General features: G+C 41.1%; 1 protein-coding gene across 2 annotated transcripts; it reads right to left on the bottom strand.

Moving 5' to 3' along the window:
- Positions 1-18165: 18165 nt before the first annotated feature.
- SLC35B3 (solute carrier family 35 member B3) lies at positions 18166-46619 on the bottom strand. 2 transcript variants are annotated; one of them, XM_028152459.2, is made up of 10 exons: positions 46526-46619; positions 43070-43362; positions 40436-40557; positions 34451-34605; positions 33108-33215; positions 26898-26995; positions 24007-24099; positions 23495-23606; positions 20234-20303; positions 18166-19336 (listed from the first exon to the last, which is right to left on the bottom strand). In XM_028152459.2, the coding sequence occupies exons 2-10, from the start codon at positions 43268-43270 to the stop codon at positions 19186-19188; spliced, it is 1110 nt and encodes a 369-aa protein (XP_028008260.2). In that variant the 5' UTR covers positions 43271-43362; positions 46526-46619; the 3' UTR covers positions 18166-19185. The 2 variants fall into 2 exon arrangements, with proteins under 2 accessions (XP_028008260.2, XP_054577467.1); XM_054721492.1 differs by lacking the exon at positions 46526-46619 and adding an exon at positions 46094-46149.
- Between the last annotated feature and the right edge of the window lie 25470 nt (positions 46620-72089).

The following is a 72089-nucleotide window of genomic DNA, read 5'->3' as shown; positions in this document are numbered from 1 at the left end:
TAAACATTATAGCTTTGCTTTGCCCCATTTTTCCTTTGGAAATTTGTATAAATACAATCATACAGTTTATATTCTTTTGCACTTATGTTTTTTATTTTTTGGAATGCAATGATTAAATGTCAATAGTTCCTTTACTTGAAATTTTATGTTGTACTGAGATGCTTTTTTAATACACTTCAAGATGAGACATTGTGGGCTCATTAATTTCATGCCCATATTTCTAATACATATTTGTCCAGAGTGTGTAAGTTAAAAGAATTCTGATATTTGCCAATGAATACGTATGTATATGTATAATTATAAAGGTAGTGTTTATTAAAATACATTTCATTTTCAAAATTGAGCTATCGGCTGTTAAAGTGTGTATACCATCCTATACTAGGTGTACCGGTTAATAATGATGGATTTTGTAATCAAAGAAAACACGATAATTTCAAGAGAAACATTAAAAGTGCTTTATTCAAAGTAATGTCCATCGCTAGCTACACATTACCCCCATCTTTCAGGTAATTTGTGGATACCGTCCCAATAGAAATTTTCTTGTTTTGAGGCAAACCATTCAGAGATTCAATTTTCCACTTCTTCGTACGTTTTGAAGTGCTGCTCAGAAAGTGCGTGTGCCATCGATCGGAACAAGTGGTAATCTGAAGGAGCAATGTCTGGTGAATATAGCAGGTGGTTAATACTTCCAAGGCAAGATCTTTTAACGTGTCTTTAACTGGTTTTGAAGTGTGTGATGGTGCGTTATTATGAAGCAAAATTACTTTGCTTTGTTTTCTGGCCCGTTCTAGTCATATCACGATCAAAGCCTGGTTCAAATTGATTATTTGTTGTCGGTAGCGATCAGTATTAACAGTTTCACATTGTTTTAGAAACTCATAATACATCACACCTTCCTGATCCTACCAAACACAGAGCATTGTCTTCTTTCTGAAGCGATTTGGCCTTGCAGTCGATGTTAATGGTTGACCTGGATCAACCCATGATTTTGTATGTTTGGGATTCTCAAAATAAATCCATTTTTCATTGCTAGTCACAATTTGATGCAAAAAAGGCTTTCTTTTGTGCCGTTGAAGCAACATTTTACTGATGACTTTTCGGTTTTCCATTTGTCTTTCGTTCAGTTAATGTGGCACCCATTTTCCTTCCTTTAAAATCTTTTCCTATTGCTTGTAAACGAAGAAAATTGTTTGCTAAGCAACGTTTAATCTTTCTGCAAGTTGTTTTTGAGTTTGACATGCATCTTCATCCAATAATGCTTGTAATTGTTGGTCTTCAAACTTTTTTGGTTGTCCTGGATGTTCTTTGTTTTTCACATCGAAATCATCACTTTTAAAGCATTTAAACCAGCATTCACAAGTATCTTGAAATGGAGTATGTTCACCATAAACTTCCCAAAGTATACGATTTTTCTTCAAAATAAAGTAATGAATTAAAACTTCCCACACATGCTCTTTTTTTTTTTGGCACAAAATTCAACATTTTTAAGTGTAAAAATATATATGATGTTAACACCTTCAGCAAATTTGACAAATGAAGTTTTGAAGCTTGCTGTCAATACAACAAAATAGCATACATATCAAATCGCATATATATCAACATATGTGTAACTCCATCTTTTGAAAAAATCTGCATTATTAACTACTACACCTAGTATAATAAAGAGCTAATATGCTAATGGTCGCCACACCGTCATGCCATAACGACCAATCAGCAGGAGGCTGCGTGCAGATCGAGGCGCTCGAAGATGGCTGTGCAAGGAGGTGGGAGGCAGAGCGCTGGGCCTCTAGTATATCTATATCTATACATACATACATATATATGCTGGTATACATATATCTGCATCTACAACTGTACTTGACAATAGAGTGAATCTTTCTGTAGTTCTATTTAATCCTAAAATTCCTCCAACTGCCTTTTCCTTTGGATACTTCTCTGTCCTCATCCCTTTAAGTAGATATCTATCTGTAGGTTCTGTGGACAGAGGAGCTTTGGGGAATATAGCTTATGAGACATGTCTTGTCATGATTGGTTCAGAACAAATGAGACTTTTGCTTTGGCAAATGTGAAAATGGAATTATACCATACAATTAAGTTGAAACTATTTTCAAGAGGGAAGTTTTGAGCTCAGGGATTTTGTTAAATGTTACAGTTTCAAAATGCCATGGGCTGCAGGTAATTCAATTTGAAGGGTGAGGACATGTTTATTTTCCATAAGGCTGCCCTTGTGGGGGTGTGACATGGCATTTCCTCAAATATTGGTAATGAATATGCATGCCCTGAGTGCACTGGGCTTCAGGTGTCCCATTTGAATGGATAATTATGATGGAAAGTCCACTAGACAAGCATGGAGGACACAGGAAATTCCATGAGACTATCATATATGAGGCTGGCTGAGAATGGCTCTGGAATCTTTCTTCCTTGACTCCAAGTTATCTTCTCCTGATGCCTAACTTTTTGTTTATTTTAAAGTAAGTCACTATAAAATGTAAATCACATTTGAGCAAATGCTTGGGATAAATCAGGTCAGCAGATAGTGGTGGTACAGTATTTTACTAGAGAAACTTCGCTCTGAGTTTTCCAATTTATGAGATTAACAACTTTTTTTTAAGACTTCCTACTCTTCTGTCTCCAGTGACAAGGAATTGAGGATTTTTATTTTATTTTTATTTTTGTAATACTTTATGAGAACAATACTCATTGGAAGATAGGTTTTGGTTCATTTAGAATCTCCTCACCTGGAAGTGACTTCAGTAAGAGATAAGGAATGACTTATTCTTAAGGCAGCACATATTGTCAATTATTATCCTACTAGAAGCCTGGTGCATGAAAATTTGTGCACTGTGGGGGGCGGGGGTCCCTCAGCCCGGCCTGCCCCCTCTCACAGTCCAGGAGCCCTCAGGAGATGTCCTCCTCTGTGGGAGGCAACCAGGCTGATCAGGGGAAGGTGCTGCCCCCATCATCCTGCTGCAGCTGCCACTGCCGGCTGCTGCTGCAGCTGCCGGCCCTCGGCCCTCACTTCTTAGTGCTGGCTCCGCCCCTCACCCACTGGTGGGTGATCTGGGGCCAGGCCGGCTGAGGGAGGGGCTGTGGGAGGTTGAGGCACAGCAGGTTGCACTCCCTCCAGCCTCTGTGGAGGTGTGGCGCCTGGACCAGACCACGCTGCTGCCTTTGTGGCTGCCTCTGTGGAAGGGGCAGCACTGGGACCAGCCCACGCCGTGGCCTGTCCCGTACCACTTCTGTGAAAGGGGTCGCAGTGCCACCTGCTTGTGTGGGCGCCATTCATTGCCTCTGCAAAAGGGGCCATGGAACTGGACCAGCCCACCTCTCCCGCGTGGTGCTGGCTCTAGGCCCTCGCAGCAGCTGTGGCTTTTTCTGGATGGACATCAGAAGAGGTATGCCCTAATTAGCATATTACCCTTTTATTAGTATAGACTAGAGGCCAGGTGCATGAAATTTGTGCACTGGGGGGTGGGGGGGGTAGGGGTGTGTGCCCCTCAGTCCAATCTGCACCCTCTTCAATCTGGGACCCCTCACGGGATGTCCAACTTCCAGCAGTCGGACATCCCTCTCACAATCCGGAACCGCTGGCTCCTAACCACTCACCTGCCTGCCTGCCTGATTGTCCCTAACCCCACTGCCTGCCTGCCTGCTCGCCCCTACCTTGATCTCCTGCCAGCCTGATTGCCCCTACCTTGCCCTCCCCTATCAGCCTGATCACCCCAAACTGCCTGTGCCTTGGCCCCCAGTCTGGCCTCCCTCTGGAGGCACCACCCCCATAACCCCAATGCTGCTGCCACTGCAGCTGGTTATGGCTGCCTGAGCCTTGGCCTTAGTAGCCACTGCGTCTTTGTCTGGAAAGATGTTAGGAAGACAACCACTCTAATTAGCATATTACCCTTTTATTAGTATAGATTTGGGGACCATTACAACCACGCAGAACTTGAAGAAAACACATGGCCCTGGTCAGTTTGGCTTAATGGAGAGAGCATCGGCCTGTGGACTGAAGAGTCCAGGTTTGATTCTGATCAGGGGCACACATGCCTGGGTTTCGGGCTCAATCCCCAGTAGGGGGCCTGTGGGAGGCAGCTGATCAGTGATTCTTTTTTTTTTAAAATATATTTTATTGATTTTTCACAGAGAGGAAGGGAGAGGGATAGAGAGCTAGAAACATTGATGAGAGAGAAACATCGACCAGCTGCTTCCTGCAAACCCCCCACCGGGGTATGTGCCCGCAACCAATGTACATGCCCTTAACCGGAATCGAACCTGGGACCTTCCAGTCCACAGACCGACGCTTTATCCACTGAGCCAAACCGGTTTCGGCTGATCAGTGATTCTTATCATTGATGTTTCTATCTCTCTCTCCCTCTCCCTTTCTGAAAATTTAAAAATATATATTTTTTATAAAAAACACATGATCTTCACTTTGGGCTTTGTCATCTTACAATATCCTTTGTGCAGTGTTTTAACTTCCCTCAACTTTCCTTTACCCACCTTTAAAGTGCAATCTATTTTGGGGAAGATGATCAGGAAAGTGATTCCAGTGGGTAGAAGTTTTTTTTGGAGGGGATGGGTCATGAAGATATTTAAAAATTGAGCATGGTGATGGTTGTACCACTCTGAATTTACTTTAAAAAACCAGTTCATTGTACACTTTAGGTGACATGTACAGTATATGGGTTATATCTCAACAAAGCTGTTCTTTTATTTCTTTTTAAATAAAGACCAGTCTTATAATCAGTTGCAGATGTTTTCAGAGGCCCCTCAAGATTTGCTTACCATGTCCCAAATCACGGCTGTGATTCCCAGTTGCCTCCAGTCCTGGTGGATCTGGATGGTGTGGTTTGCAAAGGAGAAGGTGGCAAGAGGCTTATGGAATTTCAGCAACCCCATTCCCCCGGTCTCCTCATAGGGCACCAGGGCCATTCCCACTGTGCCAGCTCTGCTCCCTTTAACCTGTTGGGCAAAAGAATCCTGCGTGCTCTGGCCAGAAAGTGCATTCTTTCTTAGGTGGCCCGGATGCTTTTTTTAAGGTCGTTTTATGGATTCAAAAGAATAAACAGAGATGTGGAAAGCTTTTGTCAAAATCCTTTTACATGGTTCTTCCAGTCTCATGGGAAATGAGATGTGGCTCTGAATTCATCCCAAAGTGTGTCTTTGGGCAAAAGCACCCAGAACGGCACAACTCCTGCAGAATGCCCCACACACTTTGCTGTCAGGACTCAGGGGGGCTTGAGGGTGAGCGAGGTGGAGGTGCCAGCACAGGACCTGGGAGAAGGTAGCGCTTTCTACACTGCCCAGGCCACGTGGACTACAGCAGTACCTGCCCAGGTGGGCAGGGTGTTTCTGCTGTTTTGTTTTGGTCTGGCCTCCACCCCGTCAGCCACGGACCTGTGCCTGCACTGAGACTGAATGGTTTGATGGCCCTACTTTTTGGTGGACAGTGGATGCACTCCCAGAGACTGGCAGTTAGACTCTGGCGGCTTCTGAGTCCCTTGCGGGGAGAGCCCGGCCCTAGGTCAAGAACAGACTCACGCGTCCTCGGCCAGGAGGCCTCCTTGGGCTAGGGGCCGCCACAGTTTGAAGGCTGGTCATGACCCCAATCCTGGCAGGGGTCTCCTCCGGGGTGCTGGCAGGCCTGGGCTAATGGCCGCCCTGGTTTGGAGACTGGTCACGCCCCGATCCTGGTGGGGATCTCCTCTGGGGCGCTGGCAGGCCTGGGTTAGGGTCACTGGAGGTTTGGAGGCTGGTCACGCCCCCGATCCTGGTGGGGGTCTCCCCTGGGGTGCTGGCAGGCCTGGGCTAATGGCCGCCCTGGTTTAGAGACTGGTCAAGCCCCCGATCCTGGCGGGGGTCTCCTCTGGGGCGCTGGCAGGCCTGGGCTCTGGCGCCGCAAAGGGAGAGGTTCCTGAACCTGCTTCCCACACACCTAGGCTAGGATACATCTTGTAGGAGGCGGCTTCAATGCTGGGGGTCGGTGACCAGGTCCTCCGGAGCCTCGCTTTCTGGGCTGCAGTCCCACGTCTCCCAGTGCCCCAGCGTCCCAGCAGTTGCCCCCACCACCAGCCACCTCAGCGCAGGCCACAGCAGCTGAAGCCAGCCTCTTGGAAGCCAGGCCACCACACCCACCACCCCTAGTAGCTCTCTGCTGCTCCCTCACTGTGCCCTGTCCGCTGGGGTGGGGGAGTGCTCCCAGCCCAGAGGCCCTCCCTCCCTCCGCAGCCTGGCTTGGGAAGCTGGCCTCGTGCTGGGGCTACGATGCCAGCATGCCCACTCGGCCACTATGGGTGCGATGCGGACCCCACGGAGGCCAACCTGGAGAACGCGGACCCAAGCTCTGCATCCGGCTGCTGCAGATGCCTTCTGTGGTCAACTACCACCCGCTCCTTCCACAGGCCCTATTGATCCCTCTCAGCACCAGCCATTTAGGCCAAGGTGGCGATCGCCTGGGGACCCCCGCCCCGGGAGCGCCTGGCTCGGCCCGGCCACGCCCCCCCAGGGTGGTGATCGCCCCCAGGAGCGCCTGGCTGGGCCCGGCCACGTCCCCCCGGGGTGGCGATCGCCCCCGGGAGCGCCTGGCTGGGCCCGGCCATGCCCCCCCGGGGTGGCGATCGCCCCAGGGACCCCCGGGGAGCGCCTGGCTGGGCCCAGCCACACCCACCCCCCGGGGTGGCGATCAGCCCCAGGACCCCCGGGGAGTGCCTGGCTCGGCCCGGCCACACCACCCCCCCGGGTGGCGATCGGCCCCGGGACCCCCGGGAGCAGCTGGCTTGGCCCGGCCACGCCTCTCCAGAGTTGCGATCGCCCCCAGGACCCCCGGAACTAAGAGGATTGGGCGCTGCCATCTTGGTCTTCTCAACGGCTGGATAGGCCACCCGGAGTCCCGCCCCCAGCCTCTCGAAAGCCCAATCATGGGCATAGCGGAGGTGCGGTCAATTTGCATGTTTCTCTATTATAAGGTAGGATAGCTCTAGTAAATTTTCTTTTTTAAAAAATTAAATTTATTGGGGTGACATTAGTTAATAAAATTATATAGGTTTCAGGGTATAATTATATAATACATCATCTGTATATAGTGTGTTCACCACCCCAAGTGAAGTCTCCTTCCATCACCATTTATTTCCCCTTTTAACTGCCCCCAGCCCCTCTACTCCCTCCCCTCTGACAGCTGTTAGTCTGTTCTCCGTATGTCCCAGTCTGTTTCTATTTTATTAGTGATGCTGCTCCACATATTCTTTTTTTTTTTTTTTTAATCCTCACCTGAGGATATGTTTATTGAAGAGAGAGAGACGGGGAGAAAGAGAGAGAGAGAGAGAGAGAGAGAGAGAGAGAGAGAGAGAGAGAATCATTACCTCCTGTACTGGTCCTAACCAGGAAATCGAACCTGAAACCTAGGTATGTGTCCTTGTGCCCTGACTGGGGATGGATTTGCAACATTTTTTTGTTTTTTTTTGTATATTTAGATATCTTTAATTGTATCCTTTCTGGTAAGTTTGTAGTAGACTTTCACTTGAGGTTAAATTTATATTTCCCTGATGACTAATGACATTGAGTACCTTTTCATATGTTTATGAACATTTGGCCATCCTCTTGTAAAATGTCTCAAGTTTCATGTTCTAGATATGAGCTCTTTTTTGGTTTTGTGTAGTAATTTTCTTTTCCTACTTCGTGGCTCCCATTTTTATGTTCTTGGTGATATCTTTTTTATGAATAAACCCTTTTATTTTAAAAAATTCTGTTTTGAATTAATTTTAGATTTACATTAGAGTAGAAAAAAATACAAATAGCTCCCATATACACTTCACCCAGCTTCCCTAAGTATTAACATATCAAATATATCAAACATTTTTAAACTCAGATATTAACTTTGGTATCATATTCTTAACTAAACTACAGAGTTTATTCAGATTTCACCAAATTTTCCACTATTGTTCTTTTCCTGTCCCAGGATTCAATCCAGAATACCAGAATACCATGATGCATTTAGTTGTTCTGTCTCCTTAGACTCCTCCAATCTGTGGCAATTTCTTAGTCTTTCATTGTTCTATATATTCTAAGAGCCTTGCAAATTGCTCAATACATATTTGTTGAAGGGATGAAACAAAGTGACATTTGAGTCAATGGATGCCATCAGAAAAAAAACAACTACAGAAAATTAAAGCTCACTATTTTTTCATTATTTATTACAATTGCTGATAAGTCATACTTTTAGTGGAGAGGTCATGTGGGTCATGGCTTATTATTATTAACCTTTCTAAACAGTCAGTTCAGATGGGACTATTAATTTTAGTGGACTTTTGTCAATGTCACTTTAAAATGGAGCTGAATAGTTTATGATCATCTCTGCTCTCTAGAAAAAGTCTGTATTCATGCACTTACAATGAAGATTTCTGACATTATAGCCACCTCATTTGAATATTTATGTCTATTTGGAAGATATAGTGAAATCATACTATTATTTAAGTTTTATGCTTAGAGAAGCTGAGGATCATGTAATTTGAGTTTTCAATATTATAATTTCAAACTAGAGGCCCGGTGCATGAAATTAATGCACCGGGGGGGGGGGTGTCCCTCAGCCCAGCCTGCACCCTTTCTAATCTGGGACCCGTCGGGGGATGTACAACTGCTGGTTTAGGCCCGATCCCCTAAACCGACAGTCAGAAATCCCTCTCACAATCTGGGACTGCTGGCTCCCAACAGCTCACCTACCTGCCTGCCTGATTGCCCCTAACTGCTTCTGCCTGCCAGCCTGATTACCCCCTAACCACTCCCCTGCCAACTTTATCGATGCCTAACTGCTCCCCTGCTGGCCTGATTGACCCCAACTGCCCTCCCCTGCCAGCCCGATCGCCTCCAACTGCCCTTCCCTGCTGGGCTGGTTACCCCCAACTACCCTACCTGCTGGCCTGGTAGCCCCTAACTGCCCTCCCTGCAGGCCTAGTCCCCACCAACTGCCCTCCCCTGCAGGCCTGCAACCCCCTAACTGCCCTCCCTGCAGGCCTAGTCCCTACCAATTGCCCTCCCCTGCAGGCCTGGTCACCCCAACTGCCCTCCCCTGCAGGCCTGGTCACCCCCAACTGCCCTCCACTGCCAGCCTTGTCACCCCTAACTGCCCTCCCCTGCTGGCCATCTTTGACCACATGGGGGTGGCCATCTTGTGCGAGAGTGTGAGGGTCAATTTGCATATTACCTCTTTATTACATAGGACTAGAGGCTCGGTGCACAAAATTCGTGCATGGGGGGGTGTCCCTCAGCCCAACCTGCATCATCTCCAATCTGGGACACCTCAAGGGATGTCCGACTGCCTGTTTAGGCCCGGTCCCAATGGGATCGGGCCTAAACAGGCAGTCGGACATCCCTCTCACAATCCAGGATTGCTGGCTCCCAACTGCTTGCCTGCCTGCCTTCCTGATTGCCCCTAACCGATTCTGCCTGCCAGCCTGATCACCCCTAACCACTCCCCTGACAGCCTGATTGATGCCTAACTGCTCCCCTGCAGGCCTGGTTGCCCCCAACTTCCCTCCTCTGCTGGCCTGGTCACCCCTAACTGCCCTCCCCTGCAGGCTTGATCGCCCCCAACTGCCTTCCCTTGCAGGCCTGGTCCCCCCCAACTGCTCTCCCCTCCTGGCCTGATCACCCACAACTGCCCTCCCTTGCAGGCCTGGTCCCTCCCAATTGCCCTCCCCTGCTGGCCATCTTGTGGTGGCCATCTTGTGTCCACATGGGGGCAGCCATCTTTGACCACATGGGGGCAGCCATCTTGTGTGTTGGAGTGACAGTTAATTTGCATATTACTCTTTTATTAGATAGGATTACATGCCATTTAACAAAACTATCACAAAACTTCAATTCTGTGGTGAGGGTTTTTAATCATCTCTTTTTCAATGTTGTGGATAAAGTTAGTAAAATCAAGCTATTTATACTAAATCTCATGATATTACTGACAATAATTCAGGAGTATTGATTCCCAATTCTCTTTCATATGAAGTTAACAATACCTCCAGCTAACATAGAAGAGTCACCTGAAATCATTAAGTATAATTCTTGATCTCACTCTTACATGCCATATTTTTGAAATTCCCATTGTTACTTACCTTTAGTCCATACACCAGCTTTAGGTTTAGTCCCATTTTGATTTCCTGCTGGGGGAGGCTAATGGACCATAGTTTAGCAAGTCAGATTTCATTTGGTTCACCTATGACTTTGGAGGCTACGTTCTCTATTTCCCCCCTTGTAATTAATCTTCTGCTGTGTGTCCTATTTCTAGTGATGTCTTCTCAGCCCTGACCACTCTTGCCTTGGCTCTTGGTTCAGCACTTCTTGGTTCACAAAATTCAGATTGTGATCAGTCCTTTGATTCTACTCCCCACCCCCAGTTGTCCCTAAACACTTCTCCCCATGATTGATTTCCATTACCTGCTGATAAACTGCCCTAATGCCTATCCGTAAAACTGGGCCATCTCACTAATGCATAGGTGGATTTGGCTGATCAGACACCAGGCAGAAAATCCCTTGTTCTTCACCTCTGTGCATCCCTCCTAAAGCCTGATTGAGGAAGTCAGTATCCTGAGATGGGTTAATAAATACACCAACAGGATTGCCCACAAAAGTCCTTCCATGGTAAAGTTTTGCTCAATGTAAGTGGTCCAGAGAAGGAAGCAGCATTTCATCCTTTGGAAAAGTGGAGAGGATGCCATCCTAAGCTGGTGGTGAGGTTGGAAAGGGTAGAGGTTCAGGAATGGCAGGCTATCAGACAGGCATTAGGATCCAGTCAAAGGAACCGGATTCAGGTCCATTCTGCCACTTCCTACATGTGAACCTTAGGCATGTCATTTGTCTGGCTGAGGCCTGTTCCATGTCTGCTCAATATAAATGATTTTCGCATTTTGAATTTCACTGGGTTTTGTACAAGTGATGCTTCCTTCACTGTGAAATAGACAATAGCAAAATTGGGGAATCTGACAAGGTATTTGAATAGGTATCACCTCCAATAATCAATACTTTCAGGTGAAGGAAAGTCTTCCAATCTCAATTATATGTACATATTAAAAACAATCTTATCTAACTAATCATGATATGAAATTTAAGCTTATTGTAATGACTGAATTCTATTTTCTATTTCTATTAATTTTCCTTCCAAAAGATTTTAAATCTATACTTAAATTGTTAAACATTACAAATGTTACTGCTTAAATTTGAAGTGTTACTAATTTAAATTGGTAAATAAACCAGTATTTTAAAAATAAATTGAATTAAACTAGCAGCCAGCAAGCTGTTATTTCTATGGATTGGGATGGTAATCAGAGAATTGTTAATTAAATCACTAAGACAAATATTTGGGAGAAATTCCCTTTTAATTAGTCTTGGCTCCTCTCAAGATGTTGAACTAGCAAAGGCTGCTGGCTTCTTCCTAAAACCATGGAGAAACTATTGAAGAAAGGGAGAGAGGGAGGAGGAGAACGAGAAAGAGGAGAAAGGGAAAGCTGGGATGAGAGACATACAGATGAATTTTAGCAAAAACAAAACAAAACTATACCAAAAAGTGAGCCGTCCTGGGAAGCTGAAGCTGTGCTAAGCTTGGAGTGTGGACTGGAAGTGGAGGAGGGAGCAGTGTGTGGAGGGCAGAAGGCTGGGGGAAACTAATACCTTAGTCACTTAGTAGGGATCTTGCTCATCAAATGGGCTGGCAGTATCTCAGCACTTGTGTTCAAGGAGCCCTTTTTTTACTTCATAATGGCCTCAAAGCACAAGAGTAGTGATGCTGGCAATTTAGATATGCCAAAGAGAAGCTGTAAAGTACTGCCTTAATCTTTTTTTTATTGACTGTTTTTAGAGAAGAAGCACTAATTGGAGGTTGTGTCCCACAACCTCTTGGTCCATGGGACAATGCTCCAACCGAGCCAACACCAGTCAGGGCTATAAAATATTCTTTTAAGTGAAAAGGTTTGCATGTATAGGGAAATCCAGTAAAGATAGGATTCAGTACTATCCGTGGATTCAGGAATCCACTAAGGGCAGGTCCGGGGGAGGGGTCTTGGGACAAATTTCTCCTGAATTAGGGGGGTTACTGTATTTATTATGATTACTTTTAATTCTGGGACTCTGTTCTAATCATTCTGTTTCTCATGGTTGATGTGTTTTAGTTGTCTTTCTTTTACAGTAATTATTAACCTATTAAGTGGGAAGGGTATACAGAGTAAAGATGCTGGACAAAGGGCTGAGTCATGTCCTGGGCAGGACAGAGCACAAGGAAGGGTGCAAGCTTTCATCACAATACTCAAAATGGCACACAATCTAAGACTTTTAAATTACTTCTTGAATTTTCCATTTTAATATTTTCTGACAATGACTGACTGAGGAGGGACTACTCTATAAGAAAATTAGGAAAAATACTAGTAACATAAAACCAAATCAAACAATAATTTAAAAAATCCGAGAGGAAATATTATGAAAATACTAGAGGCCCAGTGCACGAAAATTTGTGCACTGTAGGGGGCGGTCCCTCAGCCTGGCCTGCCCCCTCTCACAGTCCAGGAGCCCTCAGGGGATGCCCTCCTCTGTGGGAGGCAACCAGGCTGATCAGGGGAAGGTGCCTGTCCCCATCACCCTGCTGCTGCTGCCACTGCCGGCTGCTGCTGGCCCTTGGCCCTCACTTCTTAGTGCTGGCCCCACCCCCTGCCCCCTGGTGGGTGGGGGGTGATCTGCGGACAGGCTGGCTGTGGGAGGTTGAGGCATAGCAGGTTGCACCCTGCCCAGCCTCTGCGGAGGCATGGCACCTGGACTGGGCCCGCGCTGCTGCCTTTGTGGAAGGGGCAGCACTGGGACTGGACCCGCCGCGGCCTGTCCCATGCTGCCTCTGCAAAAGGGGCTGTAACGCTGCACCAGCAGCACTGGACCAGCCGCCTCTCCCACGTGGCCCAGGCCCTAGGCCCTGGCAGCCGCTGTGACTTTGTCTGGATGGATGTCCGCCCTAATTAGCATATTACCCTTTTATTAGTATAGGTAACAGTTGGAATATAAAAAACACAATGGATAGGCTAAACAGTAGATTGAATAGATGAAGAATGAATGTGTTGGAAGATCAGATGGAGAAACTCTCCCAGAAGCAGGAAGAACAGTAAAGAGATTGGAGACATGAGAGTAGCTCAGGGACATGTGAAACAAAAGTAGAATTGACAAAGTCTATAGGAGTCCAGAAGGGGAGGAAAAAGAGAGTTAACTATTAGATCTTCTCAGGAACTTTGTGAACAGGTAAGCGAGGAGGGGGAGAGGGGGAAGTAGTCATGTCTCAGTTTTAAGAGAATGGCAAGCTGCTAAGAAATGAGTGAACAAATATAATTTATGCCAATAACACTGGTTCAGAATTTATGGGACATTTAGAAGAATCAACCCATTTATTCGATGTATACATTTCAGCCTGTGTATCTTCTCATTCGTACTAGTCCCATAACAACAGACGAGCTCCATCAGCTGCCAGTGTCCACAGTGCGGTGGCACTCCTCTGCTTCTGTGTTCCCTGAATCTGGCAATACTTACTAGCTGTTTAAAGACACGTCTCTATGACTTGAACTGGCTGTGGATATGTATGTAGGCATTTTATAGTAAATTCCTCTCCAACTCATCCCACCCTATTAGATCAAACTTTCATAAGAGTTGACATTTCAATCTACTTCTTTAATTTAATGAACAGCAAAATAGTCCTAAGATTTTATGATTTTGTTTTACTTAGCACAGTACTGTAGACAAACATTATATTGATTAAAGTATACTTAGGAATGGAACTAGAGAAAAGATGGTTACCTGTCTTTATGAATCTTTTCTGTGTATATACACACACACACACACACACACACACACACACACACACACACACACACACAATATTCTACACAATTAAGGTACATATTAATAAACCTTTTCAGAACATAAAAATCCATTCCCAAGTGCTCATATTCTGTTGAATCAGAAATGAAACACACTATATACCTGAACTGATTGCTTTTGTTCCTTTCAATGCACCTGGCATTAGGAGAAAATGGAAGATGAGTCCTGCAATGAGATCTACAATAATCAGACTCCCAGGTCTCATTTCTATCGTCATCATGAATAATTATCCACATTTCTTTACTTGTTTTATCAATATAAGTTATCCATTGTATTATACCGATTGAAATGATCTAATTATATTTTAGAAATGTTGGGGGTATCACAGGATTAAGATATTTAATAAAACACACTTTGTGATTAAAGTCTCAGAAGAATCCCTTAAGTGTTAAGTCCTACTTCCCGAACCTGCTGGAGTCCAGTTCCTTCTAAAGCAGTGTGAACCACCGAAGCGAACCTTTTCTTCATAATGTCACTGCAGAATAGCACACAAAGTACTCTAACTACATGCCATGAAATTAAAACAACAGACCATGACTGGTGGGAAATTATGGGTTTTATCTTACTTTCATGGAGATTTTAAAAAGTAACATTTATGGAGAAAGTAATGAATATTAAATCTTTTATACACTTACAATGATTCAAGAAATCTTTTCACTTATGCAAGCAACTCTGTTGCATTTGGACAAAGAGACTCTGAAAGTCTCTTAAACCAGATTAGGTTACACAGAATGGGAAGTTAGGAAATGGAAGGAAATCAGGAAAACATTACTCAAATAACTCAAGATGTCCTGGTTCTGCAAACGTCTGGAGTTTATTCTCTAAGACCTTGAGACTTAAGTGTGGTCCATGGACCAACAGCATCAGCTTCTTGACGGAGCAAAATATCAGGCCCCAAGCCAATCCTACTAAATTAAAATCCTCCTTTTTAAGATCTTCAGGTGATTGACATGCACATCAAAATTTTAGAATCACTACCACTGTGGGGAATTATTATTTTAAACACGTAATGTTAATGAGATACCCTGCATGTATTTTTTATTTTTTTAATCCTCATCCACGGACACACTTAGAAAGAGGAAGGGGGAGAGAGAGAAACATCGATCAGATGCCTTCCTTATGTGCATAACCAGGGATAAAACCTGCAACTCAGGCATGTGCCCTGACCAGAACTGAACTGGCAACCTTTCGGTGCATAGGATGATGCTCAACCAACTAAGCCACTCTGGATGGGGATAGTAATATATTTTTAAATAGATATCACAGCAATCTTCTCTAGAATGGGTATGCTTTAAGAGTGGTTATAGATTCTTTTCTGCATGCTCAGCATCTCATATAATGCCTAGCTCATGTTGGCCTAGTGAGAATGGAAGGATAAATGATGTTAAATAAAAATAGAGCAGTCAAGTCAGTGATGCTACACAATTTGTTAAAAAGGTTAAGACGGTTGGCTCAGTGGGCAAGTACAAGGCCAATCAATATGAACATGATAAGAATAAGTGAAAATATGAAACAATTTTGCTCAAACATATTAAGAAAAATTGTCATATACTTCATTAGGAAGGCAGCACACAACAAAGATTCTGAGCAATACTATGCATAAACTGATAATTTGATAACTGTGTAGTTTACAGAGCAACTGTGATATCAAAATGCATAAATATTTTATTTTTTGTTAATCCTCACCTGAGGATATTTTTCCATTGATTTTTTAGAGCGTGGAAGACAGAAGGAAAGACAGAGAGAAACATCGATGTGAGAGACACACATCAACTGGTTGCCTTCTGCAAGCACCCTGACCAGGGCCTGGGCTGGGGAGGAGCCTGAAACCAAGGTATGTGTCCTTGACTGGAATCGAACCTGGGACCCTTTGGTCCGCAAGCCAATGCCCTATCCACTTAGCCAAACGGGCTAGGGTGAAATGCATAAACATTTTCATTATGCTAAGCCATATTATTGGTCCATTATCCTAGTCAAATCTTACTAAAATTCTTTTTGACCAAGGCAGAATCTAGAATGTAAAGTGGATTTAAAAGAAATCACTTGAGATTTACAGTCCAGAGAATACTAATAATTATTTAAAAACATTTATTGAGCAGAAAGCCTGCAGTGAACTTCTAACTACCTGGAGTTAGATCAAGTTCCACAAGACTGCCCTCACTTGAGACACCAGCTGCAACCCGAGGTTCCTAGACTATTCACACCTGTTACCAACTGGTTACAAATTCAAGGGGTTCCCACTATCCCCTCAGGTTTGACTGTTTGCTAGAACAACTCAGAGAACTCAGGGAAGCACTATAATTTCCATTAGTTTTATTATAAAGAATAAAAATCAGGACCTGACAAGATTCCCATGGGGCAAGGTTTGGGAGAGTAACGTACACTAAGCTTCCATGTTTTCAGGATGAGTCATCGTCTTGTCATATCAATGTGTATTTCCAAGCAGTGGACCTCTCCTAAGAGCTGGTGTCCAGGGTTTTTATTGGGATCTCACTACACAGCCATGATTGAACTCAATCTCCAAACACCTTCTCCCCTCCCCGCGCGCCGCTCCCCCCCCCCCCCCCCCCCCCAGTTTGGGTTGATATAATGTGGTTCAAAACCCCAACCCTTTAGTCACAAGGTTAGTCTTTCTAGCATGATCAGTCTCCACCCTGTCATTATCTAAGGGCCCACCATGAGTAACAAAGACACTCCCAACACTTGGGAAATTCCAAGGATTAAAAGCTCCCTTCCAGAGAACAGGGACAAAGGTTAGCCAGATTCTTTATTACACAACATGGCCTTCCTGAGGGCTCTGGATCACCTCTAGGTCCAATCTTAATAGTGATCCACAAGAGTTAGCCAGATTCTTCTGCTATGTATTTTGTTGACTGAATATGCCAAACAAGGGAACATAATATGGCAAAATTCAGAATGTCATTTATCCAACTATCTTTTTTGATCTAATGATATTCTTTGATGTTCTTAGTCTTGTATGACAGATATTTATTGAGTGCCTACTGTATGATACACAATGTGAACATAGCTGAAGAAACAATTATATCTAATACTGCTTAAGACACACATTTCTCTGCATTTAACAAATGTTCCAAGCAAAACATCCTTGCTTATTCATTGAATTATGTCTCAAATTCTTTATTGAGAGATACCTCTCACTTAATATGTTACTCTGGGTTACTTAAATGTTCATAGTGGGGGTTCAATGGATAGAAAATATCCCATAACAATTATGTAATTGTGAACTCGTCTTCAATTTCTGTATTTGCAAAAATGTGAACATGAATAATCACATCTACTGAGAGAGGCAACATAGTGATTAAGAGCATGGACTCTGGAACCAGAGTGCTTGACAGACAGTTCTGGCTCTTTGCAGCTCAGTAAGGCTAGGAATGTCACTTACTCCCTGGGGCCACAGCTTCCCCATCTATAAGAGGAGGAAAATACTTACCCTCATGGAGATGTTGTGAGAATTAAGTAAGTTATTACACATAAAGCACTTATATAATAGTGCCTGACACCTACCAAACACTTAAACATTAATCATTTCAATTATTATTTTTAATTCCCTTGTTATTATTTGGTTGTTGGGATGACATGAGATAATATTAAATCAAAGATTATATAATAAAATCTGGTACAAATATACATTCAAATGTTGATTTCCTTTACTCTAGAAATTATTCTATACTTCAGACTATTCATTAATATAACTCCATGGATACAAATAAGTGAGATAAAGTTTATCTCCATCTGATGGCAGGTAGAAAAAGGAAATGGAGTATAAAGGGTTAAGCTGGAAAACTGATGTTTTAAACAGTGCTAAACAGTTTAAAATTGGGGGATGTGATGAGTTTCTAATAGGCAAACCATGGTAAAAAAAATGAGAAAAGCATGGAGGTAAAATGGTGCCCATATTAAGTTAAAATTATACTATTTTATCAAGGATTTGGAAAAAATAACTCTTTTTTTAAAGCACAAATCCTTATTGTCTTAGGGTTTAAGGCAGCATTATAAAGTATAAATTAAGATTCCTTTCATTTTGAAATGGAAACTTAAAACTGATTACCATGTGGGAATAAAACACCCACAGTATTTTAACATACAACAAATAAAAACCAGTCCGAATTCCTTATGCTAGATCCTTAAATTATCATGAGCTCTGTTGTACAAATGCACATAACAGGTTAAAGTCACCATCACCATACAATAGAATTTTAAGAATTGAGATTAAATATTCCAAGTATATTATACTGACAAAATACAAGTAATATCATCAACAGCACAGATCTGTTTTAATCAACATTACTTACACTGAAAATGAAGATTAGTAGCATTTTTAAAAATATAGTGGAAGCAATTCCAAAAACTCACTGATAAAACATAAGGGCAAAAATCTTAGGAGTTTATACTCAAACCGTACAAGCAACAAACTGTACGAATTTGCTATATCTATTTGTATTTCTTAAGGTTACCTTGTTTCATCTGCAACCTGACAAAATAAATTCCAAATTAAATTGTATAAGAAAAATGATGGCAATTTTATTATTTTATAATTTAAGACATCAATTATTTTCCCTTCAATTAAAGAATCCAAATGATTAAATCTTTTAGCACCCCTTTGATGAATATTAGCAAATTTTTATTGTGATATATACTTACAGGGTGCAGAATATTGACTCCTTTTACTATACTGGCTATATTTCACAGAAAAATTAAAGCATGTTTTCTCTAAAGAATATTTTTAAGTTATCAGAGAAAGCCCTACGTTTTAAAGCTATGTAAAGCCTTACTCCAATCTTTACTTCCCTCTTTGTAACAAAATTCTATCAACACATTCTTTAATAAAATAATCACAGAATAATTTTTATTTATAATGAAGTTATTATCACTAGACTTTAAATCATCAGTTCACTCTTACAACAGAGAATCAATTTAAATACCACTAAAATGGAATGAAGACAAAACAGTCTATTACATATCAGTTTCTCTGATATGCCATAATGATATCTAATTAGTCTTACACCATGGTCCATTTCCAGTGAAATTCTCAACAAACTGCTCAAAATTAGTCTTTTATACTGACACATTATTCCAAGGTGTGACAGATGCTGCTCTCTTGATTGCTTCAGAAGCCAAACAGTCAAACAAGTGCTCTGAGGAAAAGGGCTGACTTCATATGTAATCCAGTCACAAATGCCCGTCAGTTCCTTTGGTTTTTATAATCATCCCTTTGGCAAGTTAATTAATTGACCATTGGTCCCTTAGAATTCTATATTAAACAGCAGGCATCACTGCCTATACAGTTTGTGCCAACGTCCTTGATTTTTTCACTTCCACGGTTTTGTTTATCAGATCATATATTGATGGTAGTTTTATTTTATCCATATTTTTGCTGTAAACATTGAGAAATATACCAAGGACAACTAACAAACCGGACCATATGTACCTAAGAGAAAAAATATATATTAAAAAAAGGTTAATATTAAGATAACAATTTATCATTCAACACAGAATTTGGTGATAAATTCACAAAAACCATGCAATAAAATAAAATTTTGAAATGGGAAACCTGCAATAATAGTGTTAAAACAAAGATAGTTTTAGACCCGATTAGAATTTCATATTTTATGTTAAGTATATATAGAAATAAGGTATTTTACAAACTACTAAATATAATTTATTTGAATTTTTGGATAATGTATACCTACCACACGTAGAAAGAGTAATCAATTTATAGAAAACAAAACACATAGATGGAAATTTATTTTGTGGTTACCTTTAATTTTATACATTGATAATTTCTAGGTTTGAATCTTCTCAATTCCTAATCAAGGTAAGTTATTCTTTAGATCAGATTAGATCTGACTGATTAGGAATATGATTAGGGGTTATTCAAACACATGTTGACAGTACAAAAAACAATAAAGGCTTTCACAAAAAGCCACAAACTAACTAAATTATTAGGGCACAACAGATAGAATTCTTCTCTACCTCACTCCTTTGTGGGAAAAGGCAGGAAATAAACCAATAATTTTAAAAATATATATATAATTTATGTATTTGCACTAGGACAAGGGAGAATGAATCCCTTAATCTCAACACATAGCTCATATTCATTTATATTGCAAACAGGATCACATTTGCCCTGGGACTCTGGTTAGAGAATTTAAGTGTACAATATGATTTCTTCAAAATAATTACATAAATTTCTGAAACAGAAGACATCAATAAATTAGTGACAGAGATAAAAAATACGCTTTAAAAAAGAATTAAGGTTGTTTCAGAGGAAGTATGGAACAAAGTATCTAAAAGCTGAGAAACTTACTGAATTAAAAATACTTACTGAAATGTGAATGGCTTAGCAAAGAATATAAATGAAAGTACAATGGTCATTGCTTTTCTTCCTGTTGTCACTGTAGGAAGAAAGGTTGGTTTAGAATGTTCCTATTATCCTGGAAATATTTTGGAAATCATTCAACAAAACACATATTTACAAAACCTACTATGTGCTAGGATCTATATGAGGTGCAAGGTAACAATGGAAAGCAAAAAGCAAACAGCCCGGCCTGTGTGGCTCAATGGTTGAGTGGTGACCTAAGAACTAGGAGGTCATGGTTCAATTTCCAGTCAGAGCCTATGCCTGGGTTGCAGGCTCAATCGATCCCCAGTAGGAGGCGTGCAGGAGGCAGCCAATCAATGATTCTCCCTCATTATTGATGTTTCTATCTCTCTTTCCTCCCTTCCTCTCTGAAATCAATGAAAATATATGAAAAAAAAATTAAAAAAAGTTGCTACTACTATGGAATTTATAGTCTCGTAGGGGTACAGACTATAAATATCACTGATAAATGTTAAAGCACAACTGTAGTAAATACTTGAGGCCCTGTAGTAAATACATGGAGGCCATGACATGATGGAGGCATATGCAGGGTAGGGAACCTTTTTCTGCCAAGGGCTATTTCGATATTTATAATATTATTAGCGGGCCAAACAAAATTATCAACTTAAAAATTAGCTTGCTATATTGGGTCAAACATTTAATGAACTCACCCCCAATGCCTTGGCAGGGCCAGACCAAATGATTTTGCTGGCCTTATATGGCCCTCGGGCCGGACGTTCCCCACCCCTGCCTTAGAGAGACTTAGTTTGGCAGGGAAGCAAAGCTTTCCCAAAGAAGATATGATTAGGGGTTATTCTTTAAAAGTAGCAATCTAATATCTTAATAGTGGTCATCTCTGATCAAGCTGATGAGTAATCCTTACAATCCTCTTTATCTGTATTAACTTTTACTTACCCTTGAAGTCATTACTTCAAATGAAGTCTGTTGCAAGGCCTGAAACCTTCCTCCCTAGTCCTACCCAGGTAGATATAAGAAACTGCATATATCGCCATTATGGCTTTTCCCTTACTTTTCATTATCAGTTGCTATCTTCCCATTAGACTGTGTATTTTACTTAATTCCTTGTCTCATTCATCCTTATATTCCCAGACTATAATTCCTGGTACTTATTGTTCAATGCATGAATGAATGAATACCAAATGAAGAAACTGTTTTGGAAATATGTATCAGAGCCTGATTCCCAAATCTGTCTTTTCTTTTACTTTAGTAAATGGACCCCCCCCCCCACCCCCCGCCTTTATTTTTTAAATGGGCATACCTTTCAGCCTCTCCTACAACTAGGTATAATCATGTGATTAGATTCTGGCCAATGAAAATGTGAGAAAAACTGCTGTCTCTATGAGTGTGATTTATAGGAAGTTTCCATAAAGAGAAATGTGTATTTCATCTTCACTCCATCTCACTGCCTGGAATGAGGATTATGATGGCTGAGTACATAGAAGAAGCCTGGATTCCTGATGAGCATGGAGACACCACACTAGCTCAAGAGGCAGTATACCACATGGGGTAAGAGCAAAGATTAAGATAAAATATATGTAAACTACATAAAATAGTGACTGGTGCAAAATAAGGGCTATGTGCACATTAACTATAATTATCATCACCACTTTAGATTTCTTTTCACAAGCTAGAAATAGACCGGCCTGAACCTTCAAAACCAGGACTGCATCTCACAATTCTTTTCTTTCTTTTTTTTTTTAATCCTGACCTGAGGATATTTTATTTTCCCACTGATTTTTAGAGAGAGTGGGAGAATGGGGGGGGGGGGGGGTACAGGGAGAGGGGAAAAAGAGAGACACACATCCACGTGGCATAGACGCAATGATTGGTTGCATCCTGCACAGCTCTGGGAAACCTGCAACCAAGGCATGTGACCTTGACTGGGAATGGAACCTGGAACCTGAGACCTTTTGGTCTGGGGGCCAACTCTAACCACTGAGCCAAGCCAGCCAGGGCTCATATTTCTTTATATGAACCTCAGGGTTCAATAAATGCATACCAATTGATATAAGTAACTGTTTTTTTAAAACAATTACTATCTTACAAGCAAAATTGGAACCGAAGCTAAGTATATGAATTTGCAATCTTTCTTGACAGCATGAGGTGAATTGAATGATTAGTTATATGGCCTATTCTACAGCCAAATTCCCTCTATTTATCATTAGGGATGTCAATTTTAAAAAGGAGAGTCATATCAGAGCAAATAAAGAGAAAAGTTAAAAAGCAAATATACTCTTACAAAGACAGAGGTATTTGTTCATTTGTTTAGCTCTGTGGTATTAAATACGTGTTTCTCTAGGACCATAGAAAATTAAAATCAGATAAATTAACTAATATACATTTATATATGCATTATGAATTAAAATTCTACAGATCTCGGCTGGAAACAAACTGAATTCAATCAATTAGTACACAAAAGAGAGAAATGAAGCCCACAGAAGAGGAGAGACTCGCTCTCCAGGTCACAAGTCATTAACCTGCATCAGAGCTGGGACTGGGCTCTACCTTCTCTGACACGCAAGCCAGAGCTCTTCCACTTCTTGCAATCCTGCTTCAGGGCTCTCTCCACACGGGAGACACCAAGAGCACTCATCTGTACTGTTCATGTGGCAACCAATTCAAGGTCGCCCTGGGAGCCATCTGCTGCCCTCTTCAGGTCTCACCTGTAGCCCCTCATCTGTTTTCCTCTCTCCTCCACAGCAGAACAAATACAAATTCCATGCCTCTAAAGTGGAAGCAAAGTCCCCGCACTGAGCAGGTGCCTAATAATTGCTAGTGAAAAGAAAAGCTCATTTGGTTGATGTCCTGGCAAGTGTCCAAAAAGCTTTGTTCAAAACAGATCTGTCATACTTTAACTTCAACAAAACTGAAATTTTCAGTTATAAAGTGTATAAAGCTACTATTTTTCTATGAAGATGTTCATCCATTATACTTTTTAATAAAAATTTATTTTAATGTATTTAAAGATTACTATTTCGATAAATGTATATGTTTGACTTTAAAATTAAACCTTCAGATCAGAATTTAAGATTAAACATCATTTTCTTTAGAATTAAAAAAACATACCATAAGCCCAGGAATAAACTGGTAAAATATGACAATTCTCCTTTTAATGAAGTTTAGGTACTATCCTTATCTTTTGAAAAAGAGCATCAGAGAATTTAAATGCTTATTTTATAATCTGAGCAGGTATATTACTCCTACCTGTTACAGCAAGAAGTGCACCAAAAGTTTTAATCAAAGCCAGGACAAAGGAGATTCCAAAGTACCCAGTGAGGGAAAAAAGAAAAGCATACCCATAGGTTCGCATTAGATTCTGCAACATATAAAAAAGCCTGTGAGAAAAATGCAAAACAAACCCTGAGGTATTACAAATGAAATAAAACCACATTTTCTTCAACTTCTTGAGCAATAATAAGCCATTCAAACAATGCAGTCAAGCAAAGATTCTTATTTAGTTCTGATTTAATGGAAAAATAATGATGAAATTTAAAATCCATAACTTCTACATCATTAATAGCTTAAACATTATAGGGTAGAGCAAGGATAAAACAAATTTAAGTATAAATCATTTCAATTCTGAAATAATTTTTGATCTGCATATAAAGGAGTTACCAAATTACATAAAAATAGTATTTTGAACAAGGGAAAGCAGTTATACAGAGGAAACTATTTAATGAAAGATGTTTATTTTTTAAAATGTGATTAGTGTTTACCTTTGAACAAAATGTTACTGCAGGGCCTAATCCACTAGTGCATGTCAATCCCAATAAAATGTACACAAAACCGATTGAATACGAATACAAAACCTAGAGTAGACAAAAATAAAATGGAAAAAAAGTAATATCAAACCAAAGGTAGAAAATGAAGGATTTTCAACATGTGGCTCAATTAATCTATTAAATTAAATTTGTAGAACAAATAATTTTTAAAGTAACATCATTGTTTCAGTATGGCTTAACTTTCTGGAAATGATGGTTGATCCTCTTTAAAAGTCTATGCTTTATTTTATGTGCAATATAACACAGCAGTACTAACCCTTTCATATATGGTTCTGTGGTAGGCAGTTAGACAGACATGAGCAGAGCCAGGTACCGAAGGTCACTGGGGTGGAAAATGCCAGGTGCCTAGAAAAGGACAATTGTAGGGTGGGACCTCACCCCCAGTTTGACCTTTCAGTTGGATTCCCTGACCTTTCCTCCTAGAGATAACATCCAGGCTTCAATTGTATTTCAGCTCCAGGCCCAGAAAAGGAGCAAAACCAGACAAGGGACACCAAGGCTGACCTCAGGTCCGACCAGCTGCATTGACTAATAAATCCCCTGCCCTGGTGCACACCAATCCATTAATGGAGACCTAGACCCTGAAAGGACACACTTGGAAAGCTGCTGAATATTCTATTGCGATCTTCTCCTGGGACCTCCCCTAAAACCCTTAGCACTGAGGACCCAGTGAGCTTTTCCCTTCCCTCACTCTCCCCCCAGGCATGTTCCGTTACCTTGGCCTGGTGCAGGGATTCGTGTGCCGGTGGGGTCCCTCGGCCTGCCCTGTGCCCTCTCACAATCAGGGACCCCTCAGGGGATGTCAGAGGCCTGGTGCACGGATTTGGCCCAATCCCCACAGGCCAGGAGGAGGGACCCCACCAGTGCACAAATCCATGCACCAGACCTCTAGTATGCATATAATATCTTTGGTTAATCTCTTCCCTCCCTCCACCTTCCACCTTCCCTCTGAGATTCATCAGTCTGATCCATGTTTCCATGCCTGTGTGCTGAGCGTCTTCCCCCTGGTGGTCAGTGTGCGTCATAGCTACCGGTCGAACAGTCGGACAGTTAACATATTAGCCTTTTATATATAGACTAGAGGCTCGGTGCATAAAATTTGTGCATGGGGTGCATGTGTGTCTCAGCCTAGCCTGCACCCTCTCCAATCTGGGACATCCCACTCACAATCCAGGACTGCTGGCTCCCAATCACTCGCTTGCCCGCCACCTGATTATCCCTAACTGCTTCTGCCTGCCAGCCTGATCACCCCCTAAACCACTCCTCTGCCAGCCTGATCAATGCTAACTGCTCCCCTTCTGGCCTGACTGCCCCTAACTGTCCTCCCCTGCTGGCCTGGTCGCCCCCAATCCCCCCCCCCCACCCGCCAGCCTGGTCGCCCCACGCAGCATGCTGTTCATTCGTTTGGTTGTCCCTCACTAACCCCCCTGCCGGCCTGGTCACCCCATGCAGCATGCTTGTTCAGTCGTTTGGTTGTCCCTCACTAACCCCCCTGCTGGCCTGGTCATAGGCAGCCATCTTGTGAGGGCGTGAGGGTCAATTTGCATATTGCCTCTTTATTATATAGGATGCGATACCAATCATAATACCAATGGCACTTCTACTTTATTTGGGGACATGAATACCCAAGAATAACTATTGGTAGTAATATTCTGAAAAACAAAAGGAACAATGGTGGCTAGTCCTAATAGATAGTAAATGTTGGATAAAACTACTGTCATCATATGGTTCTGGTGCAGAAATAAATATAAAAGAATATAATTCTGGATGCTATGTTAGAATATGAAGTAATAAAGAAGGCACTTAAAATAAGCTAAAAAAGTGGATTATTCAATAAGTGATATTGGGATGAGTGAACAACCACATGGAAGAAAATTTTTAAAGTTTTGGGTAGATCAAAGATTTAATAAAAAAGGAAATCATAGCCCTAGCTGGTCTGGGTCAGTGGATAGAGCACTGGCCTGCGGACTGAAGGGTCCCAGGTTCAATCCTGGTGAAGGGCATATGCCTGGGTTGTGGGCTCTTTCCCCAGTTGGGGGTGTGTAGGAGGCAGCCAATCAATGGATTCTCTCTCATAATTGATGTTTCTATCTTTCTCTCCCTCTCCTCTCTCACTCTCCCTTCCTCTCTCTGAAATCAATAAAAAAAAAAAAATATTTTTTAAAAATGGAAATCATAAAATTAATAGGTAACATGAGTAAAATTCTTAAATCTTAGTGTTAGGAAAGCCCGTTTCAATCATAATATATAGCCAGAAGCCATGAGGAAAAGATAAACCTGTCCACATAAAAATTATAAACTTCTAAATGGAAAATAATACCAAATACAAAGATAGGAGAAAAATGATGTATCAAAGGATCTTTTTAATATGTAAAAAAGTATAATCATTGGGGAAAAATTTATCAAATACCATACCATTAGCTATTAGCAGTGGTAGTAGCATTTTTATTTTTTTACCTTCCTATGTTTGAATGCATTATTTTTATGAAAATGATAAACTAGTTTTTTAAAAAATGTATTTTTATTGATTTCAGAGAAGAAGGGAGAGCGAGAGATAGAAACATCAATGATGAGAGAGAATCACTGATTGGCCGTCTCCTGCAAGCCCCCTACTGGGGATGGAGGCCGCAATCCAGACATGTGCCCTTGACCAGAATTAAACTTGCAGGCTGATGTTCTATTCACTGAGCCAAACCAGCTAGGGCAATGATAAACTAGTTTTAAAATGCAATGCCAATCTTCAATACCTTAACTATTTCATAAAATTAAATATATCACCATTTTGAGTCTGTGTGTTGTGAAGAAAAAAACACTAGAATATTTACCATTTCCGAGTTAGAGGCGTTATGCAGTTTCATAGCCTTCTCTTGAACATTTCCAATAACAGCATCAGCACATAGTGCCAGGGAAATAAGGATCACACCTTTAAGAAGGCACAAAAAAAACCACAACCTCCTTATTTAAGCATATGAATGATAATCAAGATTTTTCAGAGATGCAATTGGGCTAAAAAATAAAAGCAGATCTTATTCACATTTGTTTCATAAATCTGAGCATTTTTATCCACAACCAATTGTAACAGGCACATAAGTCACATAGGTGATGTTAATGAAAAAAAGTAGTTAACACTAATGAACTGCATTAATGCTGTCACCATTACTGTGCTTCACTCTCATGTCAAATAATAGTTCTGCTTTTAAACTAGATTTTATGTTTGAAAGGAATATTGTATTAAGTAAATATAGAAGAAATTCTTAGATTTACTGGGATTGGTGGTTAGTCAGATGGAGAGGAAAATCATTAAAAAATAAATTTATTATTAAAATGTTTAATTTAAAACACATAAACATGCATACAGTTGTGAAGGCCTTTTCTTTCAATAGGGGTACTAAAAATTCTGCACTTTCTCTTTTGTTTAAACCACACTCATAAAACAACTCTCTATGATTTCCAAGTTGCTCTGGTTAAAAAGTACATACATTATCTATCTATCTATCTATCTATCTATCTATCTATCTATCATCTATCTATCTATCTGCCTACCTACTTACTCACCTATCTATAAAATATCATGAAACCTGAAATTTAAAAAAAGTACACCAAAAACTCAGAAACTTCTGAAACAATTAGGGTGCAGAATCCTTTCATATTTATATGATATCCCCAATTTTTATAGTTATTCCCACCCAAATGTAATTCAATAATGATTTTATTAACTTGTCAATCAAATTGTTTCAATTAACTTAGTTTTTACAGAAACAATTCTTTCTTCAAACTCAATTGTTTTCCCATTGTTGTTAATCCTCACCTGAGGATATTTTTCCCATTGGTTTTTAGAAAGAGTGAAAGGGAGGGAGGAATGAAGGGGGGGGGGGGCAGGGAGAGGAGATGGGGAGTGAGGGGGAGAGAGAGAGAGAGAAAGAGAGACATCAAAGTGAGAGAGACACATAGATTGGCTGCTTCCCACATGCACTCCAACCAGGGCCAGGGATCGAACCTGCAACCCAGGTACATGCTCTTGACTGGGAATCGAACCCAATACCCCTTGGTGCAAAGGCCAAAGCTCTAAACACTGAGCCACACTCAATTTTGAATAATTCAAGTAAATATTTAATTATTGCATAATTATAACAGGCCCAAATGGCATAAACAAATCCAGAAATCAACACACTCATACAAACGTGAGTGTCTCTGGAGAAACAGGCTCTTTTGGGGAGCAGTGATGGGGAAATTGCTATTGGGGGACAGGAAGAAGACTGAAAGTGCAAGTGTTTACTAGTAGATACTGGTCACCAGTCACGGTCCTTTACAGAAAGATTAAACAGCAGCCTTGGTTACATTTGTGAGTCTGATGAAATTTAAGGATATGCACTTAATTGGGACTTTTCAAGTTTTCAAACTTATTCTTCAATTTGGCTTTTTATAATCTAACTTAGGTATTTTACCTATTCATGCATTTTTATTCATCAAACTTGATTCTAAATGCTCTTTTTCTTGTTTCATATATCAAATCTAACCTCAAAAGAAAAACACATGGTATTACTGAAGTTCCTGAAAACATGGCCTAGTTCCTAAAAGACATCCCAAAAGTGCTCTGAACAATGGAAACAATATGAAGTACTTTTTATAAAAAAGATTTTTATTTTTAGAGAGGGAGAGGAGAGAGAAAAACATGGATGTGGGAGAGAAACATCAATGGGCTGCCTCCTGCATGCCTCCTACTGGGAATCGAACTGGCAAATTTTCGGTGCACAGGACAATGCCCAACCAACAGAGCCACACTGGCCATTATAAAAAGCTGAAATAATTTTATAAAAATACCTGAATTATGGGGGCAGGAGGCGGGGGCTAGAAGGTGTCAAGGAGGAAAAAGGGAGGCAGCTGTAATACTTCCAACAATAAAGATAAATTAAAAAAGAAATAAAAAGAAAATACCTGAATTGCATCCTAAAGGTGGACATTTATGTGAATAAGTAAGTCTGATATACCCCTTTATACATTCAAAGTTTTATTTATGTCTATCTTAATCATTTTAAGTTAATCTCCTTTAGATAATATACTCTTATAGATCAGGGATTACGATAAATGCTCAACTATTATTAACTAGAGGCCCGGTTCATGAAATTCGTGAACATGGCGGGGTAGGTGTGGGTGTGGGGGAGGGAGGTGATGTCCCTCAGCCCAGTGTGCGTCCTCTATCAATCTGGGACCCCTCAGGTGGGGTCCCTAGGCCTGGCCAGTGATCAGGGCCTATTGGAGCTTTCCTTCCCCCGGCTGCCGGCAGCTGGCCCAGCCTCTGCCGCTGCCACCACTTGCCATCTGTGTGATGCTGCTCCTCCCTCACCTGCCACTGGTCACCGCCCTCTGCGAGCACAGGTGTGGGGTGCAATCACTTGGCTGGCCTTGACCTCCCTCTGCTGGGCTATCGCTGGCTGGCCCCACATACCCGCCACAGCGTCGCTGGCTGGTGGCCTGGCCTCCCTCTGTGGGGCAATCGATTGCAGGGGCCCCAGATCGATCGCCCCTCAGAGGGAGGTCCCGCCCACCCACTGCAGTGCTGCCAGCCTGGTATCCTGGGCCTCCCTCTTTGAGGCAATCGATTGCAGGGCTCCACAATCAATTGCTGCGCAGAGGGAGGCCCCACCCACCTACCGCAGCGCCGCCAGCTGGGTAGCCTGGGCCTCCTTCTTTGAAGCAATAGATTGCGGGGCTCCACAATCGATTGCTGCGCAGAGAGAGGCCCCGCCCACCCACTGCAGTGCCACCGGTCGGGTAGCCTGGGCCTCCCTCTTTGGAGCAATTGATCGCGGGGCTCCATGATTGATTGCCCAGCAGAGGCAGGCCTTACCCACTCAGCCGGGGCTTCGCGACTGATTGCCACGCAGAGGGTGGACAAGGCCTCCCTCTTTGGTGTGATTGATTGTGGAGCCCCGCATCAATCACCCCGCAGAGGGTGGCCTGGGCCTTGCTCTGCGGGGCGATTGTGGGGCAATGGTGGGGACCCCGACCAATTGCATCACACCCGCCTTGGCTGGCCTGGTGCCAGTGCATGTCATTGCATGGTCGTCGGGAAGGTCCTCCGGATGGTCGTTCTGCTGTTTGATTGTTTGGTCAATTTGCATATTATGCTTTTACTAGAGGCCCGGTGCATGAAATTCGTGCACAGGGGTCCCTCAGCCCAACCTGCACCCTCTACAATCCAGGAGCTCTCAGGGGATGTCCTACTGATGGCTTAGGCCCACTCCCCATGGTTCTCTGCTCTCTGCAGGGCCTGGAGGTTTCCCTGCAGCCATGGAGATGAAGCCCCCATGCCGTGCTGTCCGCTCTCTGCCTGCTGCTGCCATGCGCCATGCAAAGGAAGCCCCAATGCCCTGCAGTGTGCTCTGTCTGCCAGGCCTGGGGGCTTCACCGACAGGGACACGCTAAGGAAGCCCCCAAGCCCTACTGTCTGGGCTCTGTCTGCTGTCTGGGCCTAGGGGTGTTCCCGCTGCCTCTGCTCTAAGGAAGCCGCCATGCCCTGCTCTCCGGGCTCTGTTTGCAGGGCCTGGGGCTTCCCCACTGCCGCGCTGAGGAAGCCGCCAGGCCCTGCTCTCCGTCCTCTGTCTGCAGGGCCTGGCGGCTTCCCCGCTGCCGGCTGAGGAAGCCGCCATGCCTTGCTCTCCGGCCTCTGTTTGTTGGTCGGATAGGCCAGACACTCCAATAGCGGGCTGAGGTGACTGGGCGCTGCCATCTTGTGGCTATGGGGTCCGCCATTTTTGTCGCAGAGGTACAGTTAATTTGCATATTACTCTATTATTAGATGGGATTATTATCCTATATAATAAAAGCCTAATATGCAATCATCCGAACTGCAGAATGAATGGTGGAACGACCAGTTGCTATGATGTGCACTGACCACCAGGGGGCAGATGCTCAATGCAGGAGCTGCCCCCAGCCTGCAGGCTCCAGGCCAGCTAAGGTGTGTGCCAGCGGGGATCCCCTGGTCGCCCCGTAGAGGGAGGTGATTGGCGGCGGCGGGGTCAGGGCCGGCAAGCGAGCAGCACCAGGCCGGCCAAGGCGGGTGCCAGTGGGGGTCCCTCCAATCACTCCACCGGTCGCTCCACAGATTGGCCCTGATCTCCGGCAAGGCCTAGGGACCCTATCCATGCATGAATTTCGTGCACCAGGCCTCTAGTAGATTATAAAATAGGGTTAGGTTCTAATTCTCTTAAGTATTTCCATGTAACTCAGACAGAGTTAGCACTTCAGCTATAGTGAGAAGTTCCAGACCACCTCTTTCCATAATTATCATCACCACCATCACCTCAATCCCACCAGGGTATATGCTCTCACACCCATTACTTCATCGTCTCATTCTGTTCTCTCACCACCTGCATATGAGGCACACTATCACCATTACCTCTGGGTAAGGGAAGCGCAAAGGGAGGTGGCACTTTAGCCACGGTTATATTTCTGACCAGATTGTGAAGGCATGTCACTGATAGCAAGTTCTGTGCCTTGTCTAAAACTGCCTTTTCCTCAAGTAAGAGTCAATTTTCTCAGTTTTCAAATATACTCTTACTTTTAGATTTGCAGATATGAAAATGAAGTGTTTCTGAAAAATCTAAAACATGTTAGAAAAACCTGCAGCAATAAGTTTTCTTTGAGTAAAACTCATTGAAGTAAGGATCACTTGCACCGAATGATCCAAGGTGAAAGAACAGATATAAGAGGTCCTACCACATCTTCTGGTTCTCAAAGGAGAGCTCCAAGAAGCTGAACTGGTTAAATTTTAATCCCATAACTTAGCCTGGTTAAACAGATTAGTAAGAAAGGTTGACTAACAAGAGGTAAGAATAATGAAGCTGATGTAAATTATTTTCTTCATTATGTAATACTTTTTTCCTCACAAATAATTATACTTACTATACTTTGTAGTATATATAATATATATGTAATATACATACTTTTTCTGTTCTCTCAGAGTTTCTTTGAAGACTTAGATACTTAAATATAATTTTTGTCACGTTAGGAGATGGGGAGATGGGATGATACTAAAATAATTTTATAAGTAAAACTAAATAGTTAAGAATGACAATATGTATATGTAAACAGTTTCTCCATAAGATCTTTAGAATGAAAACAAGATTATCCTTATTTATTTCTAAACATTCTATAATACCTATTCTGCTTGTGAAAAAAATATAAAATTAATTTACAAAATTCCACATGGCACACTACTGTGGAGACTTTAAGCATGTTAAGATTATGACCATATTTATATCACCCAGTTTAATATTTAAGCACAGTATACCTTTCCCTCTTTAGCTAAAATAATGACAAATAAATGTGCAAGTTTCAACCTAAAATAAAGAATAAAAAAATTACTGTGATTCTCCTGTAATTCATGTGTATATTTCCAATTCAGCCATAAGAAATTGATCTATCATGTACTGTACTTGATAACAGAAGATTTTGACTGAGCAAAGAACTTTCTGTCACATCAGAATACATTTGTACTAAAAACAATTGCTATTATTTCCAGAGTTGTAATATTTTTACTACATCTTATTTAGAAAGTCTGAAAGCTTTATGTTAGATACTAGAGGCCTGATGTACGAAGATCTGTGCAACAATAGGCCTTCCTTTCCCTGGCTGCCGGCTCCCGGGACCTGGGCCTTCGCTCTGGCCGCCACCTTCCACCTTTGCTCCAGCCCAGAGCCGCCTTCTGCCTTTGCTCTGGCCCGGAGCCGCCTTCCGCCTCTGCTCCGGCCCGGAGAACGTCGCCATGGCGACTACGCAAGCATCCTGGCCCAGCCGCTGCCATCTTTGTTGCGTCAATTTGCATATTCCCTCCTTATTGGCTGTGGGTGCCGCCATCTTTGTCACGAACTGATGGTCAATTTGCATATTCCATCTTTATTAGATATTCCATCTTTATTAGATAGGATGAGACTTACAGATGTCACATCATTTAAAATCCTTATGAAGTTGTAAAAATTCTTACTGTAAACCGAACTGTCTACAAAATCTAGGAAGACAAAAAAATTCCTTACCTGTCAGGTTGAAATTGGGTGCAACTGTGCTGTCAGCAAGTGTAAACCATATCAGGCCAAGGCTCATACACACCGCAGCAGACACATCTGCAACATTGTAACGCTTGCCTGTGTGATAGAAATGTAAGTCAACTTCAGAATGGAAAGACCCACTCAGCATAGTTTTAGATCTATGTGTTTAACCAAGGAGGTAAGGAGTCTTTTTTATCTACTGTCAAAAATATATGAAGAACACTGAGGTCAAGGCATGAGATAGTCACAGAAGATCTTCTGAAAATTAAATGATCAGTGAGCACTGATGTTTCAGATATTATCTGTCATGGTAGTGAGTAAATATGAACATTTAAAAAGTATATGGAAATTAATATGAACACTTAAAAAGTTTATGGAAATTAATGCCTCCTTTTCCTTGTGTATAATATACAGCTACGAATTTTCTCCTAGTTTACAAGTTTACAAAGTAACCAGAGTAATTATTCAGGCTATATAACTGTTTAAGTTTACAAATACCATGATCAAATAACTACTAGGTTAGTATTAACTTACTTTAATATAGCCACATTTAAATAACAAAACCATGTAGTATAACTTCTTGGAAGGAATGTAAGGAAATATTATACATGCTCAGTTAGTTATGACATTAAATGTGGTTTTTAATAGGGACTGAGATCATTGTTTTTTTCTTGTGTGAATAGTTATGCAAAGTAGTTGACAGATGTGCTTTCATTAAAAGGGATTTTTGGGAAGACAACTAATGGATAAAATGAAGTCAGGTTGTATAAGGATGTTGGTGATACAGAAACACTTGATTATCAACACATGAGTATTCCCCATGACAGTGATATGAACAACTTGTTCTGCTGCTTCTTGCTTTGACTGCCTCCTCTTTTACTGCTATTTCCAAAGAGCTTGTAACTTGACTGGGGCTCTAGGAAATCAAGAAGCCAGCAGAACTGGTAAAACAGAAGTTCTGTTTAGGTTAAGTTTTACTTCAACATGAGAATGACCCTTTTGTATAAGGAGGTAGAGACAGAGCCCTGAAAAGTACAGGACTGAAATAATTGAAAAAGGAGCTTTCCAGGTACTTAGGTGCTTCTGAGCTTTTTATATGTGAATACAGTATTTCTGGAATTGTAAGTAGACTCCAGACTAAAAGAATAAAACAAAATACTATTTTTATCCTATCTGAGTTCAAATTGTTGATTTCAGATATTATCACTTAGAATTGTTATAATATCTACAATGTTCATTAAATTGACCAAAGTTTAATATTTTTCCTAATGCTAGATGCTATAATATAGCCTACTAGTTTCAAACAGGATGAAAATACATCATTACTATACCTTGAATAAAAACTCCTCCTAGCATTACAGGAATCAACTTGCAGCACTTGAAGATGACTTGGGTCGGATAATTCAGGTAGCCCAAGGAAGTATTTGATAACCCCATAGTACCCACAGTAAGAAAAGCTATTATCATGTAGGTTTTTCCTGGTATTCTGTAAAAGACAATTTTTAAAATCTTCATTTTGGGACCCAATTCATACTTGTTAGATAATGTGTTTACAATGTGTAAATGTCTACTTACTCTTTTTATTTCTGTTTAGTATTTTTAGAAATATTGGTTAAATATCACTATTTTAAAGTTATAACCTTGTTTATTATATAAAAGAATATCACTAAAAAAATGATTCACCCTTATTTAATCAATCTTAATTGAGAACTCCCAACTGTGTGAAAAAGTGGTATATTAGCCACTTACATTCTTACTGTAGGTATAAGGTATAAAAACTATCTTGACTAAATTTAGAAAAAAAATAAAAATAAATTTTGGCTTTTATAATGGTAAAAGGCACCTTAATTAACTTATAACTTCTAAATTGTTCTGTTTCTTAATGTTTCCATCTAGCATTAGGAAAAGTACATCCACCCATTCTGCTAGAGAAACTCGAGCAGAATTTCTCTAGAAAAATTACATGTTTAAAACTCTGGACATAATATTTGTTACTATAATATCTTATGATTTATTTCTGTCTGTATTCTGTAAAATGTTAAAACAGCCAACTTTCTGATGAGGAATCTGACTCTCTTGTTATGATCCCAAATCTTCTACTTTGAGTTCTATCTGGATTTTCTAAAGAAAATTCTTAATTTGGCACCTTCAGAATTTTGAGCTATCACTGTGAGCACATGCTCACTCTGACTAGACAGTTAATGGTCTAAAATAATACTCTTGTACACTGGTGTGACTAACACAGGAAGCACTGTTCACATAACTACATTATGCTGCCTCCTTAGATCTAGTTCCTATTTTGGGATTTGTGTTCATGTTTAAATCAAGGGAACAAAATTCTTTCATTTTAATATGGCTAGATGTAAGGCAAAATAATTTACTGGAAAAATTCAATTAGAATGCATCATTTCCACTTACATTTCAATTCTGAGGCTTTTTCCTACTTAACTACTAATACAGTGGTCAACATTTAAAGTCCACATGGAAATAATTTGGCATGCCCGTATGCATCAGTGTACACAAACACTGATTTTTACTCTGTTCGTGGGGTTTAACCCCCAGTGCATACCATTAGGTAAGCAGGACAGCTCCGCTTCTCTCGGTAAGGATAGACGTCACCTTAGTCAAACAATGGCCAGAAAATAAAAAATTCCAGCCAGAAAAATCACAAGGGATGATTAGAAAAGCAGCATAGAACAGGTAGGAAAAAAACCCAGCCTGAAACTCAGAAAACCTAAATTCAAAAGGCCCAATTCTGAGAGCAACTTGCTATATGAACTCATGAAAATCCCAGCACTCCTCTAGGTCCGTTTTCTCATTGGTAAATGAGGAAATTCGAGTTCATCATCTTGCCTGTGGGATTCTCATTGTTTCTGTTTTTATTTAACATCCTAATTGCATACTTCCTTAGATATGGTGGGAAAATTGTAACTTGAAGTAATAAAGTTACAAGGTAATCTTTGTTGCAAAATAACAAGTGGTATATTTAGGGTATTATACTTTACCATGTGCTTCACCACACATGTACCGCATTTGATTCTCATATGAAACAGAAAAGTTAAGAAATTTCCCTGAGCTCTTGACAGCTGTTTAGAGGCAGTGCAAGACTCAAAGCCCTGTTTTCTGACTCCAAATCCTGTATTCTTTAAAGTACACTGGTATTCATAAAAACAAAGACAAAAACTAAGCAAAGGTCTATAGAGCAGTGCCACTTAACACGTTAAGCACCAAGCCTGTTTTGTCTTCCTTTCCATTTAGCCCGCGATATCCGATTTCACCGATATGCTGGCGGCCGGAGATCTGTGTCAGGTTGCGATAAGACTGCATGTATATTTTCAGATATATGTCTTGTATGTATTTATCGCAACCTGTACTCTTATTCTTTTAGAAATGCTTTCTCTTCAGTCAGTTGTCTGTGGTTCGTGTTCCAGTGTAGTTTAAAAAATTTTTCTTTACCCATAAGAGTGACAATGTCAGTAGAAGCATGTGAAAGCGATTCAAGTGAAATTAGTTTTCCTAAAAAACGTCGTGGAGTCGTTCTTTTTTCGTCATCAGAGGATGAGGATTTTGAAGAATGGCATGATCCGAGAGGTAATCAACCAAGGATTATGCCTGTCACCTATCCGTCTGGCTTTAGGATTGAAGACTTGAATGTAAAGTCATGCGCAACAGTAGAGAATTCTTATCAACTGTTTGTGCCTAATGAATTGTTTGAGGATATCGCCAAACAAATGAACTTATACGCGTTGCAAAAACTAGGGATTGAAAACTCGCAGCATTTGTGTAGGAGGACAGTGACAAACAAAAATGAAATTAAAACATTTTTTGGGTTGATTCTATGGATGGGACTAGTTAGACTACCATCTTTACGTTTATATTGGTCCCATAATCCTGCATATATGCAAACTTTCCCCCAAAATATAATGTCAAGAAATAGATTTGAAATATTATTACAAATGCTGCATTTTTCAGACAATAGGGAGACAGATGTTTCCAATAATTTATGTAAAATACAACTAATAGATAACATGGAAATAAATTTCAATAAATAGTATGATCCATCTGAAGCTATATGTATCGATGAATCTTTGATACCATTTTGTGGCTGCATAATATTTAGGCAATATTTAAAACAAAAACGACACAAATATGGTATTATTTAAGTTGTGCTGCGGATCTGGGTACACTTATGCTTTTCATGTATATGCAGGGAAAAGTTTAGAAAAAGAAAAAGAAAATACAACACCAACTAATGTTGTAATGTCTCTTTGTAGAGATGTATTCAATAAGGGATACACGTACACAGACAACTGGTACACGAGTTTAGATTAGGCATATAAATTACTCGATAATAATACTCATTTAGTAGGAACATTACGTTCAAATCAACGGGGAAATACTCATGAAGTGACGTCAAATAAATTAAAATGGGGAGAAATTATAGCAAAAGAGAACAAGAAAAGAATAACCATTTTAAAATGGAAAGATAAGCGGGACATCTTACTTTTTTCAACAAAACATACGTCAGAGATGGTCAATGTTGAAAATAGATCAGGTCACTACTTGAAACCAAAAATTGTAGTGGATTATAATGCAGAAAAAGCAGCAGTTGATATATCTGATCAAATGAGTGCCTATAATAATCCGTTATGAAAATCCATGAAATGGTATAAAAAGCTAACCTTTGAGCTCCTACTAAATACTGCTGTTCTCAATGCTCATATTTTATTAAAAAATATTAGCAAGAAGAATATGAGTATCACAGAATTTCGCAAGGAATTAGCTGTCCATCTAACAAATTGTCAGGATGAAGAAATTCCAAGTAGCAGTACTGTAAATATACCTCAAATATCTCGTCACAAACTACAACAAAAAACTGGAAGAGTATCTAAAGTTCGAAGACATTGTAAAAAATGCTACGAAGATAATGCAGTAAGATTTGGACAAGATATTGCCAGAAAGTTGACAAAACAAGTTATAACATTCTGTGAAACCTGCACAGGACAACCATTTTTGTGTATACCGTGTTTTAATAATATTCATTAACTTTTTTTTTTGGTAACAAGTAATATTTAGGTACATTCTTTTATGATCTCCAAATTACTTAAAATATATTAATAGAAGAATATAATTTTTTAAAATTGTATTTCGTCAGTCAACAGTGACTGATGCAGCCTGAACGAAAAGTATACTGTCAGTCACTGGCGACTGATGAGGTCTGGACGGAAAGTATAGTGTCAGTCACCAGTGACCGACATGGTGCTTAACGTGTTAAATAAATTCAGAGATGAATTATTCTCAGAAATGAATTCAGAAATATGAGATTAGGCGTACTTTCATTGTAACAGACCTCCAAAGACGTTTTATAAAAAAGTTTTTCATGAGCCAAAACCGGTTTGGCTCAGTGGATAGAGCGTCGGCCTGCGGACTGAAAGGTCCCAGGTTTGATTTCGGTCAAGGGCATGTACCTTGGTTGCGGGCACATCCCCAGTAGGGGGTGTGCAGGAGGCAGCTGATCGATGTTTCTCTCTCATCGATGTTTCTAGCTTTCTATCCCTCTCCCTTCCTCTCTGTAAAAAAAAAAAAAAAAAAAAAAAGTTTTTCATGGGCTGTAGAATAAAAAGGTTTCAATTCTTAATTTTATTTATTATACATCTATTCTCTCAAATCCCTTCACTTTGTTTAAATCAAACACAAATGATGCTATCTTTAAATATGTATGATCATGTGGTTTAATGGTTGGGCTAAACATGGCTTCGGGCTCACTCTCCATCTCATTTGGGTAGCTGAGAAGGAGGTGTACCTTTTTAAAATGTAGGAGATGCAGTTTCTTTGTCGTTTTTCATTTAATAGCGACAGTATTAGATTCTTTTACTTTAGAAGCAACAGAAGTCCAGCAGTTTGCAATAGGTAATGAATCATGAGGGTTCCTTATGTATTAGTCTTGACATATATATTTAATTATTTTCTATTCTATCACCTATGGCTAAATCTTACAGAGTTTCAGAGCATGAAAATAGTGAAGAAGATATCCTCAGATTCAAACATTTTTAATATCACTGCTATAATAATTTATTGGCAATATAGAGGTTGAGAGGTAAAATTAGACCCATGAATACTGAAGATACAAATTAAAATATTTAAAATTTTATAGTTATTTCCATACAAACATCAAAAACATTTATGAAAGAAAACAGCCGTGAAAATTTTATATTTTCACTGAAGGATTAAACATTTGTATCAATGAAGACAAAATACCAGTACAGTATTAGAGCGCTTTATTACATTTTAAACTAATATACATGTGAAATATTTACATATTAGGCTCTGATATGTCAGAATAACCACACTTACCAAAAACTTATGTTCAATTTCCTTACCACTTTCTAATTATAATTAGAGGCAAGGTTTTATTGTATATTGTTCTATAAGCCATTAAAAATATATGGAGATGTTTCTACCACCCAAATGGCCCATTTAAAACATATTGTCAGCCCTAGCCAGTTTTGCTCAATGGATAGAGCATCAGCCTGTGGACCAAAGGTCCTGGGTTCGATTCTCCGGTTAAGGGCACGTACCTTGCTTGCAGGGTCCTCCCTGGCCTGGGCCCTGGTGGGGCTCATGCAGGAGGCAACCAATCGATGTGTTTCTCTCACATCGATGTTTCTCTCTGTCTTTTCCTCTCTCTTCCACTCTCCCTAAAAATCAATGGAAAAATATCCTCAGGTGAGGATTAACAAAAACAAAACAAACAAACAAACAAACAAACAAAAAAACCATATTGTCAAACAAGCTCCTTTGGTTTTGATGAAAAGGAATATTATGAAATTTCTCTGATGTCTAAGAATGCAATTTCAGCCACTGGACATTACAAATATGACAATGTTAAGTGAAATATATCTCACAAAACAAAACTTAACTATACATTTTAAAAACCACTACAAAAACAGGTATTGGCATTTCAATTCACCACTTTGATGTAGTAGCACTGTAAATCTTTCAGTAATCATACCTATGTCAGTGAGATTTATAAAACACACATGTACATATGCTTCCTCATTTCAAAATATATTTACTACATGTTGAGCCTAAATTATTTTTATTTGATAACATACTTAGAGATTACTTTTTTCAATGTATAATGAAAATATCATATTAATATTTTTAATAAGTTGATTAAACTGCTAAAAATGGTTGGGTATTAGATGTTTTATTACATTTATTTCATGTATTACACTCTGTATGCCTAAAAAACAAAATTTAACTACTACTAGTGAACTTAACTGTCAAAAAATAAAAATAAACAAACCACATACCTTCTTCTTTTGTCCTGAATAAGCTGAAGTTCTATTAGGCCAAATACGGAGTAAAATGCAAACTGTACTAATGTAAGGTACCAGCCATAGGGCTTAAAACCCTCCACTGAAAATATTAATTCCTGTCAAAAGATAGATCAATACTGTTAAGTTCAAGAGAACAACCAATTTCCTCACAATAAATTCCAATACACAACATTTATTAAAAACACTCAAATCACGACACTTCTCAGAGGTATAACTAGAGAAGTTAGGAGGCCTTTCCAAAGAACTGACACCAGATGTCCAGGTGTGAAAACCAGGAGAAAAATTAAAAGGGTGAGGGATAGCAATGAAGCAACATTATTGTATGCTTTTTTCTCTCTCTCTTTTTACATTTACTGATTTTACAGAGAGAGAGGAAGGGAAAGAGAGAACATGGATTTCTTGTTTCACTTATTTATGTATTCATTGGCTGACCTGACTCCAAATACTCACCAGGGATCAAACCCACAACCTTGGCATATTGGGACAATGCTCTAACCAAGTGAGCTACCTGGCCAGGGCCTTTTCTTTCTCTTTTTTAAAAGACCAAAATTAGAAGAGTTGCCCCCAAAGTGAGAAAGGTACCTGATTCAAGAGCTCATTTACTATTTAAAAAGCATATTTCCTTAGAAGTCTATTATCTCAGGCCTGTTTTTCTATAAAACTATAATCAGTTCAAGTCAATTTAATGTTAATTTTTTGAATACTTGTGCCACAAATTATATAAAACTTCTTCTTGTGAGGAAATGGTCATTTTGCCTAAACATAATGTTGTACCATAAAGTATTATTTATATTAATTCTTTAAAAGACATTCTTAAAAAGTCATTAAGAGGTGTTCTAATAGTTATTTTACTAAATCAGATTTCCCCCACAAATATACATTTCAACTGAATTTTAAATAAATTAAAAAAATAAGATTTATGTATAAATTTTCTTTCAAAGAAAAACTAAACATAGCTTCTAAACAGACCCTGAACTAGACTTTGTACATTTAGAATACAGCGTAATTTCTCAAATTTAGATATCATGTTAAGTAAGTCTGCAAAGTATTTAGGATTTGTCTGGTTTATGAACTATAAAACATGAAAATAGCTTAAGTACTTTGGCATTCAGATTATATAAATATACAGCTAACTTCTGTACAAAACTCCAACCATTTTCTTTAAACTATTTTAATATGCAATTATTGTCATTTAGTAGCAATGTCAATTTCACAATGATAATGGTGTTACAAACATATTTATAGCGATTTATCTAATTTTAAAAGAAATTGTGCACATTAGCTTTAAATTAAAGTCTCTGATCATTAATATATAATGAAATTTGTACAGTAAATTTCTAATTCATTTTCCTTTGCAATGACTAACTTTGCTCCCAAGTTATTTGGTAAGAATATTAAAAAAAAATGTTTTCAGCAAGAATTCTAGATTTTATTTGATAAAATTTATTATTTTTTATTGTTCTTTACTGTGATATCTGAATTTTTATAGCATTTTGTAGTGGCAAAATCAGTTATTATTATAAAAATTAAGATTTTAATTCATGTTTTTGTTTTACACTAATACTCTTTTTTTTTTTTTACACTAATACTCTTCATAGCATTTTTATAAGCTAAGGAACAGTCACAAATCACCTTTATTTATACTTATATTTTATCTGTAAGACAATGTCAGAGTACAATGATTAAGCTCACTCTGATTAATACTACAGCATACCTGAAATATCTGTGTTTGAAAAAAACACATCACCCTCCTTTTCTTGAATTATAAAGGATTCTCTCATGTTGGGGAGTTGCATGAAAAGCAACGTTGGTAATGGCTGAAAATACTAATGAACTGACCATTAATAATATTAGTCCATTCCAAAATTCTGTTTACACTAGCCTAGATCCTCCCATCCAGCTCATGTCTTTGAGGGTCAGGAATTTACTGTTGGTTAAATGTATACAATTATGCCATAACACAATGCAAATGTGAGACAAACTGTGGAAAAGTTAGAAATGTTTGGCACAGGTAAAAAAAATAAGGTTCTGCCAAAGTTAGAATAGAAAAAGAAACTAACAAGAATGAAAACACAATAGGTGTTTTAAAAAAAAAAAAAAGAAAGAAAGAATTCAATGATCACAGGATCAAAGAGATACCCTTGGAAAAATATAAAACATCTGTATAAGCTTTTTTCAAAATAGACCTGCTATTATTAAGCTCCAAGAATGAAGAATGAACTGGAATACAGCTTTTGTGCTATCATTACAGTAAATTTTAATGGAGAACTATGTGCCAGAAACCAATCAATACTTGAATTATTCACTTTTAAAAACAAATACATGCTTACATTATCTATATTTTGTTAAATATTTTAATTTTTTCATACTATTAATTTCTTATGATTGTCTTTGCTCTTTCCCTCACTTAAAATATTGAATTCTGAAACTGTGACCTCTGCTGAAGCAGATTTACTTTTAAGAGGCCCTCTTCTACTACTATACTGAAAACTTCAAATTTGTGAATAAACCAGAAACTTATAAAGAAAAATATCTTGAACAAAACTCGTAAGTGCTCTTATTGACCATAATTGTTATAATTACCATAAACAAATAACTATTTTTTACCTGTAAATATCCATAAATGAGGTAAAATACAAAAACTCCAGCAATGCATATGAAAAATTGAGTAAGTTTGTTAAATCTGCTAAGATTTATGCCAAGCACTACAATGTCATCTATTGACTTGATGTGTGGTGACATTGTTTGGGTTTTGGATGGAACAGTTATAGAAATATGTTTCCTGGAGTTGTTGAACTTGAGATCCATTGTTCTTATTTTGCCACATTCAGATTTTCCAAAGGTATCTTTGTTGGTTTCCTCTCCTTTGTTCAGTTTTTCTTTTGCTTGCTGAGCTAGTCCTAAAGAAGGAAATAGGCCATGTAAGCAAAAACATTTGGATCATAAAGTATTATGCTCCAAATAATATTTCAAATCACACTTTAAAAATTATACAGATAAATCTCATAGTCTCTGGATATTAATATATTATATTAATTCCCCTATTCATTCTTCCAATCAACCAAAAACATGTCGACTCTCCAATTTATCTTCACCTAATAAAGACCAATACGTCATTAAATTAAACATATACCATTCTCATTTCCAAAAGCTAATCTCATATTTATTGCATCAAAGACACCTTTATGTTTTTATATATAGAAAAATATAATCTTTAAAGCCCATGACAGTTTATGCATGACATCTTCACATTAATGTCAATTCTTATTTGTAGAAGAGTAAAGAACAACTAATGCTTCTCATATATTAAGACAATATATTTGCTAATGACATTTTAAAATAAAGTCAAACAACTGTAAGTGACTTAAAAAGCTAGATTTATCAGAAACTACAGAAAGGAGGATATACGTTAGCAATAGCATCTCCTAGGCAAAAAAATGTTTTCTTTCTTTGGAGAAAATAATTTTAAAAGTCTTTAGGGAGGTGTTGTTCGATGGTTGTAAAGTTTTAGTTAAACAAAATGAGTAAATTCTAGAGATCTGCTATACAACAGAGTGCCTATAGTTAAAAACAAGATGTTGTGCGCTTAGCATGTTAAAAGGGTAGATCTCATGTCAAGCGTTCTTAATCATACAAACACACACAGAAGGCGAAATAAACTTTTGGAGGTGATAGATATGTTTACTACTTTGATTATGGTGATAGTATCACAGGTATATGCATATATCCAAATTCATCAAATTGTATATATTAAACGTGCAGGTTGTTTTTAAATATATATCAATTATACCTCAATAAAGCTGTTTAAAAACAAAAGAAAAAAGTCTTTGGAAAAAAAAGTTTTGGGGATTGCAAAAAGCTGAGAAACACACAATTTTTTGTTAGCCTGTAAAAAAAACAACAACAAAAAACATGAAGTCTCCATAGATGACTGTTGATTTTCTTTGGATTTATACATAGTGGGGCAAAAGTAGGTCTACAGTTGATGGTATGGAAAATAATACAATAATTAACAATTAATAAGACAAGAATAAACTCTGATTTGCATACTTACAACTATAAACTTAAAAGTGTAACATATTAAATGAAGGACTCTATTGCACTTTAGTAAACACTATTTAATCAATAGTATTCCTCTTCTTTCTAATACTTTGTCACTTCAACACACCTACTGGCAATCTTATGAGCCACAGACCTATACCAGACACGCATAAATCCCTGCAGCACTGTTACTTCTTGGACATCTGTGCCAAAATATTGACATTCATACTGAAAATTTACACAGAGCATCTAAAATGAACATGGAGATAAATTCACTTCTGTTGCTTCCTGGAGGCACCAGCACTAGAAAACCTGCCTTTTGAAGCTTTGCATTTAGAATGCAGTTTTATTAATCAGAACATCATTGGTCAGATCATGTGACTGATGAAGACCCTGTGAGCTCTGAAACCCAATAATTGTGATCTTAAATGTTTGTTGTATCCCTTCCATTTCAGACATTAATGACACTACTAATCAACATCTAAAGAAATTAGGCCAATGTCCTTGTGGTGCAGGAAAAAAAAAAAAATCAAGCATAAAGTTAACACTGGTTAACATTTCAAATTAAATGATCGACATTTTGCTTTGCTTTAGAAGTTTACAGTAACTCTTAAAACTAAGTACAAAAAACCCAGAGCTGTGACTCACTGCCTGAGGCCTCTTGCTAAAGACAACACAGATATTTAATTTTAATTACCTACAGGCACAAATAACAGCTAAAACTGAATAAAAAAGCAGTATTTCTAGCACATAGTAAATTTAAAAAATTACAAATAACTAGTGATAATGTTGATTTACAACGACCTACTGAAGTCAAAAGTATTTCAGTAAATTTCTTAATCCAGTCTTTTCCAACCTTTAAAAGAAAAGTCTCCCACAACAAAAGGGTAAAATGAGGAAATTATGCCATTTCAGTGTAAGTAACCTGAAATAAACTTGATTCTGTATTCTGTCACACTCATTACTACAAATAAAAGGATCTTACTATTAGATTAAGTGGACTCTAGATATTAATCATGACCTATGGGGAATGATTATAAAACAGAGAATAATAAATGCTGTCCCAATTCTTTGTACACACCTCATTACACAAAGTTTAAGAAACCGTGTGGTACTTTTTGAAGGTTACTCTTTTTTTCCAAGCGATCAAGCTAAATATATATATATATATATATATATATATATACATACACATATACATATATATGATATATATATATTTCATATATATATTAAGTATAAAACACACTTATATAAATTATTTTCAAATGCTGCTATCTCTTTCTCTTCCAAGTCACAAACTATCTCAATTCACTTAGAAAATGTTTATCCAAAAAACGATTCTCGACATCTGCTATCCTCCTGATTATGTCCAACACAAAAAAAATCAAAACTCTCTTGGCACACCCAATCTTCCGGCCTTCGTTCAATATTTAAAAGAAAAATAAAACGGCTGGGGAGAGAACTGAGCTGCGAAGACTGGAGGATCAGCACAGCTTCCAGTGGAGGTTTGAGACAGGAATTTAATAAGCTGGTAAGGACAATCACCGTGCGCTGCTAGTCAAACGGGCAGCAGAGTGCCCTGCCTACCGCAGAACCCGGAAGCAGCTCCTAACTAAGACGCAGGCGTGGCGCCCGGGCGCGGACACTTCTCCAGGGTCTGCGAGGCCCCTGCGCGTGGCCGCAGGCCTGACCCGGGCACCGGGCAGGAGGGAGGGAGTTCTCGCCGGCGGGAGGGCGCAATGGGGCCAAGAGCAGCGCCCCTCCCCAGACACCATGACAGCAGGTTTGCGGTCGGTACCGAAGGAAGTGACCCGCGCTCTCCATCCCAACCTCAGCCTCTCCCCGCAGGTTCCTGAGGGATGAGGGGAGGTTCTCGGGGGCAAGGAAGGCGGGGCGGTCGGGTCCCAAATAGGACGAAAGGCCCGAGCGGCACGTCTACTCCCGAGCCTTCCGGTGACCCCAGACTGGGTGGCGCCAGCCAGACAAGCGTCTCCCCCTCCCCATGTCCGTCGCCATCACCTCCTGCTTCTCCTCCTCTTGGACTAATCTTGCACTGTCCGCCAGGTTGCCGCCTCCACGCAAAGGTCCTCGCCGTGCCGGCGCCCGCGCGCCACTTCCGCCTATGTGTCTCTGCGCGCGTGCGCAGTCTCACGGCCCCGCCTCCTGGGTGGCCTCTGGCCACCGGTCTGGGCTGCCTCTCGCGCATGCTCTCTCTCCTCCAGGGCGCGGGAAGAGTGCAGCCGCGGTGGGCCCTACCCTGCGAGGACAGCGCTCCTCACCCACTAAAAATGGCAGAGGGGCGGCGCCCGCCAATGGGGTCAAGTGTGCTCCGCTTGTTCCTGGGTCCAAGCCTCAGCGTCAGCAGCGTCCTGGTTAGCAGGGGCCTGGGACGCCCTGGCTTCTGCAACCCCGTGGGCGCCCAAGCAGGAGGAGACCTCCTGTCAATGGCCCTGCATTGAAATGTGAGAAGGCGGCCAAGAGCAGAAAGATGACCCCGCATTTAGAAATCTTTGGGGTTCCCTCTTCCCTCTACTTGATCTTAATGAGATGAGGCAAAGTCGACATACCTTTCTCTGCTTCCATGTTCTCACCTGACTTGCACCTGCTTTCTGGTGTAAATGGACTGAAGTACCACTTGGGTTGCCTCTGACATTATAATTCAGCTTGTAGCTATCACAACCCCGGTCCTTGCAACACAACAGAAGGGCTGCCAGCATTGTTTTGACAGTGTCACTTACTGCTCAGAATGTAAATTCCATAGCTTGACCATCTATCAAACTCCTAAACATCTACCTTGGGTTTAGGGCTACATCTGCAATTACTGGGATGTAGTGATGTGAAAAACCAAGATGGGATGGGTAGGTGATACGTTGTTTTTAGTTAACACTAAAATGATACCGAAGGCAAAGACTGCTAGGACAAAGCTGGAACATTTTTGAGTGCGTGCTTTGGATAACTAGAAAGGAATGAATTGGATTAATATATGTTAGAATCCAGTCAGTTATGTAAAGCTTTTAAAATCTCACAGGCATTATACAGAAAGAGCATGCGTGTTTTGTATCGGGTGTTTGCTTTCTGTTGAAGTAACACAGATATCTTCCATTGTAAGTGATGGGTGTGGCCAGGCATTTTCATTCAATCCTTATTGACTAGTAGTAGGCAATTAGATAGACAGGAGCAGAGCAAGGACAATGGCCAGGTACAGAAGGCCACCAGAGCAGGTTCAGAAGGTCACCAGGGCAAAAATCCCAGGTGCCTAGCAAAGGACAATTATTGGGTGGAACCTCCCCCACAGGGTGACCTTTCCTTCCCTAGCATATTGCTGGTCATTTGGTTTGAACCCCCTGACCTTTCCTCCCTAGGGATAACATCTAGGCCTCAGTTGTATTCAGCTCTAGTCCCAGAAAAGCAGCAAAACCAGACAAGGGACACCAAGGCTGACCTCAGGACCCGTTGCATTGGATAATGACCCTCTGCCCTGGCGCCACCCAATCAATCAGTGGAGGCCCAGACCCTGAAAGGACACACCTGGAGAGCTGATGGATATTCTATTGAGATCTTCCCCTGGGACCTCCCCTAAAATCTCCACTCTTGAAACCCCTAGGATGGAGGATACAGTGAGCTCTCCCTCTAGGAGCATGCCCATGCCTTTCCCTCCCTTCCCCCTCCCCCCAGGCTTGTTACCATTAGCTTCCTCAGTCCCAAACTTTGCCTCTATAACTTGTTTCCTAAGCCCATTTCTTTTATGAGTTACTTCTTCCACCTCTGTGATTGTATAAATAAGTATTCTCTTATAGTTGAGTCTTGGCTCTGAATTCTTTCCAAACCAGAACTCAAGTACTGAGGTTGCTGAACCCAGGTTTGGTCTGATCCCAGTGGTCTAACGCCTAATGTCATTCCTGCCACCTACAATAGACTAGGTTAGGTAGGTGTTATAAGCATTTTATGATGTTGAAATTAAGGCTTGGAGAATAAAAATTTCTTAAAGAAATAGTAAATGACAAAGGCTTTCAGTGATCCCATACTGTAACCGAATGATGTGGATTTAATACTACTGTTAGGCATTTAAATAATTTATTGAGCCATATTAAATAGACATGAATATAGGTCATATATACAATCCATCATTTAAAAGTATGAGCTCCCTGCCCTCAAGGAGTTATGGATACACACGACAAAAAAAAGTAAATGTTGGTACAAAACAATTTACATTACAGGAGGTGTCATAAGGTACCATCCACTCAGGCATGCATGATTGCAGTAACCTAACAGGTCTTTCTACTTCCCTTTATTTCTCTGTATCCAAATTCATTCAGCAGCTGGAATGATCCTTTCAGAATCTGTGACCAAACATACATTTTCCTGCTGAAAGACCTTTTATGGCTTACGGTTTTACTCAGATTAAAGTTCAAAACCCTTATTGTGGCTTCTAAGAAAGAACTTGATGTGGATGGACCACACCCACAGCTACTCTTCAAAAGCCATCCAACCCTCTCCAAGCATATTAAGCATCAGTGCTCAGGACTGACTGTTCCTTCTGCATGGAATGCTGCCCTCCCCAATGTTCACAGCACATTCTTCCTCATTTTCTTCGGGCCACTGCTCAAAGGTAACTAACTGATCAGACAGTTCTTCCATGACTCCCCTCTCTAGGAGAGCTAACCCCTGCAAGCATGGACATGCACACACACACACACACACACACACACACACACACACTGTCCTCACCCTGCTTTACTTGTCTTCATAGCAGTTATGATCACTTCCTACATATTTATTGTCAGTCTCTCCCACATCTTTTTGTTGTTGTTGTTGTTAATCCTCACCGGAGGATATTTTTCCATTGATTTTTAAGGAGAGTGGAAGAGAGAGGAAAGACAGAGAGAAACATCGATGTGAGAGAAACACATCGATTGGTTACCTCCTGCATGAGCCCTGACCAGGGCCAGGGCTCGAGGAGCCTGCAAACAAGGTACATGCCCTTGACTGGAATGGAACCCAGGACCCTTTGGTCTGCAGGCCGATGCTCTATCCACTGAGTCAAACCGGGGCTAGGGCTCCCCCACATCTTTTGTGTTGCTGCAATTTTGTTCCACAGAACAGGAATTTTGTCTCATTTATTCACAGCTATACTACCATCATTAAGAACAGAGTGATTGGGACATAACCTCCACTCAGTAAATACTTCATGAATGACTATGACTAAGTGCCAAATGAGTGTTAAGACAGCAGAACGGAAATTAGAAGTAGTAAAATGTTGACTGGAGTGGATTATGAAAGCTTCCTTTAGAAAGCAGAACCTAAATGATGCTGAGGGTTCAAATGGGTTTGGTACGGGGAAATGAGGGAAGAAAAGGTAGTCCAAGCAGAGTCAACCAAAATAAACAGAGGCATTAGACAAGGCAGTAATCCAGTCTATAGAATTGCTAATATGCTGATCTCTAAAAGCATAATTAAACAGGAAAACTGCTAATAGCTGATCTGTGAAAATTCACCTTGCCTCCCAAGGGCTAATTTCCCTTAGCAAGACCATTTTGTAAGGCCATTTGTGGGATGTCAAGTGGTCCTGGTGAAACTGAGTTCTGGTTGCCCACAGCAACAACTTTAATAATACACTCTTGCATCTTTTATATTTCCTTCCCATTTTCCTCATTGCTTCTCACTAGGATCACCACCCAAACGATCTAACTTCACTGAAGCAATTGTCTTAAGGTTGCATCTGTGAAGAACCACGTCAGTAAAGTTGGTGTAAGAAGAAAACCTCAATGCAGCCTCTCAGGTCTCGAAGTGGGTCGCTCCTCACTCAGATGACAGCAGGAATACCTCCTGGTGTGCTTTGGCATGGCGATTGCTAAGGCTCTTCTTACCTTTGGTGGCCAGAAGATGAACATGAAACAATCTGCATGGTAGCTCTGACACATGAATGGGAAAGGGACAATGGTACTTACAAGGAAATTTGCTGGCTTTTTTTTTTTTTTTTTTTTTTAACTTTCTTGATCAGCCAGCTATCAACTCAGGGCTCAATGCAAAGGCCGGAAAGCCTCCATATCAGTATTTAAAGAGACCTTCATCTCTTGTAGCCTCAGGAAATACTGCTAAACATCAGTTCAGGATTTAATTATAAGGGTAGCAGGGCTGCAAAGGTGATTAAATGTATACCCTTGGAGATCTCTATGCTAAAGTCAGTGCCCTGATAGGGGAGGAAAAGGACCGTGAGCTCTAGGAAGGGGACAACTGTGTGGGCAATACTAAGAACCATGAACCTCTAAATCCCCTTGAGCCCCTTGGGATGGTAGAAGCAATCCTTTCCCTTTGATCAGGGGAACAACTTTCCCTCACCTGAACACCATGAAAAAGCTTCATCAGAGACAGGTGCCTGACAAGATCATGATTGTCCTCAAGGTCTGCTCCAACTTCCAATTATTGTCTCCAAACCAAAAATTAGGGTCAGCTCTCAATATAGCCTGAGTGGGGAAGTGCAGCCCACTTTGGGGGAGGAAATAGCTGTGTCACGTGAAGCATCACTAAATCTAGCTGGTAACAACTAACAACAACTATGAGACCACTTGCCAGAATCCAGGAGCGAATGTAGCAGGTATTGGACTTGGGGAGAGATGAAAAGGGAACGGAACATCAGGCTGGATAAGGGAGGATTTAATGACATAGGAGCAATCTCTATGGCTCAGAATTTAATAGGGGGTGAGGACACCTACAGCTAGTCCCAATGCCCTGCTGAGACAATTCCTTGAAGCTTGAATGCAGAAAGCCTACAGTAAATGAAGCAGGGATAGTGAAACGACCTTGATAATATTGAGGAAGGAATCAGAAGCCTCAGGGTGATGGTGTTTTTAGAATGAATTTGTTATGTGAGAACAAAGAATGCAACACCTGCCCATGTTCCCTGGGAAGGCTTGGTGGACACTGCCTTCAATAAGGCAATACAGAATACATTGGTGAGAAGGATGTTGGCATCTCCGAGAATCTTAGTGTCCTCTGAAAACAAGGCTAAAGTAGAAGATGCATGTATGTAGGATCCCTAATAACCAATAGGGACAACTTGGGTGATATAATTCTAGAGGAGCAGTAGCCCAGTGACCAATAGAAGCAGGGTAGATGTAATTACCAAAACTAGCAGCAGAGCCAGAGTAGCAACCATGTTGCCTTGGTCCACAGGCTTATAATCAAACTGTTCCTAAGGGAGAGACAGATGTGTATCTTAAGAATATTGTTTGCCTTGAATAACCATGAAAGCAAACAAAAGAACTAGTGAGCAGAAGGCTGACACTAATTGCCTTAAAAAAAGTAACCTCAATGGAGGGGGATCCCAGTCCTTTGAGGAAGAATCTTGCAATGCCACCAGGAGTTATCTACAATGAGTTCCCAGCATATCCCCTAAGGTACCAAAAGCCATTTATCCATGGACAAGCATACTATACCATATGAATTACCAGATTCAAGGGCTGTTTGATACAAGGACTAAATGGACATTGAATGATATAAAGCATTCAAAATGGAGGCCAGGTGATAAAAGGAGTTCTGGCCAAAATCTGTCTCATAGCATGCCCAATGGGTCTATGGATTCCCTGAGGTATAATTGGTATTGACATGCTTAGCAACTGATAGAGCCCTCTCTCATCTGTGATAAAAGTTCTTATGGTAGGAAGGGCCAACTTGAAGCTCCTGAAATCATCTCTTCTCCCTGGGCTAAGATAGTACATTGGAAGCATTTGCATCCTAGGAAGAAATGCAGATTGTACTACCAGCAAAGACTTTAAAAATATACAGATGATGACCTCCATCATATACCCATTCAATTGACCTTTTTATTGCTTGGGAAAATTATGTGGATCATGGTGTATGTTGGTAGACTATGTCCAAGTTGTGGCTCCAATAGCGGCTGCTATTGTGCCAGTTGTGGTGTTTTTATAAAAATAAATCTTTATTGTTCAGATTATTAAAATTGTTCCACTTTTTCCCCCCATAGCACCCCTCCACCCGGTTCCCACCCCACCCTCTGCCCTTACCGCCGCCGCCCCCCACTGTCCTCATCCATAGGTGTACGATTTTTGTCCAGTCTCTTCCTGCACCCCCCACACCTCTTTCCCCTTGAGAATTGTCAGTGCACTCCCTTTCTATGCCCCTGATTCTATTATATTCACCAGTTTATTCGATTCATCAGATTTTTTATTCACTTGATTTTTAGATTCACTTGTTGATAGATATGTATTTGTTGTTCATAATTTTTATCTCTACCTTTTTCTTCTTCTTCCTCTTCTTAAAGAATACCTTTCAGCATTTCATATAATACTGGTTTGGCAGTGATGAACTCCTTTAGCTTTTTCTTATCTGTGAAGCTCTTCATCTGCCCTTCGATTCTGAATGATAGCTTTGCTGGGTAGAGTAATCTTGGTTGTAGGTTCTTGCTATTCATCACTTTGAATATTTCTTGCCATTCCCGTCTGGCCTGCATAGTTTCTGTTGAGAAATCAGCTGACAATCATATGGCTGCTCCCTTGTAGGTAACTAACTGTTTTTCTCTTGCTGCTTTTAAGATTCTCTCTTTGTCTTTTGCGCTTGGCATTTTAATTATGATGTGTCTTGATGTGGTCCTCTTTGGATTCCTTTTGTTTGGGTTTCTCTGTGCTTCCTGGACTTGTAAGTCTATTTCTTTCACCAGGTGGGAGAAGTTTTCAGTCATTATTTCTTCAAATAGGTTTTCAATATCTTGCACTCTCTCTTCTTCTGGCACCCCCATAATTTGGATGTTGGTACACTTGAAGTTGTCCCAGAGTCTCCTTACACTATCTTCATATTTTTGGATTCTTTTTTCTTTTTTCTTTTCTGGTTGGGTGTTTTTTGCTTCTTTGTATTTCAAATCTTTGACTTGATTCTTGCGATCCTCTAGTCTGCTGTTGGATCTCTGTATATTATTTTTTATTTCAGTCAGTGTGTGCTTAATTTCTAGTTGGTCCTTTTTCATATCCTCGAGGGTCTGGCTAAATTTATCGGCCTTTTCTAGGAAATTCTTGAAAAACCTTATAATCGTGGTTTTGAACTCTATATCTAGTCATTTGCTTTCCTCCATTTCTTTCATTTGTGACCTGTTTCTTTGTCTCCGCATTTTGGCTGCTTCCTTGTGTTGATAGAGTGGCTTTGTGTGCTAGGTGTACTATAGGGCCCAGTGGCTCAGCCTCCCCAGTTACCTGAGGTGGACACTCTTGGTGCACCCCTTTGTGGGCTGTGTGCACAGTCTTGTTGTAGTTAAGCCTTGATTGTTGTTGGTATCACTGGGAGGATTGACCTCCAGGCCAATTGGCTGTGAGGATCAGCTGTGTCTACATTGGGAGAACTTCTGTGCTGGAGACACCCTTATGAGACAAGAGTGTGTCCCTTATGGATCTGAGGAGTTGTAATCTGAATGGTCCCACTCTGACCCATGGGTACACTGGCTGTTGGATCTCCAAGGAGGTGTTAATTGAGGCCACCCAGCAGGAGCTACAGAGAGATCTGCAGATTCTTCTTCTTTGTTTGGGTTTTGGAGGTGCCCAGACGAGGCCCAGCTGTGAAGCATGCAAGCTGCTGCGGGGCCTTGGGCCTGCTTTTGGGTGTTCTGGGTCTCACTGACTCAGCTGCAGTTTGTTAGGTAAGATTAGAATTCAAAGGACCAGGCTATTCATATGCAAAAGCCTCTGCACTCAGCTTGGATGGGGCGGAGTCTCAGGGTAGAGCACACAGCAATGGCTTCCAGTCAGCCCTGCCCTAAGAGGCCCCTGGGCCTCAGTGTCCTGCGGTAATCACTGCAAGCACCTCTGAGAGAAAGCCGCCCTCAAGTTTCACCCGCTGCCAGACAGTCCAGTTTTTCCCCGTATGAGTCTGGGTCCCCAGAGTCTCGCCCGGAACTGGAGTTCAGAGCAGTTGGGAGCTTTTGTCTCCCTCCCGATTGAGAAAGCCAGCCTTGTACTCAGTTGCCAGCCCTCTCTGCACGCATGCCTCCCTCTCCGTGTGCGCGCCTCCGTACCTCTGCCTTCCGTAGCTCCTGTAAGTCTCAGTGTGCTTTTCTCTTTCCTTTTAGTTGTAGAATTTCCACTCAGCCAGCCTTCCTGTGGTTCTGGATGATGTCCATTTTGTCTTTTAGTTGTAGTTTTGAAATTGTTGTGCAAGGCAGCAGTTTAGGTGTTTACCTATGCTGCCATCTTGGTTCTCCTCCAGTTGTGGTATTTTTACTAAAATAGATAAAAATAGCCTTTTATACATGTTATATAGTTATTGAGCTGGCAAATGTTTGGTAAAACAGAACAAAAGTACTTTGTTCCTTTGTGAAAATGACTTCAGTAGGCATTCACTGTCTTTTTTCTTGGGCTAGGGCAACCTTCCCAGTCTGTCAACATAGAGTCCTGTAGGAAGATTGCTTGTCATGAAATCCCCTGTGTTATTGACATCATACTAATTGGACCTAGAGAAAAAAGAAAAGTTCTGGATACTCTAGAAAGATACCTGTGTGACACAGAGGGAGAAATAAAACCTATAAGGATTTAGAACCTGCCAAAGTTAAGTGCATCTAATGATTTGGGAGAGTCTGTGGCATCCTCTTTTGGTTTTACCTGAAATGAGAATTTGAGACACGAATTTGTGTGCAGGTAGTTTGGAAAGTCATCCCAGGAAGCAGAAGATAAACAAAAAGGAGAGGGAGAGAGAGAAAAAGCAAAGGCATATTAGGGTTCATATGGAGGATGCTGCTCTGGGTAGTGGGGCTCAATTCCCTCAGGAACTGAAAGCCTGAAGGACTAGAGTTTGAAACATTTCTCCACAGCGCCTGTTGCTCAAACTTCCTGAATGTGCTATCTAAAGGACATCTGTATTATCAAAGAAGACCATAAGACAGGAAGCAGAAAGACTTGCAGTGCCTGCTTGAGCTGAAACACTGTCAGTGAAAGTGGATTGGAATGTCCACAAAAATGTTCTCCAGACTATGGCTTAAATCAGAGATCTACTGAAAGGATGTCATGTGGGCACAGAAGCATTGGCTACATCCTTTAGTGAAGGAAAAGCTACTGCACTTTGTAGCTCCTATTGCAAAAAAGAGATACAGCACTTGATAGCCCTTAATTTTGGAGCCACATATACCACACTGCTTTATTCCATTCATTAGATGACTTAACTTTCAGCTCAATGGGGCCCAAAGCGAGATTTAGGCTATACTGGATTGTCAGCTTACTCTGCCACTGGATTTGTGTGACCCAGTAGATTTGATGGGTCGAGGAATCTGTGGTGGATATTATTGAATGGAACGCTGGAAATCCCAATAGAAGAATTACAGTGAATACTGACAGATTAGAAGACCAGCCCCCACTTTCTGTAGCTGAGAACTGCTCAACTTTAAGCTCCTGTGATGCTTCTGGGGTCTACTAGAGACTGGGTGCTGACCATTGGACATCCAGTGGCTATGAAATTGCAGGTGACCATCATGACCTGGCTGTTGTGAAATTCAGATCCACTGAGTCATAAAGACAGACAGGTGCAGCAGCAATCTGCTGTAAGAGGAAAATGGTGCATTAAGGATTAGGCCTGAGCAAGTTTAGACGGCAAAGTAAATTAGATGAGAGAGTGGGCTAGACTCTCATATTACCTATTTGTATTGCACCAATGCCTCTCCCTCAGCTCACACCTATGGCCTCAGGAGGGTCTTCCCTGTGACTAATTAATGAAAGAGAAAATAACAACAACCATTACAACATGGACCTTTATTCAAAGATCAGTTGGTTGAATACCTTGGTGTGTGCTGAAAATGAAGTACTGTTCTCCTGCTGCTCCACTCAGGGGTGGTTCTAAAAAGACATTGGGGTGAAATGCCCTCAGTGGACAGAACAGTGGGCACTTGATATTCACTTAGTATGGAGTGAGAAATGGCCTGGCCTCTCCCTCCTGAATAGTGTCTATCTTTAGTCAGGGGACAAGAAGGTATAAAATTAGCAGATTGGATATAAGGAGTTCTGGGGAAGAGGCATGTGGATATGCCTAAGGAGTGGGCACAAAGTTCTGAATCTTTGTGTCTCATTTTATGCCCTATGTAAAGCCCTACTGCAGGGGAGGCACTCAGTAAGCAAGTAGACAGGATGACTTGTCCAATGTGTGTTAGCTTTGTTCTCAGCTGCTTCAGCGCTTGCCTGATATGCTCACATATGGAAAAACCATGAGGTTAAGGAGGGGCATATGCCTGGCCAAGCAGCTAAAGCTCCTGCTTACTAAAGCTGGTGCAACTACTGTCTCTTAGAATGTCCAGCCTGTCAGCAGCAAAGATCAATGGTACATTCCAAAAAAGGAGTAGCAAGCCACTTGCTTGATTACATAAAATCCCTTCTTTCCTGGAGAGAGCAGTGATTTGTCTTTGTGTAATTGACACCTCTCTTGATATGACTCTGTCCTGTTCACAGTGCCTCTGCCAGCACTTCAGTCTGATAAATTTCCAAATACCTGATTTTTTGACATATTGCCTCTGACTGAGGGACCCGCTTTATGGTAAAGGATGTGTGACAATGGACACAGGATCATAGGATCTACTGGTCCTACTATACATTGCATCAAATGGAGGCAGCTAGCCTAATAGGACAATGGCATGGTCTAGTGAACATCAAGTCTCCTCAGGAACAATACACAGATAGGGTTGAGAGGTCATTGTCTGAATATTTATAGGCAAAGAAACCATGGCTGACAGATATGGTCTTGTGCTTCCAGTAACTAGACTATATGAATTTGGGAGCCAAGAAGTGGAAATAATTTTGGTATCTTGCACAATGCTTCCCAGTGACTCAATTGCAGAATTTGTGCTTCTCATTTCTCTACTAATTAGAGAAAATCTTGGGAAAACTCTTCTACCATGGACTCTAATAGTAATAAGAGTCAATGAATATATGTACCACTTGATCATTTGGATGCCTCACACTAGTGGCCAAGAAGATGGAGGAAAAAACCTGGGTTCTTAGCAGGACCTGCTTCATAGTAGACCCTGAGTATTATGAATGCTGCTCCACCTAGTGGGGACAAGGGGAATATATGTCTACAAAGCTAGTGGATTCACTGGAGTGTCTCTCTTGGTGTTTCCATGCTCAGTCAAATTGGTGAAAAGGCATTTGCAGCAACAATGGCCTAACAAGGGCAAAACAACTAAAGGCTCCAATGTCTCAGTCACCCCAATAGGCTATCAATCAGTTGTGCTGACCAAGGGTGAGATAAATATAGAATGTATGGTAGATGAATGAGAAGGTAGCCATCAACTACAGCCTTAGGACAGGTGGCAGCAGCAGGACATCTAGCTTATTCTATTAAATCTTGGATATTAAATTCTCTGTAGAGACTGAATCTTCCCAGTCTCACCCAGTCACTTCCTGCTGCAGTGTATTGTCTCAAGCTTGCATTATGTGTTTTTGTTTTCTGCTTTTCTGATGCTGCAGAAGCCTGAAGAGCTCATTGCATCCCCATCTCTCATACACATGCATGTACACACACACACACACACACACACAGCTGCTGCTTAGAAGGTTTGGAGAAGTTAACATCTCCAGGCAGTGATCCACCAGTGGGGGATGGGCACCTATGTATAAATACTCCTGCCTTCCATTCCTTACAAGGACACTTTTGTGTTTTTTTTTTTTTTTTAATTTAAAATTTTAATTTAATTTTTAAAAATAAATCTTTATTGTTCAGATTATTACAGATGTTCCTCTTCCCCCCCCCCATAGCTGCCCTCCACCTGATCGCCCCCCCCACCTCATGCCCTTACCCCCTGCCACTGTCCTCATCCATAGGTATAAGATTTTTGTCCAATCTCTTCCCACACCCCTCATGCCCCCTTCCCCCTGAGAACTGTCAGTCCATTCCCTTTCTATGCCCCTGATTCTATTATATTCACCAGTTTATTCTGTTCATCAGATTTTTTATTCACTTGATTTTTAGATTCACTTGTTGATAAATAAGTATTTGTTGTCACTTTGTTGTTCATAATTTTTCTCTTTACCTTTTTCTTCTTCTTCCTCTTCTTAAAGAATACCTTTCAGCATTTCATATAATCCTGGTTTGGTGGTGATGAACTCCTTTAGCTTTTTCTTGTCTGTGAAGCTCTTTATCTGACCTTCAATTCTAAATGATAGCTTTGCTGGGTAGAGTAATCTTGGTTGTAGGTTCTTGCTATTCATCACTTTGAATATTTCTTGCCACCCCGTTCTGGCCTGCATAGTTTCTGTTGAGAAATCAGCTGACAGTCGTATGGGTACTCTCTTGCAGCATCAGAAAAGCAGAAAACAAAAACACGTAATGCAAGCTTGAGACAATACACTGCAGCAGGAAGTGACTGGATGAGACTGGGAAGATTCAGTCTCTACAGAATTTAATATCCAAGATTTAATAGAATAAGCTAGATATCCTGCTGCTGCCACCTGTCCTAAGGCTGTAGTTGATGGCTACCTTCTCATTCATCTACCACCCATTCTATATTTATCTCACCCTTGGTCAGGACAACTGATTGATAGCCTATTGGGGTGACTGAGACATTGGAGCCTTTAGTTGTTTTGCCCTTGTTAGGCCATTGTTGCTGCAAATGCCTTTTCACCAATTTGACTGAGCATGGAAACACCAAACTGTTTTTCTCTTGCTGCTTTCAAGATTCTCTCTTTGTCTTTTGCCCTTGGCATTTTAATTATGATGTGTCTTGGTGTGGTCCTCTTTGGATTCCTTTTGTTTGGGGTTCTGTGCACTTCCTGGACTTGTAAGTCTATTTCTTTCACCAGGTAGGGAAAGTTTTCTGTCATTATTTCTTCTAATAGGTTTTCAATGTTTTGCTCTCTCTCTTCTTCTGGCACCCCCATAATTCGGATATTGGTATGCTTGAAGTTGTTCCAGAGGTTCCTTACACTATCTTCATATTTTTGTATTCTTTTTTCTTTTTGTTTTTCTAGTTGGGTGTTTTTTGCTTCCTCATATTTCAAATCTTTGGTTTGATCCTTGGGGTCCTCTAGTCTACTGTTGGATTTCTGTATATTATTCTTTATTTCAGACAGTGTATGCTTAATTTCTGACTGGTCCTTTTCCATTTTTTGGCATTCTCATTAAGATCCTTGAAGGTCTTACTAAGTTCCTCAGAGGTCTCACTAAGTTTCTCGGCAGTTTCTAGAAGATTCTTGAGTAACCTTATAACTATGGTTTTGAACTCTATATCCAGTAGTTTGCTTTCCTCCATTTCTGTCATTTGTGATCTGTTTCTTTGTCTCCGCATTTTGGCTGCTTCCCTGTGTTGATAGAGTGGCTTTGTGTGCTAGGTGTACTATAGGGCCCAGTGGCTCAGCCTCCCCAGTTACCTGAGGTGGACACTCTTGGTGCACCCCTTTGTGGGCTGTGTGCACAGTCTTGTTGTAGTTAAGCCTTGATTGTTGTTGGTATCACTGGGAGGAATTGACCTCCAGGCCAATTGGCTGTGAGGGTCAGCTGTGTCTATAATGGAAGAACTGCTGTGCTGGAGACACTCTTATGGGGCAGGACTTGTTTCAGTGGGCTTTGGTGCTCACTGAGTCTGCCTCTTGAGTGTGTCCCTTATGTATGTGAGGAGTTGAAATCTGATATCATCTCACACTGACCTCTAGGTACACTGGTTCCTGGATCTCCAAGGTGGTGCAAGTCAGCTACTGTCTGAGACCACCCAGCAGGAGCTACAGGAAGATCTGCAGATTTTTCCTCTTTGCTTGGGATTTGGAAGTTTTGGAATTGTCTGAACCAGCTGCAATTTGTTAGGTTAAGCTGCGAGAGGGCAGGCCATTTATATGCAAAAGCCGCTGCTCACAGCTCGGGCGGGTTTGTAAATTGGTTGGGGTGGGGTCTTAGGGAATCACTAGGGCGTGGCAAACAGCGATGGCTGCCAGTCAGCCGTCTCTGAGTCTCCATGTTTCCTCGACCCGCGTCCGGTGCCCCAGCGCAGTAAACAATGATTCCTGCGTGCACCTCTGCGAGAAAGCCACCCTCACTTTCCAACCAGATGGCAGACAGTCCAGTTTCTCCCCGTAGGAGTCTGGGTCCTCAGAGTCTCGCCGGAAATGAGTTTAGAGCAGTCGGGAGCTTGTAAGTCCCTCCCAATTGAAAAGACAGCGCACGCAGTTGCCAGCCCGATTCATATACCTTATGCTGCCATCTTGGTTTCCTCTCTACGAGGACACTTTTGGGAGGCCTTTTTCATGTTTCTCATATTCTTATGTCCTGGGCAATCACCTTTCATAATATTAAGTGTTAGGTTCTAGAGTAAGACTAGATTTAAATCCTTACACCACTACTTGCTTGTTGGATGTCTTGGAGAAAATTACTTCAATCTTCTAAGTCTCAGTCTCCCTATGTGTAAAATGGGGATGATAATAGTACTTAACTGGATAGTTCTTGTGATGGTTCAGTGAAAAAGGATTAAATGGTTAGCACAATGCTTATCATCTGATGAGCCTTCAGTAAATGTTAGCTATTATTTTTATTAATATGATTTACTATCATTACATTTCATTTATATATTATTATCACCAGCTGCCTCTTTTCTATTTCTGTCATAAAGAATAACTTAGGCAGCATTTTCAAGCTAGGCAGTTCATTGGTAGATGTGTGGGTTAGGATGCAGTGAACAGAAAATCTAATTAATTCAACTTTCACTTGCTGTGCCTGCTAGTGGGCATTGTGGAGGTGTCAATGAATAAGACAGATATGGATCCTTGCCCTCACAAAGCTCACACTCTTGTGGTGGAGACAATTATTTACACAAGTAATTATAATGTGATTGGTGTTAATGATAAGATAATTAGCTACAGGCTGTGGTGGGAGCGGTAGACAGTGCTAATGAGGCTGTGGCTATAGATTCAATTCCCTTGTAGGCTGGTTGACTTCCAGGCTACAGTCTCTGCTCTGCTCTCTCCCAAAGCACAGAGGTTCACAGAGCTGGGCCACTTGGACACCAGCCCCCATGCTCCTTCTTTCCCAGCACTATAATTTGTGTCTGGAAAATTCTACGTAAAGAGGTAGCATTTGTAATGACAGGGAGAAATATTTAAGCCATTTAGCATCTGGTTTGAGAATCTCTTTGTGGACATTTTATTTGTTTGTTTGTAAGAAGGAATTTGATAAGTCTCTTGGAAAATTATTCCTAAAATGCTTTCTATGGAGTATTGGTCTCCTTTTGACGCAAATGGCAGTATTTAATTTTTTCTTATGGCTATCTACCCCCAAAATTTGAAAACAGTTATTCACGAGATATAAACACCCCTATGTTCATTGCAGCATTATTCACAGTGGCTAAGACATGGAAACAACTGAAGTGTCCTTCAATAGATGACTGGATAAAGAATGTGGTACAGCCCTGACCGGTTTGGCTCAGTGGATAGAGCGTCGGCCTGCGAACTGAGGGGTCCCGGGTTTGATTCCAGTCAAGGGTATGTACCTTGGTTGCAGGCACATCCCCCAGTAGGGGTGTGCAGGAGGCAGCTGATCGGTGTTTCTCTCTCATCAATGTTTCTCACTCTCTATCCCTCACCCTTCCTCTCTGTAAAAAAATATCAATAAAAAAAAAAAAAAAAGAATGTGGTACATGTATACAGTGGAATGCTACTCAGTATTAGTCTTCCTAACGTGAAGTTCCTTTCACTTCTTAGAGCAATGCTGTCAATAGGAATATAATGTACACTACATATGCAATTTAAAAATTCCTGCTAGCTACATTAAAAAGGTGACATGGAACAAGTAAAACGAATTTTAGTCATATATTTTATTTAACTCAATAATAGACAAAAGATTATCATTTCAAAATGCAATCAATAAAAAGTTATTCATGAGATATTTCACAATTTATTTTACATAAAGTTTTAAAAATCCAGTGTGAATTTCAACTTCTAGTACTGTTCACATTGGAATTAACTAATTATACATTAAGTATATAAGTTGCAATTCCACCACTTCAGCTTCCTAAAAAGCTTTGGTAAATCTGCATTGCTCAGTGATGCCTTTGTGCAGGTGAATTATTTCAGGTGAACTTAAAGGAGGCTAAAATCTGTGGCCAGCTTGGGGTTGGGTAGTACTTGAGACTGCTACCAGGGATGTAGGCGCAAGTGGGTGGAACATTGAGTAACTCCTGTTTTGCTCAAGGTAAACGTCTTCCTCATGCCGTCCTCTATCGGAGTGCAATTCTTGAAAGGTATGGGGTACTAACTGTTCAACCTACACAACCTTTCCTGAAGGCTGTTCTTTATTTCATGGCTGCAACCAGCTTCATTTTGAAACTGACTTCTATAATACTGTACTTTCCGTTCTCCTCCCTCACTTGTTCTTGACCTACTCTGGCCTCAGAATACACATATTTCAATCTTTGTATCCCTGATCTTTTGCATCCATTCAATTTAAGGCCACATACTATGTTTTCTATATTTATTCCTGTAGAGTTCTCCACCCACCTATGCTTTAGTTTCATATTTCAAATTGCTCACTAGACATGGATGTAGTAATATAACCTTGAGATTATCCTAAACCTGACCTCAGTTCCTTTCACTAAACAGTATTTTCCCTCTCTTTTTTATTTTTGTCAATGAAACTCTCATTATCTGTTACTCCTATTTCTTTCTCTTGTACTTACTATTAGTACACTTGGGTCCATCTTGGGTATAGGTGGCTGGGTTGGCTTCCTGTTGCTGTTGTAACATGTTGCCACAGACTTAGTGGCTTAAAAGACAACTTTTTTTTGGTCTTTCTCTGGAGGTTCGGAATGAGTCTCATTGGGCTGAATTCAAATTGTCAAAGGGCTGAATTTCTTTCTGGAGACTGTAGGGGAGAGTTTATATTCTTGCCTTTTCCCAGCACCTAGAGCAGGGTGGGGAACCTCTTTCCTGCCAAGGGCTAGTTGGATATTTATAACATCATTTGTGAGCCATACAAAATTATCAACTTAAACATTAGCCTGCTGTATTTGGTCAAACAATGAACTCACCCCTAATGCCTTGGCAGGGCCAGATCAAATGATTTCCCAGGGCTCGTATAGCCCGCAGTCTGGATGCTCCCACCCCTGTTCTAAAGGTTACCCACATTCCTGGTGTTCCGGTCTCCTTCCACCATCAAAGCCAGCAGAGGCCAGTTGTCTCACACTGACAGATCACGCTGCCACTGACTCTTCTACCTCCTTGTGATTGCATTGAGTCCACCCAGATAATGCAGAATAATCTCCCTGTTTTAAGGTCAGTTAATTAGCAGCCTTAATGCTATGTGCAACCTTAATTCCCCTTGCCATGTGACGTAATTTGTTCATAGGTCATAGGGATTAGGACATGGCATGCTGGGGAAGGAGCATTATTCTGCTTACTACAGTACACTTGCCTCTGACTGGACTTCTGGACACCAATCTTACCACTGTGTTAGGCTGTGTTTCCCCAGAAGCAGTTCCAAGACAAGGGTTTGCATGGAAGTTGTTTGTTTGCAAGGTGGATCCTGGAAATACCGGTAGGGAAGTGGGAGTGAGCTGGCGGAGGGAAGGAAACCAATAAAGGCTGTGATATCAAGCTGGTTACCGCTTTGGTCAACTGAGCCTCCTTCCCACTGGGGACCGCTGAGGGACAGTATAATACACAGCTCCAAGCTATTTTCCTCAAGGGATGAGGAAACTTGGATACTTATCTTCCAACTCCTTCCCATTGGATGAGAACTTTTCTTTAGGTCTGTAACGCCTCAGTGGTCACTTCAGTCCTCCCCATGCCAACAAGCAAAACCAAGAGAAAGCACTCAGCAGGGAGTCAGTAAGATACTGTCAGGGGCCTCCAAGCAAGGGCCAGCAGTAACGTGCTTGTGGCTGAAAACACTGTTACTGACTATAGCAATGAGGGGGAATGCATATTAGGTGGAACCTGTGGGGCATCTCAGAAAGGGAGTATTAGAAAGGACTTATAGAATTTGGACCATCAGTCAGGTGATTTGGGGGAGGGTTCCAGGAAGCGGGCACTTCTCCCGGAAATCCAACAGAAATGTGTGTATTGCCAGGAAACAGAGTTCTCTCTGACTGGTTATCTTAATAATTTTTACCTAGAAGGAGGGAGGAACAATGGGAAGCTAAACCTGTAATTGGTAAGGAAGTAGCTGTCACTCCCATTAGCTCAGATAGGGGCATGTTTGGCCATTTTTGGAGTTTAGACAATGTTCTTGCTTCTGTCTTACTTCAGACACAATTACTGAGTGGCCTTGTTTTTGTCCTGATCTATCCTGGTCATGAGTGGTCTTGTCTGAGGTTGGTGCTCCATGAAATTATTTATGTTCAACAGGACACCATCGCCAGGTAGATAATGCCAGGGCAGCTCCCAGCTATCAGGGGCTGCTTTCCCCCCTCAGTGCTATGGTTGCATACTAGAATGGGGAGGCCAAGACACCAACAGCATCTGCTGCTCCTGACTTAACCCATTGTACAACTTGTTGTGAGATTAATATTGACATTTTTACAATAGTTCTTTCATCATAGCTTTACCAGATATATTAGTTCTCTATTGCAGCTAAACAAATTACTATAGACTTAGCAGCTTGAAACAAGACCCTTGTGTCAGCTCCCAGTTTTGCAGATCAGAAGTCTAGGTTTGGGCTGGCTGCGATTTCTGCTCAGGGTTTTTCAAGGCTGAAATCAAAGTGTTGGCAAGGACTATTGTCTGAAGCTTGGGATCTTTCTTCAAGCTCATTCAAGTTGTTAGCAGAATTCAGTTCCTTGCAGTTTTTGGACTGAGCAGCTTGCTTCCTTGCTGGCTATCAGTATCTGCTCAAATATTTTGCCCATTAAAAAAATCAATTTGCTTGTTTTATTTTACTACTAGAGGCCCAGTGCACAAAATTCATGCACTTGGGTGGGGGGGTCCCTAAGCCCGGCCTGCACCCTCTTGCAGTCCAGGAGCTGTATAAGCAGTCTAAAAAAACTATAATGATAATAAATAACCCTGGAAAAGTATTAGCTCACCTCACTTTTTTTGAATCACTGGTATTAGTGATGGCTGAGTCCCCATAGTTTTCTTTATTGTATTAAAATTATCACGATTATTTTATTTACATACTAGAGGCCCAGTGCATGGATTCATGTGCTGGTTGGGGTCCCTCCACCTGGCCTGTGCCCTCTTGCAATCCGGGATCCCTTGGGGGATGTCAAATTGCCAGTTTTGGCAGGCCAGGCCAAGGGACCTCATTGGTGCACAAATCCCTGCACCAGGCCTCTAGTATGCATATAAGATCTTTGGTTAGTCTCTTCCCACTCTCTCCCTTCCCCCCTTCCCTCTGAGATTCATCAGTCTGTTCCATGTTTCCATGCCTGTGTGTTAAGCATCTGCCCCCTGGTGGTCAGTGTGTGTCACAGCTACCGGTTGAATGCTCAGACACTTAGCATATTAGGCTTTTATATATATAGATCTGCTTAATCTACTCTAATCTACACTAATCAAAGAGTAACATGCAAATTAACCATCACTCCGCTACACCAAGCCATGCCCACCAGCTAATCAGGAGTGAGTATGCAAATGAACTGAACCAAGATGGCGGCCGGCCACAGAGCTGGAGCAAGCAGGAGGCTTGGGTTGCCCCGGCAATGGAGGAAGCCAAGCTTCCTGGCCTGCCCTGGCCTCCGTTCAAGGCTACAAAGTTTCAATTATAGAAGATAAATAAATCCCAGACACCAAGGCCTCTGCTTGGGTCACCAGGGGGCGTGGCCAGCCTGCAAACCACCACAGGCCCCTCACCCAGGCTGCCCCATGCCCCAAGGGAACCCACACCCTGATCCGGGACACCCTTCAGGGCAAACCAGCCTGCCCCCACCCGTGCACCAGGCCTCTATCCTATATAATAAAATAGTAACATGCAAATTGACCATCACTCCAACACACAAGATGGCTGCCCCCATGTGGTCAAAGATCCTGCCCCCATGTGGACACAAGATGACCACCACAAGATGGCCAGCAGGGGAGGGCAGCTGGGAGGGGCCAGGCCTGCAGGGGAGGGCAGTTAGGGGCAATCAGGTTGGCAGGTGAGCAGTTAGGCATCAATCAGGCTGTCAGGGGAGTGGTTGGGGGTGATCACGCTGGCAGGCAGAAGCGGTTAGGGACAATCAGGAAGGCAGGTAGGCAAGCAGTTGGGAGCCAGCAGTCCTGGATTGTGAGAGGGATGTTCGACTGCCCATTTAGGAACGGGAAGTTGGACATCCCTTGAGGGGTCCCAGATTGGAGAGGGTGCAGGCTTGGCTGAGGGACCCCCCCCCCACCCCCCGTGCACGAATTTCATGCATTGGGCCTCTGGTATATTCATATGTATTCTCATTATTCTTTTTTTTAAAAAAAAATCCTCACATAATCAGTTTAAATCAGTTTTTATGACCATAATTTAGCTGTCTTTAGTTTAATTTAATTACAGTAGACTTTACAAAAAATCCTTACCCAAGGACATGTTTTATTGATTCTAGAGAGAGAGGAAGGGAGAGTGAGAGAGTGAGGAACATTGGTTGGTTGCCTCCTGTATGTGTCTGACTGAGGATCGAACCCCCAACCATTTTTGGTGTTTGGAATGATGCTGCAACTAACTGAACCACCCAGTCAGGGCACAATAGACTTTCATAACATAAGTTTTTTGTTATTTCTTTTGATATATGTATCAAAATAGACAAATATGCAAATTGACCGTACCTTCGCTATGCCCACTATTGGCCAGGAGGCGCGGGGGGGCGGGACTCGGGGTGGCCTGGGTGGCCAATTGGGCCGGCAGGACGCTGAGCTCATGTCGCCAGCTGCAGCTCGAGTGCAGCGTCTGCGCCATGGCTGTGCTGCAGCACGGAAGGGACCTCTGGGGCAGCGAGCTCACGTCCCACCGCAGACCATCAAAAGCGGGGGAGCTGGGTGCCTGTCCACTCAGGCATCAGGCCTTTCAGAAGCCTCCGCCGTGCCGGAGGCTTCTGAAAGGCCTGGTGCACCAGCGGACAGACACCCAGCTCCCCCGTGATCAAAAGCGAAAGCGTGTAGGGGACCCTACACGTGCATGATTCAATCATGCACTGGGCCTCTAGTATATATATATATATATATATATATATATATATATATATACATTTATATCCAAAGTTTTATATATATATAATCCAAAGTTGTGTGTGTGTGTGTGTGTGTGTGTGTGCATATATATATATATATATATATATATATATATATATATATATATAGTCTTTTGTTTATATTGTACTAGAGGCCCGGTGCACGAAATTCGTGCATGGGGGCGGGGGGGGTGTCCCTCAGCCCAGCCTGCACCTTTGCCAATCTGGGACCCCTCGAGGGGTGTCCAACTGCCTGTTTAGGCCCGATCCTGGTGAGATTGGGCCTAATCGGGCAGTTGGACATCCCTCTCAAAATCCAGGACTGCTGGCTCCCAACTGCTCGCCTGCCTGCCTTCTTGATTGCCCCTAACCGCTTCTGCCTGCCAGCCTGACCACCCCCTAACCACTCCCCTGACAGCCTGATTGATGCCTACTGCTCCCCTGCCAGCCTGATTGCCCCTAACTACCCTCCCCTGCAGGCCTGGTCACCCCTAACTGCCCTCCACTGCAGGCCTTGTCCCCCCCAACTGCCCTCCCCTGCAGGCCTGGTCCCCCCCAACTGCTCTCCCCTGCAGGCCTGGGTCCCCCCCTCAACTGCCCTTCCCTTCAGGCCCGGTCATCCCCAACTTCCCTCCTCTGCCGGCCTGGTCACCCCTAACTGCCCTCCCTGCAGGCTTGATCGCCCCCAACTCCCTCCCTTGCAGGCCTGGTCCCTTCCAACTGCCCTCCCCTGCTGGCCATCTTGTGTCCACATGGGGGCAGCCATCTTATGTGTTGGAGTGATGGTCAATTTGCATATTACTCTTTTATTAGATAGGATGTGATTATCATAATAATTATTGTTTAAAAAATTTTTTTTTATTGATTTCAGAGTGGAAGGAAGAGGGGGGAGAGATAGAAACATCAATGATGAGAGAGAATCATTGATCAGCTGCCTCCTGCTAGGTTTTGAGCCCACAGCCCAGGCATATGCCCTGACCAGAATCGAACTGGTGACCTCTTGGTTCCTGGGTTGACGCTCAACCACTGAGCCATGCCAGCTGGGCTGTATGTGATTATTTTAATGTCACTTAGGTCTTAAGAGCAAAGTAAATTCTTCTAGAAATAGAATGGCTAGCTTTTATTCATTTACATTTAAAATGATCTATGATAGAGGTAACTTGGAAAAAGAAATATTACTTAAGATATCTTGTAACAATATTCTATTGGATTAATCAGGAGGAGGGGGGAGGCTGAAGATCAATATAGTTTGGAGAAAAATTGTAGCATTTGTTTTATTCTGTTTTAACATGCTTTTATAGAGAAGATGGTGTTCTTTCTTACCTTTTTTCCTCCCATTTTTTTTTTTTTGTCTTATGTTTGTTCAGCGTAATGGAATAAAATGGTATTTTCCAGGCTTATTAGAAAGCAGAAGTTCCATTCACATCTGTGGCAGCATAAAGAGCAGAAGGACTGGGGAATGAGCATATCTGGTGTCACAATACATTTAAACATTAGCTACCAGCTCTATTCTAAGGGTGTGCTGCTGAGTATAACCTCTCTGAATACCTGACTCTGGGGAGATCTCCTGCACATCACTTTAACAAATAATGGTCCCAGGATCTAAAAGGCCACTCTGTTTTTTATAAATGGCATTTTCTTCTTATATTAACAATCATTCTTGATAGGAGCTTTGAAAATACCAAAAGTTGTACACAAGCTGCATCTTCTCATTAACGTGGTGTGGATGGCATTATTCACTAATTATTATCCATTATTATTGCTATTGGTTCTGAGACTGAGTAGAGTGTTGCTATTCCTTTAAAAGCAAGGTATTGCCACAGTATTTTCAGTTACCGGAAAGAGTAAGGATTATCTATTACAATGCTAAGTTTTTCTTTGGCTATCTGTTCGGAATTGACATTTGGCATGCTGGCGTACTTTACCTCTTATCACAAGTAACATGAGAGGTTTTTATTGCTTTACACACATTTGGAGAGGATAGGCTATTTGGACAATTTAAATAGCCAACTCAGTTTTGTATTGAATTGCCTGCTTTAAGCAAGGTGATTCCTCGAAACACATTCTGTTAAATAAGAGAGACGGCAATAATGAAAACATTCATTCTTGCTTCCAATCTAAGTATCCTGCTGGGATAAGAGTTTTGTAACAACATAGTCTGACAGATGGTTAGTTTATAAGCTTTTCAGCACCAAAGTGATTGTAAATAAACTGAATTGGACTTGTTTTGAGATAACACTTATCACTAGCTATGCATATCTATTAACTTCTATGTGAAACTACATATACATGCATATGTATATCATACTATGCATGTTCATGAGTGTTAAATGCTTTTGGTAGAGTTGTTTAAAAGGCCTTTATTCATTCTGTGAAGTAAGCAATTTTTAGCAAGGCATGCCTGAAAGTAAATCTCATTCCTGTGCGTGTATACTATAGCTATAGTATTGATGATATTTGATCAAATTGTGAGGGGACAGTGTAGCAAAATAAACACTACCTGGAAATCCAAAGATCTGAATTTGAACCAAGGTTCTGGCACTTTCAAGTTGTATGACTGTGAGAAGTAGCATCCTCCTAAAGATCCCTCACCATTCTCCCGTTTGGTAAGTAGATGAACAGTTCTCCCTCTTGAGGCACCACAACTCTTATACTCACTTCTGTTTGCTTCTATTTGCGCAGTAATCACAGTGCGTTTGCAGTTTTGCGCTTCTCCCCACCGCCCTACTCTTTTACCGGGCTGTGAGCTCTTAGAAAGCAGTGACCATGTCAGGTGTTTAATCCTCACTGTCTGATACAGTGCTTGCTGTATCGGGGATATTCAATGACTATATGTGCTTAATTAACAGATTTGTATGTGAGGGAGTTGGAATAGAGTATTGTTCAAAACTCATTGTTTTCTTATAACTTGATATTTAGTTACAGTTATTTAATACAATTGGCATTTCCTCCTAGGCATCTTTTTACAGATACTGAAAATCTTTCCCTCACTCTTGGTGGCCAGAACTGGGTAACATATTGTCCTTACAACAATATCTGGCAAATGAGATGGAGAGAGCAGGGGCTTTGGATAGGATACCTCTGGCTTAAGCATATGGAAATGTAGGTATCCATTGTTTGTTTATTTGTTTGTTTTCTCTCTCTCTCTCTCTCTCTCTCTCTCTCTCTCTCTCTCTGTGTGTGTGTCTGTGTGTGTGTGTGTGTGTGTGTGGTGGGAAGATTAAGAGTTCCATTTCGTATATATTAAATCTAAGATGTCTATAAGGCAGAATTAAGAAGTCAGGGAACAGTTGGATATTTACATCTGGAGTAAAAAGAGGAAGTGAAAATGTACACATAGCAAAGAGATGGTCTGAACATGTGGAGGAGCTGATTTGACTACGGGGCCATGGAAGAGAGGCAGCAAAAGGAGGCTGGCGCCACACTCTGAAGAACCTCAGCCTCTCAGAGCTGGTACAAGAGAGCCGGCCAAGGAAAACCCAGGAAGGTAGGGGTAGGAGGGAGGGCAGAGTGCTGTCCTGGAAGCCATACAGGCCGTGTTTTTTAAGAAGGAAGGAATGGTTAATTGTGCCCTGTTTGCCAAGAGGTTGATCAAAACAAAGACGTGAAAGTGGCCTCCGGGTTTGGCACGGCCGTTCTGTGGAGTGGTACGGAAAGAGGCTGAATCACAAGAGGCGAAGAGGGACGTAAAGACAGTAAAGACAAGTAAAGACAGCAAACACAGCTCCTTGGAGAAGCTTGCCATGAAGGGCCAAGGATAGCTACCAGGCTAGGCAGGGTCAAGGAGAAAGAGGCTAAAGCCAGAAGACACTAAAGCCTGAAGCACATCTAGATGCTAATGAAACTTACCCTTAAAAAAGGAGAATGACTGATAATGCAGGAGAAACGAAGCACAGATGAAAGTGTAGAATTCCCAAGAACAACACACACATTTATGCACATCCATATGTAATTTTAGAATTAGTTATTTATTGGACTATACATAAGGATGTCCATTTTTTGGTGAGACAGTTTTGCGAAGTGGTTAAAAATCCAGACTCTTAGAGACAAATTGTTGGGGTTTCAAATGAGCAGTGTGACCTTGAGGAATTTACATAACCTCTCTGTGCTCCCCTTCCCTAATTTATAAAATGAAGATAGTAATACAACTACCCACCTCATAGGGCTGTCATCAAGGTGACCTAAGTTAACATACGCAAAGCATTTAGAGCAGTGCCTCCTACATGGTAGATAATCTGTGTACCAGGTACCTACTTTATAGGATTTGCTGGTTTGGGTTCTACTACGTAACCTGGGCAAAAAGTGCTGCCTTCAGGAAAAAGTTATTGATTTAAATTTTATTATTATTTCTACATATGTCTTGGGTTATGTGGAGAACTTTATAAAAACAGTTATATATTGAGATGAAGCCTGAAGTAACACAGTGAAATTTACATTTTGGATGATAGTCTTCTGAACATTAGTAAAAAACAATTGGTTAGTATTTGATGTTTA

This window comes from Eptesicus fuscus, chromosome 9 (genome assembly GCF_027574615.1).
Source record: "Eptesicus fuscus isolate TK198812 chromosome 9, DD_ASM_mEF_20220401, whole genome shotgun sequence".
Taxonomy (NCBI): domain Eukaryota; kingdom Metazoa; phylum Chordata; class Mammalia; order Chiroptera; family Vespertilionidae; genus Eptesicus; species Eptesicus fuscus.
Note: the sequence above shows the minus strand (reverse complement) of the source record. Positions and strands in the feature narration are given on the sequence as shown.

Coding starts and splice junctions, on each gene's coding strand:
- SLC35B3 (XM_028152459.2), bottom strand. CDS start 43,270: ATGGATCTCAAGTTCAACAACTCCAGGAAACATATTTCTATAACTGTT. Junction 34,606..40,435: donor ATTCAGGACAAAAGAAGAAG/GTATGTGGTTTG, acceptor TGTCTTTTACAG/AATACCAGGAAAAACCTACA. Junction 24,100..26,897: donor ACGCCTCTAACTCGGAAATG/GTAAATATTCTA, acceptor TGTCTACTCTAG/GTTTTGTATTCGTATTCAAT.